This window comes from Tripterygium wilfordii, chromosome 15 (genome assembly GCF_013401445.1).
Source record: "Tripterygium wilfordii isolate XIE 37 chromosome 15, ASM1340144v1, whole genome shotgun sequence".
Lineage (NCBI taxonomy): Eukaryota > Viridiplantae > Streptophyta > Magnoliopsida > Celastrales > Celastraceae > Tripterygium > Tripterygium wilfordii.
The window spans coordinates 10,091,142-10,163,230 of NC_052246.1; the positions used below are offsets into that span (position 1 = coordinate 10,091,142).

At 36.4% G+C, this 72,089-nt stretch overlaps 4 protein-coding genes, 1 long non-coding RNA gene and 1 other non-coding gene across 10 annotated transcripts; 3 read left to right on the forward strand and 3 right to left on the reverse strand.

Moving 5' to 3' along the window:
• Positions 1-8,687: 8,687 nt before the first annotated feature.
• On the reverse strand, positions 8,688-14,995 carry LOC120016225 (calcineurin B-like protein 1). 3 transcript variants are annotated; one of them, XM_038868888.1, is made up of 10 exons: positions 14,845-14,995; positions 14,060-14,217; positions 12,622-12,704; positions 11,629-11,688; positions 11,042-11,077; positions 10,771-10,879; positions 10,507-10,559; positions 9,687-9,767; positions 9,164-9,276; positions 8,688-9,071 (listed from the first exon to the last, which is right to left on the reverse strand). In XM_038868888.1, exons 2-10 carry the CDS (start codon positions 14,136-14,138, stop codon positions 9,008-9,010), a joined length of 678 nt encoding a protein of 225 aa, XP_038724816.1. In that variant the 5' UTR covers positions 14,139-14,217; positions 14,845-14,995; the 3' UTR covers positions 8,688-9,007. The 3 variants fall into 3 exon arrangements, with proteins under 3 accessions (XP_038724816.1, XP_038724815.1, XP_038724817.1); XM_038868887.1 differs by having other exon boundaries at positions 14,060-14,223; positions 14,845-14,986; XM_038868889.1 differs by lacking the exon at positions 11,042-11,077 and having other exon boundaries at positions 14,060-14,223; positions 14,845-14,984.
• A 6,637-nt stretch (positions 14,996-21,632) lies between these two features.
• TRNAW-CCA lies at positions 21,633-21,704 on the forward strand. Its single transcript has one exon. It is a non-coding gene; the product is annotated as a tRNA-Trp (tRNA).
• Positions 21,705-24,304: 2,600 nt separating this feature from the next.
• On the forward strand, positions 24,305-24,861 carry LOC119980031. Its single transcript, XM_038822678.1, has 2 exons — positions 24,305-24,674; positions 24,705-24,861. The coding sequence occupies exons 1-2, from the start codon at positions 24,334-24,336 to the stop codon at positions 24,778-24,780; spliced, it is 417 nt and encodes a 138-aa protein (XP_038678606.1). The 5' UTR covers positions 24,305-24,333; the 3' UTR covers positions 24,781-24,861.
• A 1,576-nt stretch (positions 24,862-26,437) lies between these two features.
• On the reverse strand, positions 26,438-37,011 carry LOC120016871 (putative transcription elongation factor SPT5 homolog 1). 2 transcript variants are annotated; one of them, XM_038869829.1, is made up of 23 exons: positions 36,854-37,011; positions 36,258-36,697; positions 34,707-34,945; positions 34,449-34,595; positions 34,154-34,312; positions 33,992-34,075; positions 32,289-32,359; positions 31,852-32,209; positions 31,509-31,664; positions 31,315-31,412; positions 31,189-31,237; positions 30,962-31,114; positions 30,736-30,879; positions 30,521-30,614; positions 30,210-30,371; positions 30,078-30,126; positions 29,902-29,999; positions 29,678-29,756; positions 29,443-29,497; positions 29,158-29,272; positions 28,912-29,055; positions 28,222-28,319; positions 26,563-26,808 (listed from the first exon to the last, which is right to left on the reverse strand). In XM_038869829.1, exons 2-23 carry the CDS (start codon positions 36,574-36,576, stop codon positions 26,563-26,565), a joined length of 3,117 nt encoding a protein of 1,038 aa, XP_038725757.1. In that variant the 5' UTR covers positions 36,577-36,697; positions 36,854-37,011. The 2 variants fall into 2 exon arrangements, with proteins under 2 accessions (XP_038725756.1, XP_038725757.1); XM_038869828.1 differs by lacking the exon at positions 36,854-37,011 and having other exon boundaries at positions 26,438-26,808; positions 36,258-36,576.
• Positions 37,012-37,216: 205 nt separating this feature from the next.
• Positions 37,217-40,224, forward strand: LOC120016399 (psbP domain-containing protein 4, chloroplastic). The gene is made up of 5 exons (XM_038869147.1): positions 37,217-37,584; positions 38,982-39,085; positions 39,269-39,380; positions 39,592-39,819; positions 39,909-40,224. Exons 1-5 carry the CDS (start codon positions 37,287-37,289, stop codon positions 39,971-39,973), a joined length of 807 nt encoding a protein of 268 aa, XP_038725075.1. The 5' UTR covers positions 37,217-37,286; the 3' UTR covers positions 39,974-40,224.
• Positions 40,225-60,920: 20,696 nt separating this feature from the next.
• On the reverse strand, positions 60,921-64,609 carry LOC120016414. Of its 2 annotated transcripts, none has more exons than XR_005471978.1 (8): positions 64,415-64,609; positions 64,096-64,214; positions 63,545-64,006; positions 63,312-63,426; positions 62,313-62,402; positions 62,048-62,230; positions 61,844-61,921; positions 60,921-61,333 (listed from the first exon to the last, which is right to left on the reverse strand). It is a non-coding gene; the product is annotated as an uncharacterized LOC120016414 (long non-coding RNA). The 2 variants fall into 2 exon arrangements; XR_005471979.1 differs by having other exon boundaries at positions 63,545-63,618; positions 64,415-64,590.
• Between the last annotated feature and the right edge of the window lie 7,480 nt (positions 64,610-72,089).

Sequence of the window (72,089 nt, forward strand, 5' to 3'; positions counted from 1 at the left end):
ATATCAAAAGTTATCAATAAGTTCATAACAAATCTAAGTTCATAACAATAGATTTGGCTTCAGTGTAGTCATGTGCCGTGAGCGATGTGCGTGAGGTTTAAGGGAGAGAAGCAGTGTTGTCAAAACTCATCCACGCATCGATCTGCGATAATAATTTTTGAAGGTTTAATCGGTTCAAAGGATTAAAGTTAATTTATATTAATTGTCACATAGATGAATAAAAATAATTTATAATAGCATATTTGAGTAATAAATTAGAGGCTAAAAGTTATAAAAATAAATATTATAAATAATTAATAATTAAAACAGTGAAAGAAAGTAAGAAAGTCAAAAATTTTGCATAGAAAAAGAAATTAATAGGAGAGGGAGGGATGGAGAGGAAGAGGGATGGAGACTGTAGCTTTTACTTTTTGTCTGAGCCCCATGCGTAGAATAAACGATAAAAGTAGATTTTTTTGTCCCACATCGAAGGATAACATGGAAGAGTTATAGCAAGTGTACTACAAATATGATAACACTGTAAAGAAGGAGAGAACATAGGCTGGGTTGTGCTTGTTTTTGTGTAAAACTAAAAAATTTTTGATTGTTGTGGTGCCCTGGGCCAGCCTGATGCCCAAAGCTAGGGCTTTGGATACTTTGGGCTAGGGCCGGCCCTGGATAAATCTCTCACAAATTGGTTCTCGTTATTCTTCTCATGCTCACTGTCTCTGAGGCTTCCTCTCTCTTTTTCTCTCAAAGGCTCATTTCCTCTCTCTTTTTCTCTCAAAGGCTCATTGCTTTAAGGCTCTCTATTTTCTCTCGACACAATCTGCTACTGCGCTAACTCTTGCAGTTTAACTCTTACATCTGTTATCTCTTACAAGCTGTGCATACTTTATAGGAGAAAAACAGGCTACGCTCTTGCATGCATGTGGACTTGAGCCATGCATTACATTTACTTAAGGCATGCTAATGCATGCTAACAATAAATGTTGCATGCTTGTGATTTGACCACCCATGCTAGCATTAAAAGAATTTTAATGCATGCAATTCTTACATGAGATAAGATATCAAGACTTTGGTAGTAGATGACCCCCCACGTGGGACATCCTAATAAAGGCTTGTTGACAAATTGGAGTAATGGCAACAAAGAGCATATCTAATGAAACAAAAATCTTTACTCAAGCACATAAAGATACTATAAAGTACTCCAAACTATCCTAAAAATCATATGACATAGCATATAAGCAATGGTGATTTTTCACAGAAGTATCCAATTATGGATTCCTTTGTCTAGTGAAACCACAAAATTACTTTTTTTTTATAACATATGCAAAACCACAAACTTGAGTTTGAGACAATTATTTAGTATTATTCCCAAACTATTTTCATTATCTTCAAAAGCTACGTGGAGAGCAAATGCAGCAATTAGATGAAAGTGAGCAAATATAGTCAACCAAGATTGTGAACTCCTGAATCAAAAACAACATCCACGGCTGAGCTCAAATGCTCGTAATTCTTCTTTCTCAAATCCGTCTTAAACCCTAAATTCTTCCACAAATTATTTTTGAACACTAAAATTTCAGGTTTATAAGCAACATAAGTAAAGATCATAAGCAAGCAGAGACAGAAAATTGAATAAATTGTGACCTTGAACACAACAACTACACGCACAATATTAACGCTTCTTTTTTCCCAATCCTAAACCCAAAATTTTCAACATATTAACATATCATAAACCAATTCAATCCCTAACTCACCTTTAGTGCACACACCTATTGAGGAATGAGATTCTTCACAAAGCTGCTTGTAACATAGCCAAGAAATTAATACCCAACTCACCTAGAAAGCACCTGAGGACAGGTGTCGGCAACATGACTAGTGCGCAACTCGCTTACAACATGCTTCAATAGAACAGACGACACCTACACAGATGTGAGGCGGTAGAAAAGTGAATCAAAATCCCTTAGAACAGAACATACGACACCTACACAAACGTGTGGTGGCAGAAAAGTGAATCAGAATCTCTAAGTTTTTTTTTTCTCTCTTTCACATTTAAATTTCAAAAGAATGAAAGTTTTATTTTTTTTTTTGGCTTTAGGAATGTCTCCGGCCAGGATGCCAGCTGTTGCAAGATTTTTCCCTCTTTAAAATTCTGAAAACTACTTTTTGAGAAATATCTCATACCACGTATTAGCAAGATGGTACACCACATGTCGGCAAGCAAGTTTGCCTCACCCACTTTATATATAGTATATAGATAGATTGGGTCTACCTCAAATTGTATATATATAATCCACAAATAAATTTAGGGAAAATTCTTTATAGACTTATGTTACTTAAAAACTTATGTTGCTCTTTATTTGCCTCTTCCTCACTGATATTGCTTTATGGTTTCACTTGACACATTTGGATAGGGAAATGCTGGATTTAACAAATTTCATGTACTGTTTGATAGAATAGTTGTTCATCCTCACCCATAACCAAATTGATGCTTGACAGTTGAAAACTTGTGCAGAGGTAAAGTGTCTAGAGAAAGAAAACCATTTGATTGAAAACTTTCAATCAATGCTAACCCATTTCATAAATGCCCGAACATACCCCGGCCTCTTGCTTTGAGTCTCAGTTTTAGCTTGTCATTATTTTAAACCCCTATAAAGATTCTTATGGAATTTCAGAAATTCACTATTATACATCCAGTGCTCGATAAACATATCATATCATGGACTTTCACCTCATTAATGATCTCCATCACTCTCTCAAAATATTCACCTCAAATTATTAAAATCCAGTAGCAATAATTCAAACCTCGATCGAGTTGTGACATCAATTCAATAAGTTGTCATCCTCTGATAGATGATTCAAACCTTACACAAGCATCAAGGACAATGTTAAAGATCATCATATCAGGTTTTGCCAGCTTTGTGCAAAATAACTTTTGCTTGGACCTAATTGCAGGAATCAAACACAAAGCTGAATCAAGAAATTAGATGGAAGACATGTCCCAGATTCTGTCTTCACCAGTGCAGAAAAACCAACAGCAGGACTTCATTGCAAGCAAGATGTTTTTTTCCAACACCAATCTAAGTTTCATTGAAGCAGGACTAGGCATCTACCCTCTTGCCAAGGAGAGTGAGAGCTTAGTCAATAAGCCAGACTTCACTACACTGGATTTCTCTTCCAAGACAACAATGAATAAATCACAAGCCTTTTGTAATCAGTATCTCTTGTTTGAGTAGGACATTACACTGATAATTTTAACCAATAATGAATCCACAGGAAACCCATAAAGACTTTTAATCATTAAAAACTTCCCATGCTCAGAATTGCTTGAGCAGAACCTCCCCAACAGATCCTTCCCTTTTGAAAACCAGCACAAAACACCGAGAACACACAAACCCACAATGCTTAAACAAAAAATCCGCTACCCAAATGGTAGCAGAATGTATTACACTGAAGAGTTCTCTCTCATGATTAGAAATTACACCCGAAAAGAATCGCAATGAAGAACAGCTCTCAAGATACGATAAAACTACCATGTCATTTATGCTTTGTACACGAATTAATTATGTGTTTAAGGAATAGCAACAAGGGAGACTTCTCACAAGCAAGTGGTGTGCAATTCAAGCCTATGAAAAGAAGAAGATCAAGTCTGTATTGAACAAAAGCTACTTAAGGCTGAATTAGGGTTTTAGCTAAATTTAAGAAGTATATTCAATTAATCAGTCTATGCAAAGGTACTATAATTAACATATACTAATATACCTGCCATACATCGACTCAACTAAGTAAGAAGAAGTATAAGCTTTATTATTGGACGATCAACAACCATTACATTCATTTTGAATAGACCATTTGTCATACTCATACACCAAAGATACCGAAACTAAATTCTTATAAATGTCAAGCACATATAGCTCATCAATGAGAGAAGATTCTTTTTTCTGAATCATCTTTAACATTACCTTTCTAATTCCTTTAAACCTCTTGAAGTCACCATCCTTGGCCTTCACCATTGTACTTCCACTTTCCTTTTGTCGGAATGCTTATATGGTTATTACACCACATTCATTATTATCTTGTCAATGAGGGGGCAAATGTAGTGTAAAGCAGTTATTGCGTTTCCCAGAAAAGAGAGTTTATGATTAGAAAAACTGGCAAACAGTGAATGAATCTACATACAATACACTAACATTCCTAATTGTTAGAATATATTAGTACTGGGCCCAGCCCACTTGATGTAATACCATTAGGGTTTGTCTTTGATACTATAAATAAACAACTCTCACGGTTGTGAGAGTAAGACCTTTTATTCACTATTACAACATGATATCGGAGCCTTAGGGTTTTCTTTATTGTGTGCCATTGTCGTCACTGTTCACGCCACTGAACTTTGGTTTTCCAACATTTTTCTCCTAGCTCTTTTCAGGCAGTTTTTTTGGGCTATTTTTAGAGGATTTTCTGGTTTTTTTTCCCCAGGAAGCAGTATGGCCTTCTTCCGGCCATGATTTGATTAGGCTTTGTAAAACACAATTCTGATTTTTCTTTTGGCTCTGTACAACATTGGTATTTCAGGTATAACTGACAGTAGTCTGGTGGTTGTTTGGTAATACTAGTGAAGAGGTATGGCAGGTTCTGAGTCTAAGACGGTGATTTTTGATATTGTTTCCTCATCCACCAAGTTTACTGAACTACGTTTGGATGACAAGAATTTTCAACATTGGCAAAAACTTGTTTTATTCGCTCTTTGCGGACTGGACAAAGAGGATCATCTCACTAAAGATCCTCCAGAGTCTACTACAGCTCCAATAGATAAGAAGAATTGGGCTCGCGATGATGCTCGTCTCTATACTGAGATAATTAATTCCATGGAGCTACAGGTCCAGACTATAGTGTCTCATTGTAACACAGTTAAAGAACTATGGGATTATTTATCTGTGTTGTATTTTGGTCATGATGATATGCACCGCCTCTATGATGTATCACTTGCATTTTTTCGACCTAACCAGAAGGATCAGCCAGTGGCAGATTACTTTGCTGCGTTTAAGCGGGTGTTTGAGGAGTGGAATATGCTCCTCCCTATTAGTACTAATGTGGAGTAGATGCGCCAACAGCGAGAACAATTAGCTATTCTTTCTTTTATGAGTGGTCTCCGTCCAGAATTTGAGTCCGTTCGTTCTCAGATCCTTGCAAGCAAAGAGACCTCTTTGACTGAGGCATATGCTAGAACTAATCGTTCTGTTTGTCCGAGTCCTCATACGGGAATGGTAGGAGATAATTCCACGCTTACAGCCTCAAGAGGAGGTCATGGCTCAGGTGGTCGAGGGTTTGGTTGTGGTGGTGGTTGAAGTAGTGGCGGTGGTCAAGGATCGAATTATCTGTTTTTATTGCAATGTGTTGGCCATACTAAAGAAAAATATTGGAAATTGCACGGGAGGCCACCAGCTGAGGGGTCGGCTAATATTATGACCAGTGAGAGTGCATCTATCCATTCTGTCGATGGGGGTCGTGTGAGTCTCTTAGCTGAGGAGTATTCTCGTCTACTAGCTAATTAGGGAATGTCTTCTGCCACTGTTACACAATCTGAGTCTTCCACTGCATATTTGACTGCTTCTTCGACAACTTGGATAATTGACTCAGGAGCTTCTAACCATATGATTGGAGCTACTGGTATGCTTTCTGATTATTCATCGACTTCTAGCCACCCAGCTGTAAGGGTTGCTGATGGGTTGTATATCCCTATGTGTGGTATTGGAAAAACGTCTCCAACTTCTACTATCAGTTTATCATCAGTCTTACATTTACCAGCTTTGCCTTATAATTTATGTCGGTTAGTGCACTTACGAGGCACTTATTGGTAGGGGGTGTGCCACTCCAGGAGGGCTCTATGTACTTGATCCAGATTCTTCCTTGTTGTCCTTTACCACTGTTCCCTTACTGCCTTTGCAAGTCCACTACCTTCTAGGTCATCCTAATATGTCTAATCTAAAGCGTTTATGTCATTCACTTCAGTCTGTTTCTGATTTATTTTGCGAGTCTTGTTAGTTTGCTAAACACCATCGTGTGTCTTATGTACCTAGAGTCAATAAATGAGCTACTGCTCCATTTGATGTAGTCCATTAGGACATTTGGGGGCCTTGCCCAATTTTATCGAAATCTGGTTTTCGTTATTTTGTTACTTTTGTTGATGATTTTTCTCGTGTCACATGGTTATTTCTTATGCTTGATCACTCTGAGATTTTCAAAATATTTTGTGACTATTTTGCTGAGATTCGTACTCAATTCTCTTTTCCTATTCGTGTATTACAAACTGACAATGCACGTGAATATTTCTCGTCCAAATTTCAATCATTCTTTGCTACCCACGGTCTTATTCATCAATCTTCATGTCCAGATACCCCACATCAGAATGGTGTTGTTGAGCGAAAAAATAGACAGTTAATGGACATTGCACGTGCACTTATGTTTCATATGAAAGTGCCCCAAGTTTTTTGGGGTGATGCTGTTTTAATTGCAACTTATCTGATTAATTGCATGCCTTCTTCTATTCTTCAGGGGGAGATTCCATTTCAGGTATTGTCACCACATTTGGTTCTTCATTCTCTCCCCTCGCAGGTTTTTGGTTGTACTTGTTACGTTCGAGATACTCGTCCTCAGGTGACAAAATTAGATCCAAAGAGTCTCCGTTGTATTTTCCTGGGATATTCACATACCCGACGTGGTTATCGGTGTTATTCAACTGAGTTGGGAAGGTATCTCGTGTCCGCTGATGTGTCCTTCAATGAGTCATCTCCTTTCTCTTTTGTTTCCCCGTCTTCTAGTGTCTTTGAGTCTTATATTAATGATATCTTCAAGTATTATCTTATTCGTGTGACCACTACTATTGCTCCTTCTGCTCCATTTCAGACTTATCACCGTGGACCTCATCGCGTTTTTGGATCAAGTGCCCCTGCTGGTCCTGTGCTGCCACCTCCTATATCTGATGCGTCGACGTTTGATCCTCCGTCTGACGCTGATTTACCTATTGCCCTGCGCAAGGGACTAAGAAGTTATCGTAAATACCCTCTCTCTGCACATATTTCCTATGCTGGTGTTTCTTCATCTGTGCAGGCATTTATATTTGCTTTAGACTTGGTATGTGTACCTCAAAATCTTTCAGAGCCCCTATCTTCTCCTGGTTGGCGGCAAGCTATGCAAAAGGAGATGTCTGCCTTAGAACTTAATCAGATGTGGGATCTCGTTCCATTACCACCAGGCAAGAAGGCTATTGATTGTAAATGGGTATATGTTGTTAAAATGAAACCTGATGGATCCGTGGATCGGTTGAAAGCTTGGTTAGTTGCAAAAGGTATGCTCAAATTTATGGTATTGATTACACTGATACATTTTCTCCGGTTGTGAAATTAGCTTCCATCCGGGTTTTAATTTCCCTTGCAGCTTCCTTGGATTGGTCGTTACATCAACTAGATGTGAAGAATGTGTTTCTTCATGGTGACTTGCGGGAGGAGGTGTATTTGGAGCAACCTCCTGGGTTTGTTGCTCAGGGGGAGTCTGGGAGTGTATGTAGGTTAAAGAAATCATTACATGGCCTGAAGCATTCTCCTCGAGCGTGGTTTGGGAAGTTTAGTTCAGTGGTCTTGGAGTTTGGTCTTCGCCGATCCGTGAAGGACCGTTCGGTATTTTATCGAAGATTTGGTGCAGGGCATATTCTTCTGGTTGTATATGTTGATGATATTATAATTACTGGCAGTGCTAGTGTAGGGATTGCCTCCTTGAAAGTCTTTCTTCAGAGTAGGTTTCAAACTAAAGATCTTGGTCCTCTTCGGTATTTTCTAGGGGTTGAAGTTGTGTGTGGTAAGCGTGGATTTTTCTTATCTCAACGTAAATATGCACTTAATCTACTACGGGATTGTGTTATGAGTGACACAAAACCAAGTGATACCCCAATGCTCCTGGGGGTGAAACTAATGCGTGATGAAGGTGAAATCTATTCGGACCCTGATCGTTATAGACGGTTGGTGGGTAAGTTGAATTACCTAGCGGTCATTCTAGCAGATATTGCATTTTCTGTGAGTGTTGTAAGTCAATTTCTATCTAGTCCTCGAGTACCTCATTGGAAGGTTGTGTCCCATATCCTGAGCTATATTAAAGCTCATCCGAGTAGGGGTTTGGTTTATAGTAATCATGGATATAAGTAAGGTGCAAAATTATCCATTAATGGTTTTTCTATTGAGGGGTTTGATGGATTTTCTATTGAGGGATTTTCGGATGCAGATTGCGCAGGATCTCTTTATGATTGGAAGTTCACTACGGGGTATTGTGTATCTATCGATGGCAATTTGATGTCTTGAGAGAGTAAAAAACATGTTGTCGCACATTTTAGCACTGAGTCAGAATATCAGGTGTTTGCTCATGTCAGAAGTGATTTGACTTATTTACGACAATTTCTCAAGGAGGTGGGAGTTTCAGTTTTTGAACCTGCTAAATTATGGTGTGATAGTCAATCAGCTATGCATATTACGGCTAATCCAATGTTTCATGAATGTACAAAACACATCGAAATTGACTATCACTTTGTTAGAGAAAGACTCGAATCAGGTGATATATTTCTAAAGCATGTAAACACAAAGGATCAATTAAGTGATATCTTTACTAAGGCTTTAACTAGGAGTCGAGTTGAGTACATTTGTAACAAGCTAGGCATGATAAATATATATGCTCCAGCTTGAGGGGAGTGTTAGAATATATTAGTATTGGGCCCAGCCCACTTGATGTAATATCATTAGGGTTCGTCTCTCTGATGCTATAAATAAACAACCCTCATGGTTGTGAGAGTAAGACCTTCTATTCACTATTACAACACTAATTATATGCCACTACTACCCTAATTGATGTGGACAACTATACCCTAACATCCAAAAAAAAAATCAACGTCATCCTTTGCACATAGTTAACTTGTGTGGACAAATCAAGCCAAAAATTTCCTTCCAACAATCAAATAAATTCACTAAGCATGACATCAATTTTCCTAGGTTGCAACCTCCTCAACCTCGGAATTGAAAACAAAGCTTGGAAATGTTGTCGTTATGTCCCTGCAATATAACATTATAAGTTTAATTTTCTCTGCAGCAGTGCAAATTACAACTTGAGATTAACAAAAAATAAAACAAAATTTACTACATACCTGAGATAAGGAAGGGTCATGATTTTCAGTAATGACGGATTCCGGGAAACAAAGTTCTGCCACTCACATCTATCTATCTTTCCATCCTGATTAACATCAGCATCCAAGAACGTCTGTTCAACAAAAAGGACACAATGAGAACTGGTAAAATACATAAGAATAAGCCAAAATGAAGACCTAACAGTAAATCAACAAATTACTGTTCACGCATGGACTACATGCCCCATTTCAACCTTAAAAAAAGCCCCAGCAACTTATGGTGGAAATGAACTCAATTATATATAAACAGACAATGGAAGGCAGTCGAAGATATATTGTCAATGAGTGTTACCTTGGAGAAGTCATCAAAAACCTTAAATTAGAGAAACCAACTCAACTCAATAGCTTTACTACATTTTAATGTCCAGATAGCCAGATAGGGATAGGGTCAAAAGTCTAAATATTTAGTGATTAATTGATTACTACCCTAGCATACCGAGAAGGCCACAAGGATTCAGTGACTGTGCTACAAGTAACTACATACCTTATCAAGTATTGCCTCGACGGTTTCATCAGCCAACTTCATCTCAGATTCACACAGCAGAGCAATTAACATCTGCTTTACCTGTCAAAAAACACACAAAATGAATTCCCGTCAGAATTTAATACAATATAGTTCAATCAAAATTAAAATATACATAGTAAGACGCAGTTTTCAACATCAATATATTCACACAAAAAAACTAGAAAGAATGGCAGGACACATGCCCTAAAATCGTTAAACAAAATGAAAATATGAAATTAATAATATATATAATATAGAACTGTTTATATTGTACATGCATGTATGTTCTTTGAACATGTGCTATGAGAAGATGAATCGTTATTCTCACAGTAGTACACCACAAACAAACTTTAAGACAACTCGCAAAGAGCTCGCATATGTTTCCTTGAATTCTAGTTCTTCACTGGAACAGCAAGAAAATTATAAATGCCAACATATGAGACAAGTGTAAACTCAACATCATAATCATGACACATTGTAGAGTATAGCAACATGGAATCGCCCAAGCATACCAGAAAGACATGGAGAGTAAACTAGCACTGGTACTGTCTCACATTTCGTATCTTCCCCACAGTTAATCTTTTTATTTATTAAATCACAGAAATTTTTTTAATGCAATAAATGGAGAATTCATGCAATAGATTTCTCATAGTTGCACATAAGGATTCATAATCTCAATAATTTCACATGAGGTTGGCAACCCTAAAATTGTTCAGAGTTAAGGCTTTGATGATGATGATTTCAAGTTTAATACTTTTAAGCATCAACAGTACATATAGTAGAGAGCCCACGAACATACCTCATGTCGTTCAATACATCCTGTCCTGTCCATATCATAGAGTTTAAATGTAACTGCAAAATAATGTCAAAAGGCTTAAATAAATCTTCATTAAATTGTAGAACGGTGTACAAAGTATGCAAAGCACACACTGGTTATTAATATGAGATTACAAGCACTCCAAAATTATTTTATTCTTGTCAAATTACAATCAAATCTTGTTTTTTTTGCAGAAGGATGCACGAAGTATGCAAAGCACAATCAATCTTACTACTCTCAACTTACAATCAATCTTGTCTTCTTGAGGGGCGTTAGGATGGAATACATTGAGTGATCGGACAAAGTCACCAAAATCAATTACTCCCTTTTGCTTAACATCAAAAAGATCAAATATCTGCATTACAAATTCCACACATTCCAAAGTTAAAAGGAAAAAGGAGCGTGGAACTAATAATGACCACTTGAAATACAACAGTTTCATTTTCTTCCTGTAGCCACAGCAAGAAAATCTACAGTCAGGTTGCTTATATGTTAACACACTACAGGTGTTGCTCACCTCAAAGTGTATCAAACAATAAGCCGAAATGGACTCCTGACAAAGTCAAGCATCTCAATAATAAAACAAGATCCTTCTAGAACAGTAAAACAATGCAACATAACAAAAAACATAAAATCAGACCTAGCATACATTCCAGATAGCATGCAAACTAACAATACAGCCTAACACAACACTAGCATGATTTCAAAAATTCATGGTTATGCAAACATATTTTGCACGAGTAACTATTATGGCCAAGGTAAGTAGTATGTTAAACTATGTCAAACAACCCATTGAGACGAGCTTAATAAATAATGTTCAAATCCGACTCAGAAACCCAAATGTTATATAATTTAAACAATGTCATGCACCACATACAACAGCTCCCTCAATCATCATTAAACAAACTTCATCTACCAGCAAATCAGTACAGGCAAACAGCAAGTAGCACAAATTACTGCACGTATAATAAAGCAACCAGCTACCTGTATTGATATGTATATCATAAAGTCAAAACTTAGTCCATATTTAACATTTGAGGTTTTTAATTTATATATAAAACTATAATTAGTTGTAACTTGTAAACAAACAACAAGAAGCTTTACCTGATTTGCAAAAAGATTCTCTTTCTTCCTGTTCTTAAACAGAGCTAACTGAAACTCTTCCTGCATAAAGAAATAACAAAAATCCAGCACCATGATGATAACCCAAAAATCGACAGAAAGGCATCAAACATTACCCTATGCACGCAAAATTGCACTCCAGCATAGAGATAGACATAAAATACAACACATGCATCACACAAACAAAGAAAAACAGAAATCGTTGTCTGATTGTCCCATATGGTAACTCAGGTAATAGATTTAAAATTCAAATAAGCTGAACTTTTAATCTACCCCCTCATTTCATGCAAAGCACTGCCAATAGATTCAATGCTTCAAAAATTCCAAATAACTTTTTTTTTTCATTTAATAGTAAGGCTGCAAGTGGATGAAAACTCCTCCTTAGGTATGCCCATTTGCCAAATTATAGCCAAGCTGTATTTATTTGTTAATGAGGCCAGTCAAATGAGGATTCATGAGCCTATGCCCCTTCCACTTTCAGTGTCACATTTTTGATTTTCAAAGAAAAAAAATGCTTTTGCCATGACCATCTCAAAATCAAGCCTAATAATATGATGCCAAAAAAAGAATATAACGCCAAGTGATCAATCATAAATTAGTTATTTTTATACTATATTTGGAAGCAAGCCACATATCTGCATAGCTTTTAGGATGCTTCCAAACCCTTTGTTATGTAAATACGAGTGGTATGTTCGTGTGTATTTTCCTTTATTTTTTCACTCACATTTGAATGTGTTGATAGGTTGGATCCAAAGAACCACGCAATAGAGAGTGATGTCAAAAAAGAGCAAACAGAATATCATGAAATGTCAAGGCAAGCAATTGTAAGATCACACAAATTAATAATAACAAAGATCAAAAGGAAAAGTGGAGAAATTTTTGTCAAAAAAAGTAAAGACGTGTGAAGCAAAAGAAGAGAACAATGTTAAAAAGGCAAAGATAGCTTTATTGTCATACAATCCATGTAAGTGATACCTTGTTGATCAGCCCATCATCAATCAAGGAACTGCTAATGCTCTTGAATAACTCGAACAAAGCTTCAACTTCACTGACTGTAACTGAGGTAACAAAAAAATACAAAGAACAATCAAAATTCATGTAAATGACAAGTAAAAAACATGTAACCTTGGCAAAATTCATAAATTAAGTGTAGTAACTCCAGGATACAAGTTACTTAGACAACTGCAAAAGAAAATAAACAGCGAGAACTTGTTGATTGTTAATATGCATGAATGAGCTTCAGAATGTCAATATAGCACATTTGATGCACAAGGAACAGAACAAACACTATAACAAAGAACAATCAAAATTCATGTAAATGACAAGTAAAAACATGTAACCTTGGCACAATTCATAAATTAAGTGTAGTAACTCCAGGATACAAGTTACTTAGACAACTGCAAAAGAAAATAAACAGGGAGAGCTTGTTGATTGTTAATATGCATGAATAAGCTTCAGAATGTCAATATAGCACATTTGATGCATAAGGAACAGAACAAATACTATAAGAATTTCTTTACCCTAACCCGTCCAATTTGCAAGCTATGAGGCTTACAACCACATATGAAGAATTTGCATCATGCTTTTCTGTCCTTCCCTCCAAGTGAAAGGGCAGTACCTTCCCCTTTGCTGAGTAGCAATACTAGTTTTCAAGGCAGGAGTTCGCATCCCCCCATCCCTATATAATAATCAACAAATAAATGGGATGTACAATATATTCCACCTCTGCCTCCTAACTGTCTTGTCCTCTTACTTTTACCTCCTCCAAATTATAGTCTTGACGTATACAAAAAACCTAAGCATCACTTGAATTCGACGCAGCATCTTCAAGACTATTATCTAGTCATCCTAGCAGATGATTAAAACATATTGGCTTATCAACTAAAATCTTAAAATATCTAAATTATGACATTATCACGGTTTGATTATTATAACGTCCTAAATTATGACATTATCACGGTTTGATTATTATCACGGTTTGATTACATAAATAAAGTCAAAATTCTTGCATTGTGGAAATGACACGAACGCACACGCGAGCGAGCGCGCACACATGCAAGGGCTCAGACCACTTGTCCATCTGAACCAATTATTTAACATCAGAGGACAAGATTGGTGCTATGTAAACCACTAAACCAGTGATGGTGGATCCCATTCATCGCATATGGCGCATGCTGACTTAGCTGATCTTGTTCACTAAAATTAAGTAAACAGTTAAGACCATAAATTCTACCCCACAAGTAAAAGGAGAATAGATAAACATTAATGAAAATATTTGCTCTCCCCTAAATAGCCAATCCATAACCTAGAAAGGATATCATAATCTACAATGTCCAAAGCATGAAAGTTTGTACCATATAGATTGAGGGGAACAAATAAAGACGAAGATAGAAGCCACATAAGAACTACTTACAAGCTGTTTGTGAAGCAAGAACTACAGGGTCTTCATGTCCAGGGAATTGCTTAGTCACTTTCGAGTGAAAGCAACCCATTTACTAGTAGCAGGAAACTCAAAAATGCCCGCTGCTAGACAAGCGTCTATGCTTTCGTACTGTTTATCATCAAAGCCATCTTAACCTTGCATGTTCAGAACCAATATCCACACCACAAGCTCAAATTAATCAGCACAACAATAGCATTAAACTCCAACAACCAAGACAGGGACAGATTTAAATGAGTCTACAGAACATATAAAATATAATATAACCTTATCTATCCAGAGAGGAGGAGTATGAGTATGTAATCCAGAAACAATAAACAACATAAGAGTGAAGGAGAAACCATATTCATATTCAATCATGAATATTAAAATTCATAAAAATAAAATTTTAAAATGCTTACAAGAATAAGTCAATTCCAGAAACTCAGCTTTCCATAATATTATAAACAAAGGGAAATAAAGATTGAAAAATAACACAAACTAGGAGCCATAACTCTGATTGATTTAGTTTCCTTTCTTTCGATTCTTTACCGATTAAATCTTGCATACAAGGAAAAGTAGATGCCATTGAAACTAAAAATAAAAAAAAAAACACTGAAATCACAATCAAACGATCACAAAAATTCAGGAACCGCACATTCCAATCCCTCAAACAGAAAGAAACACAGAAAAAAAGAAAAAGAAAGAGACGCTCAAAACTCAAAAGCAAACCAAACCAAATTAAATCACAAAAAAAGAAGGACGGCGAAGATACATACCGACCGGAAAACAGGCCGGGAAATGACACTACGGCTAGTAAATTAAGCCCCCCTTTTTCTCCGGTCACTTGTCCTGTCTTTTACTTTTTGGAGGAGAAGAGAGCGTAAAAGGAGGGGAAATATATATAACACTACGGAAGAGGAGGGGACAACGAGGTTTCTCTAGAGGGTTTGATGGGTACCCCCGATCGGACGGCTGAGAAGGACTGAATCAAATAGGAATATCTTGTGTCTAATTAGACTAATTAAACTAGGCAGGCAGGTGGAATACTTGTCGTATCTATTAAGGAAAAGGGCAAAAAGGAGAAGGGTTTTCTTCTTTTTTGGAAAAAGGGCTTAATTTGTGTTTCTGCTTCAAATAGGAATATCTTTAATTTTAAGTTTCCAAAAAATGTATATATTCCCTAGGTTAAACTTAAATCTTCTATAAATATTGCTTTAAGAAAATTGTGCAAAAAAAAAAAGAGACTAATTTGGTTTAGTTTTTCTATTAATTAATTTTAATTATTTTTCTTGTGTTGGGGGGAATTTGTTAATAAGCATTTCTTCAAACTAAAAAAATTTAATTTCAAACACCATTCTTTGTTTTAAAATAAAAAATTTGTCATATCATCTTGATTCTTAATGTTTGTGAATGAATATGGGTTTATGAAAATGGAATTTAAAATAAAATATTATCTAGTGAAATCCAAAAATTTACTCTGAATTAAGAGTTAATTGCAAAATCATTTCAAATATATTACAGATTATGGAGGGTATCCTAAAAATTGAATTATAGTCTTAGGTGATTTATATTGGAACTTTTAATCTCAACAATTGGATTCATGGTAGAGATTAAAAGTAACACATTACTATAATATCCTCATACTCTTTTTTTCTTCATACGCTTTTGCCCAACGGCCTCCTTCACCATGGAGCGTCTTCTCTTCGATTGTCCACTTATTTTGACGGATATGCTATACGACTTTTGTCTTTTATGTTCTTGGATGCTCCTCGAACCCAATATGTTTTTAGGCGGAATTTTATGCCAAATTAGATAATTGTTTCTCATCCCTTTGTGTTCTGATTCATGGAATTCTTTACTACGAGAACCTTTTCTTCACTGGATGCCTGATGGAGTTTTTTTCGTTTAGGTAACATCTTTTAAGTTCAGGTGGCCTTCTTATCATGTTGAGCGGTTTTTATTTTGGGGTTTCCTGCTTTGTTGTTCAGGTGGCTTACTTCTAGTAGAGCTGGATTCCTATTTGTATCCCTTTGTTGTTCTGATTCCACGCGGTGGCAACTATTCAGGGACGACGGGGATGGGGGAGATGTAGCTAGGTCGCCGTCTCTTGTGTGTGGGCATGATTCTAGGAAGCATGGACACTTCCCAAATGAAGCCGTCCCAGTGTAGGACACTTGTCGGACACACCATGTCATGCTTTTTTTGAGTTTTGTAATAAAAGGACACGGCTGGACACGTCGTGTCCTCTTTTTTTACTTTGTCCTGTACTTTCTTGAGTTTCTTCCGTCAGAGTTTAATAAAGCACTTGTGGACCCACACCTTTTCTTCTACCTTTTTTTTTACCTTGTCCTGCAATTTCTTGAGTTTCTTCCGTCAATGTTTAATAAAGCATTTGTGGGCCCACACATTTTCTTCTACCAAAGTTTAAAAAAACACTACTGGACCCATATTCTTTTGTTAGAGTTTAATAAAGTACCACTGACTCACTCCTTGTCAATACTATTTGAAAATAACACGACAAAAATAAGATAAGAAAGCACTACTGGGCCCACTCCTGAATTTTTTTATTTTTTATTTGTTTACCCTTAATAATTTGAAGAAACTAATAAAACTAAAAACTATATATAGTCAAATTGAATTCAAAAGTATATATATTAAAATCAAACATTATTCTATTCAAAAACAACTGTTTATGTTAATTATTTTATATATGATTTATATATTATATATATAATATATATTTTATGTATACGTGTCCTAGACGTGTCCGTGTCCTATAAAATTTGAAATTCCCGTGTCGGAGTGCCCTTGTAGTGTCGTGTCCCGTGTCCATGTCCTGCTTCCTAGTGAAGGAGCAATAGAATGTTGTTATTTGCTAATGAGAGGTGGGAATGAAATTAGAGTATGAGGGCATTTTAGTAATGTATTACTTTTAATCTCAACCATTGAATGATTCCAATGGTTGAGATTAAAAGTTCTCATACAAGATACATGAGGGAGTCCTCATGTGAAAACGAATATATATATATATATATATATATGCACATGCCCATGTTTTATGTGATGGTCATTTTGGAGATCTATCACATAAATGCAAATGATACAGCCTCAACTCTATTTATGCTATAGAGTACTAACGTGTGCAAAAAATTTTCAAAAGAATGTTTAGAAATTGTAATAGCAAAAACCAAATTATATATGTTGTTGGAATGTCTTTTTAAACCAAAATAGAAGAAAAACTTTGTTACATCATAAAGTTATAAAATTAGAAATGTTACAAAAAAAACCCAAAATAGTGATAAATTGATAGATAGACGGATATAAGAAAAAATGTATATTTGAGGAAAACATAGAGAGAAATAAAAAGATTTAAGTGATGCCAGAAAAAAAAAAAAAAGATTTAAGAGATTGAACTAAATATGGCCATAGATTATGAATAAATATAAAATAAGGCAATATTAATTTTGAATTATTTTGACCGGCCAATAATTAACTCTCATTATTTTATGTGTTATTGTAGATTACAAATTTGGATATGTCAACAAGATAGATTGAATTAATGCTATATATCAATAATTGAGTTAACTCTCATTTTATTTTATGTGTTATTATAGGTTATAGATTTGGATATGTCAACAAGATACATTGAGTAATATATTACATGAATTACTTAAAAGTATATTCAAAATAGTTTCAATTTTGACAACTATATGTTCATGAAGTTTTTTTTTTAAAAAAAAATATGTTGATGAAGTTGTGCGACTTTTGGGCATATATACCATCATCATCATCATTATATATAAGTGTTATCTTGTATGGACGCTCAGAATTTTAATAGGCCTCCATCTCAGCGCAGTTGGATCTGATCAACTGTTGAGAGGAAAGATGATAAAAAAATGATAATAAAAGGCCTTGTTTCCAGTGGACAGCGAAGTTACGCGAGAGATACGTCGATGCCAAGATTAGTGACCATTAAATGATTCCAATGGTTGAGATTAACGTTCTTATACAAGATACATGAGGTAATCCTCATGTGAAAACGAATATATATATATATATATATGCACATGCCCATGTTTCATGTGATGGCCATTTTGGAGATCTATCACATAAATGCAAATGATGCAGCCTCTACTCTATTTATGCTATATATTACTAACGTGTGCAAATTTTTTTCAAAAGAATGTTTAGAAATTGTAATAGCAAAAACCAAATTATATGTATTGTTTGAATGTCTTTTTAAACCAAAATAGAAAAAAAAAAAAAAAAAAAAAAAACTTTGTTACATCATAAAGTTATAAAATTAGAAATGTTACAAAAAAACCATAATGGTGATAAATTGATAGATAGACGAATATAAAGAAAAAATGAATATTTGAGGAAAACATAGAGACAAATAAAAGATTTAAGAAGGTAACAAGGTAGCTCATTGTGTGGCTAAGTTTGCCTTAAGTCGTTGTAGCGTAAGGAAGCTGTATTGGTAGATTTTATGCCGGTTGATACTTAATAAAATATAGTTTTTGGCCCTCAAAAAAAATAAAAAGATTTAAGAGACTGAACTAAATATGGCTATAGATTATGAATAGATATAAAAATAAGGTATTATTATTTTTGAATTATTTTGACCGGCGAATAATTAATGCTATATATCAACAATTGAGTTGACTTTCATTTTATTTTATGTGTTATTATAGATTTTAGATTTGGATATGTCAATAAGATAGGTTGAATTAATGCTATATATCAATAATTGAGTTGACTCTCATTTTATTTTATGTGTTATTATAGATTATAGATTTGGCTATGTCAACAAGATACGTTGAGTAATATATTCCATGACTTAGTTAAAATTATATTCATAATAGTTTCAATTTTGACAACTATATGTTGATGAAGTTGTGTGACTTTTGGGCATATATACCATCATCATCATCATTATTGTTATATGTAACTATATAAGCGTTATCTTGTACGGATGCTCGGAATTTTAATTAGCCTCCATCTTAGCGCTATTGGATCTGACCAACTGCTAAGATGAAAGGTGGTAAAAAAATTAAAAGGCCCTGACTCCATTGGACAACGAAGCTACGCAAGAGATACCTCGACTCCAAGATTAGTGGCAAACCAAGAATTCGAGCTCATTGGGGCATAACTAAGCAGTTGGTGTTTGGGGCAGCTGATGTAATAATTCTCGTAAATGTACAAGAGTATGAATAGTATAGTGTATGCAAGTACGAGGTCGATCCTACAGAGATGAGTTTAATCTAATTATGATACCTAGCTTAACGAATGATGTGGATGAGAAAAGAGAATGACAAAATATTTGATGAAACTAATTTAAACTAACAAAAATTAAAATTCAGATTTTGTAGTCAATAAGAGAAGAAGTCTAAGGTAATGATTTCACCTGGCAATCTTATCATAAATATTCAATTAATTAACACACAATTATGGTTCTAATTCAAGGGTTGATTCCTTCTTAAATATGCTGGTCCGCGATACTAACAAATATTATCAATAATATATTGATTATGTTCGATTCGTAGTCGTTAACGCAAGGCTAATAACTCAGTACGATCTAAAGAACTATAACAACTAATCAATCTCCTAAACCTTGTTCACGGCATTCGATAATTGATTTCCTTAATTTTGATTCTACTAAGATATGTGAATTTGGTTCATTTCTTAGTTTTAACTAGATGAGCCTAATTGCATACCCAATTGATTATCAAGTAATCAAATAAATAATAGACTATAAGCAAAAACGAAAAAGAAAAAAATTAGTGAGAACACGATTCTCAAACTCTCCAAAGCTACTGCCTGTGCACCTCTTATAGTGGCTCAAGGTTTCCCTCCATTAAAACCCTCCAAAAGACCTCCTTTTTCTTCACGTCTCTTTTCCTATTTCTTCAGCTGCAAGTCAAATTTCCTTTTGTGCTTGGCCTTCAATTCAGATTCACCTTTTTATTTCCTTTGAATACCAACCGAATCTCCCTTTTTCTTATAAGCTTTAAAAACTTTGACCAGCCGGGCCCACTTTCTTTAAGGCAATTGTCGAACTTGGGCTTTAATCATGGGCCAAGGAAGCTTTTTGCACCACTTTTGTACAAATGAGCCTGCAGAACTACCCACAATTACTTATGCAATATCTATCGTAATTTCAATGAATAAGAGCCAAAAATTAGTGTAAAGTGAGGTATAAAAATATGTAACACTCAGTTTGTATGGGCGGGGTCACAAGCCTCAATAGTGCTAGCTTGGTGGTACTGGGTGAGATATCGAGTGGTGAAGGGCTTAAATCTCTGTCCAACATCGCTTAGGGGAAGAAGTGAAGTACAATATATAGGCGAAATTTTCAAACTAGTAATAACCATTTTTCCTTAAAGGGGATGAACCATATCCCATATGAACTCCGCTGTTAAACGTGCTTCTGTGAGTCCCAATGTGGTTGGTCCAAAGCGGACAGAGTGTTACTAGTGTGGAGGTACAAACTATTACGGAAAACAGATAAAATAACCTATTTAGTCTGTGTCCAGTGATTCCCCCTAAGGGTATGAGTTCACTCAGCTTCACCTACTAAAAAGAAGAAAAGAGAGAAATGACTCTTTCAAGCAATAGCTAAGTAGATATATATCCTTTTTATAATCTAGTTACATTGCTCCAACACAGGTTCCCTAGCAGGGGTAAGTAAATTCTATCTGGGTGTTTATTACTACAAAGTCCAGCCCACCGCATAATATTGTAGGTCCTGGGTCATCACAACCTAGTAACCATTTTAAAGTGTATCATGCTAGTTGATGAAAGACTTGCCCATATAAAACACTTCATAAGCCGCCCCCAAGCGATGTGGGACGAAGGGTTTGTCACATGAATTCACATAAATTAGGGTGATAAGACACTGAATATCGGTATACTCTGGTCAGGTTGCTAGTCCTTCGAAGGTTCCCAACCCCTTTCTCAAAAATGCCATTTCCTTCAATGATATTATATGAGAAATTTTTGAGTAGTACCCGTTGAGTCATTCGTAGAAGCAGCTCTTTCAAAAGTACCAAAAATTGATGAAGGAACTGTGGAATCAGTGGTTTCTTTCATTTGCTGAAAAACAACGCACCGAAAGGGAAAAAAAAATGAAGATTCAGATGGATCATACATTGCACAGGCATCATCCTAAGAAGCCAAGCCTAGGGCTGCTCTTTCCCTCTCAATCTGAACTGGCGTTAGAGAGGGTATATTAAGCAATTTGTATAGGTTGTTACACTGTTTTGGAAAGAAGAAATTGGCAGCTTGTTCTTCAAATTTGTGTTCTTCTACATTGTTCTTCTGTTTTCCTGAAAGAGATAGAATCCATTCCACTGCCATTATCAATAGCCATCATCGAAACTACGTATCAGAGGCTGATGACTTGGATGCTGATTTGGATTACGCGGTTGATGTCAGTGGGGAGTTGGAGGCAGTGTGATAACATACATACATACATGTTGGCGAATTGAGGATGTGGACTCTTGTGTATTTGTTTTAAAACAAATATAATATATTGTATAAATGAGATGCAAAAGTCATCAATGGATCCGTGGCGCAATGGTAGCGCGTCTGACTCCAGATCAGAAGGTTGCGTGTTCGATTCACGTCGGGTTCAATTCCCCTGGTCCATTTCTTTTTTCTTTTGTTACTTACCTGTGAAATCCAAAATACGCCCCTAGTATATCATACTCTTCGCTTCTTCTTCCTTTTTGGCCTTTTCGGTATTTTCCACATCACGTCTAAGAGGGAGAGTCTGGTTCGAAAGTAGTTGCCGTCGTAGTTAAGGCGTTTCCGGTGGCGGAGTTGTTGGGAGTAATTCATTCGTGAGCACGTCATCCGACGCATCCTAGCTAGCAAGAAAGATGGGAATACTGGTTCTCATATGGATTATGGTGTTTTGAATGGCACCAGTTATTATACGAGATCAGATATTGCGAAGAAGAAGAGTAAAAGTGGGAGTTCAAGCCAGAGAGCAAGGGGTGCAGTCAGTGAGGTAGTTTCATCAATTAAGCAATTAGGACAAGGGTTTACTCGAGTCGCAGCAACAAGTTGTCAATGCATTTGCAGAAGCATTTGTGGAAAAGACAGAGAAGAAGAGAGTGTCAACTAAACTAATGGGGGATTTGTGATGGGTATGAACTCCAAAGTAGAGAGAATGTAGAACATGGTAGCAGGTTCACTTTTTTTATTCTTCAAAGGGTTTCATATTTTGATAGATTGTTGATTCAAAATCACTTGGGTCCAAGTCAGCTTGTTAGGGCAAATGCAATGGTTTGTTATTTGATGGGCAACAAAAATATTGGTCTGGTCCCACTTCTATTATATAAAAAGTCAAGTCAAACACGTATTCTAATACAGCCACATCAACAAAACACATCTTCCAATATAATCACATCAACAAAACACAAATTTCTATACAATTTCTCTTCCCACCCAACATGGAGGCCAACAACATTCCATTCCTCCATATTATCCACAACGCAACTACACCAAAAAATCAAATATCAATACATCCACATCAGCAAAACACTTATCCCAATATGACCACATAAGCAAAACACATTTTATAATACAGTCACATCAACAAAAGACAACATCTTTATTGGCCCAATAATACTTTACCATTGCATTTGCCCTTACTAAACCTAATACTAAATATAATTCAGAAAGCCAGGAAGATAGATCGAGTTTAGCCTCTTGATTTACTTCACAACTGAAAGAAGCCAGTAGCAAAGAAAGTGGCATTATATAAAACCTTTTTCACAACTAAATTTAGGAAGTTCAAATTTTGTAAAGATGAATAAACAAGACATTGAGAAAGGGCTTCACATCCCTTGCAGACCTGACTACTGAGGTTTGTAACTTGGTTGCGCTCCTCAGATTGACAAATTCTTGGAAAAAAAAAATAGTAGTTTTGAGGCAGAAGATAAGCAGTGATAGTTGCCCTATGAAGACCCACTTTTGCTACGGTTCTAGTGGGCTCTCTTAACCAAGTTACCATATATGATCGAGTTGTCGGTTCATCCTTCAATAGGTATGCGGTCAGAGAACCTGGCGCCTCCATCAATAAAACCAACATTTAATGTCATGTACCTAGTTTACTCATTTACCTGATTTTCACCTTATTTTTCACTTTTTTATCAAGGTAACGACATGGACACTATTAATAGTTTAGAGCACTCGGGGCAAATACAATGGTAAAGTGTTATTGGGCCAATAAAGATGTTGTCTTTTATTGATGTGGTTGTATTGTAAAATGTGTTTTGCTTATGTGGTTGTATTGGGATAAGTGTTTTGTTGATGTGGATGTATTGATATTTGATGTTTTGGTGTAGTTTTGTTGTGGATAATATGGAGGAATGGAATGTTGTTGGCCTCCATGTTGGGTGGGAAGAGAAATTGTCTAGAAATTTATGTTTTGTTGATGTGGTTGTATTGGAAGATGTGTTTTACTGATGTGACTGTATTAGAATACGTGTTTGACTTGACTTTTTGTATAATAGAGGTGGGACCGGGTCAACAAAAATGTTGGCCCAGCAAATAAGAAATCATTGCATTTGCCCTCACAATGATGTGTATTTGCTTGGGCATGGGAGCCAAAAAAGGTAACATTTTCTTGGCCTATCAAAAAATTTTGTGCTCCAATAATGCATATTTGTTGGCTTATATTTTCAATTGCACAAACATGAAGGCATGGAGCATGCAATGCCCACTTATTGGCCCAAAATAGGACCCACATCTCACACACACACTCACATTTTTGCCTTTAAATCAATATTGAGTCACACCTCTATTACACAAAAAGTAAAACCAATAAATTTACATCATTGTGGTTGACATACATCTATTCCCTTTTAAACCCCACAAATCACAATTTCTCAAAAAATTTGATGCCCAATAGAACATTCACCATTGTGGTTGCTCTTATTAGTTATCACTATTACATTTCTAGTGTCTTTAACATGGTGGTGACCACTAGGCACTAGTCCATCACAACTGGCGATTAATAAATTAAAGAAAACCAGCTTCAAGATCAAACGAAGGAAACTTTGAGAGGTGTTTTCCAATCCAAACAATCCAAATCTAAAATCTTAGCATGAGAGCCAAGTCATACAAAACTTGATACACATTTTAACACAACAAGCAAACCAAACCACAACCCATCACTACAAATACACATTCAAACACACCAATATCTCCACACCACAAAATTGATCAATACTTTCTGTAATCTTAAAGAAACAATGGCCTCTCCAAGCACCACCACCACCACTGTCCCGGCGCCGCCGTCATCGGACAACCAGACAACAGTCATAGTCATTGTCTTTGTCTCATTTGGTGGGATTTTGTTGCTGGCATTCCTTGCAGTTGGTCTATGCTGCTTAATCAAGAAGAAGAAAAAGAAGACAATTGAAGAAACAGAAGTTGTACATGTTGATGAGCATTTGAAGGTGAAGGAAGGTATTGTGGAAGGTCCACATGGTGGAAAAGCTGTGGTGCTCGAGATTAATGATGATGTTCATGTTGATGAAGTGATAAGGAAGAATGAAAAACTTGGTCATGCTAGGTCAGTAGAGGCCAACAACAACAGCAATAATAATAATAATAATAATAATAATAATAATAATAATCCAGTTGCCATTGAAGCAGCTGGAACATCTTCCTCTGGTTCTGACCTTCATCACCTTTAAAAACTCCTAAGATTGTGCTTAATTGCCAAAAAAATGTATGATTGCATGAAATTGATTTAAGATTAAATGAAATTATTGATATTTATTTATTTATTTACTTTGAGGTTGATGTTAATATCTTGGTGAATTAATAATAATGAAAAACTTGCATTTCTATGAATTATTATCAAACATTCTATACAACTAGGGAGAGTGGATTTGAACCCATGAGACCTTTAGGAGGAATGGGATTTACATTGGGAGGCTTGGCCACCATGAAAACACTTGCTTCCAATTTTTCCTTCACATTAATTACTTAACGTTAAAATTGATTCGAAAAATGACATGCAATTCACTAAATGAAGGATGTTTTATTTCTAATGGGTATAATTTTTCTTCATATATTACTTACGGTAACCGCTTCTTAGAATTTCGAATGGGTTGAAGGTTCGAATCAATTCATATAATAGTTAATAATAAAATGAATATATATTTCACAAAAAAGAATGAGATCGATTATTCAAGAACTTGAGAATAATTGTTGTTGTACTGCCTCTTCGTATGAATTTTTTTAATGTGTTTTTGTGGCATCATCGTTAATACGTCATTAATTTCAAGTGATTATAATTTGTGGTTGAAATAAGAAGACATATGACAATTATTACTTATCATATTTTATAAATTTTTTATTTTTAGTGTTATTTTTTATACTTTCGAACGCATAAGATCATTTGTCCAACCACTATGATCAGTGGTGGACCCAGAAATTTGAATCGGTGGGGGCACAAAAGTATTGTGGGGTCGTTGCCCCTTGAATTTTTTTTTATTTTATTTTTATAAAGACGGCTAGTGTTTTATTTTAATAGTGCCGTCATTTATTTTAATAATCCAATAGTTTATTTTAACAATCCAATCATTCACATTCAGTATCTTTTGGAGTTAGTTCGACATTTGTTCTTCGGATTTGTAATTCCTCAACTAAGATTTGTAAATTCCTAAGCTACTACTAATGTGACGCAAGAGATCATGTTTGATGTTATGAGATGTAGTATTAAGTTTAAACCCTTTTCAAGAAAAAAAAAATCTAATAGCCCATATAAAAGATGTTATTTTAAATTTAAATTTTATTGATTTTCAAAAACATGGATTGGTAAAAGGTTACTTAGACAAGAACATGGATTTAGAATAAATTGAATAATACAAAGTCATGAAGAATTAAGTACACCTACTCATACATTGTATAAACATATATATAAGTTGAGAATGGAAGGTAACCTGATTGGTCAGGTTGTCTGTCCAAAACCTTGAGGTAGGTTCAGGGTAGTTTTCATCCGTTGTTGTGACCTTCATGCCCCTGAAGTATAACTTAACGTGTATGTGGTTTATGGACCTTTCAAAACAAAATAAAAAAAAACATACACAATTCTGGCTTAAGTGTGTGGCATATGGACCCTTCCAAAAAAAGAAAAAAAAGAAAAACATATACACTTCTTAAAAAAAATCTATAGCTACCAGTTCAGACTCCAAACCACCACCTGCGTTGTTTGAAATATCCCAATTCAACAAAAGATTCACTCTTTTTCTAAGATCAATTCTAAACCCCAAGATTTCCTTAATTACATAAAACCAACCACCCCCTTGCCATTCATTAATTTTGAGACCAAATGAATATAAACCGTTCCGGGGCAGAAAGGTAATTTTCAGAACAGCAAAATACAAAATTTAGACCAAATCTCCCAAATAAAAGGCATACAATATGTACATGATTTGTTTAAACCATTCATTTATTCCCTGGCATGTCTATCATGGTTGTGCCAGTTTTGCCAGTAAAACCATGTCTAAAATCTTAACATCAAGAGTGTCATCTACTTTTACAATTCCATCAGTGCCATCTACACCAATCAATCTACCAGTGGCTCCACGTTGCCCACCACCCATGATCTTTATCTTATCTGATTTCCTTGGAGCCACAATCTCAATTTCACTGGGACTTACTGTCAGAGTTTCACCATTGCCATTCGAACCAAGGGCTACCCTACAAGTTCCATCCTGAAACACATATTACCAGCGTCAATCCATCGTTCCAAGAAACACAATTCAATATACTCAGCTTCATGAGAACAATAAGATTTTCAAAACCCTGAAGCCTTCACATGGACATAAATTTTATATAGAGCAGAGCAACCAACAAAACCAAAGAGAAGAAAAGTTGCAGCTTAAATTTGAAAAGAGAACAAATAAGCAAGAGAAATAGATAAATCAATATTTCTCTAGCTTGTACTTGTCTCAATTCTCACACAATCAAATCAGCAAGACATAAGTCAAGACATTACAATGTTAGAGCAATCCAACTCCATCAACTGGTAGAAGCAAATAACGAAACACGAGCCCATGGTTTTGAATTCAACCAGGTGACTAGTCATTTTCTAATTTCTCTAGTCATGGTTTAATATGGAAGGGTGACTGCACAAGTACATGCGTATGCAAAGCATGTTCTTGTTATGAGTAATTTTTCATCTTTTGATGTCTATAGAAAAGGAGAACTTGTGGTACAGAAAAAAAATAGTTGCTTCCCAGCAGCCTAGCTGCAGGTCAAAACCCTAGAAATAGCCTCACTGTAATACGGGGTAAGGCTGCAAACACCTCGCTCTTCTCCAACCAAGCCGCCACCACGGGAGACTAGTGCATGGCAGTTGTTTAACTTTGAACCTTTTTGATAGGGTTGGAAGCATGAGAATGGTAAGAAGCAACTAATCATAATCACATGACGCTACAAAAAATAAATCATAACCCCATGACATGTAGCCACACAAGAATGATAAAACTCTCCCTTTCGCAGTAGAACTAAAGATTTCTCTCTCGAGAATAAATAATATTCCTTACAAGTTACAAGCATCAGGGACACACTAAAGACCAGTTTGGAAATTCCAACGTTATAATGTCATATCAAAATTCCACAAATATCACTTCCCATTTGACCAGTATAAAAATAGGGGAAAAAAAATAGCATCTAGGACTTGTACGTAAAGGCAAGAGACTTTCAGGCACTAATGGAGGTGCCACATCAATAACATAGGGCTTGCAATATTTGGCGAAAAAAAATCATGGATACCATTTTGAAAAAAAATTCAGAAACCACGTCCTGATGCAACAATGACCAAATTTTTAGGTACATTGCGAGTAACTGAGCCACACAGTTCACAAAATTGCCCCACCCCCATGTGGAATAAAAAATGGAAGAACAACTCCTGCAAAGAAGGTCCTGTCCCTGCCTAGAACATGTTCCAGTATAGATTCCAATTCTATATCTTGTTGAGGTATGTTCGAATTACATCCATAGCCTACTCTTTCTGAATTCGTAGGCATTCGCGTTTCAAGTGTTCTGAGTACTAGTTAAATTTTTTCAAACCAAAACTAAGTCAAAAGAAAACTATTGGCATTGAAGCTATCCAGAATACATACCGGAAGCACCTCTCGGATGACACCAACAGAATCATCTCCCAACCTGCGTACATTAACCTGGATGTCTGGCATGAACCACGGTCCTTCATTCTCAGAACCTACATAATTCAAAAAGGCAACTGAGGACTTGACGAAAGAAAGCAACTTATTTATGAAAATAAAAACTACATATGAGGAAAATACAGCATGATACATAAGAAGGCTTGGACTACAACTATTTTGAAGTTCAATATAAATCAATCCATCCCATGGAAATCAATATGCAACTTTTATGGCACAAATTAGGATTTAGATGATACAATGAACAGATAATACAATACAAGAGAAGAACAACCAACTTTAGGATCTCAAAAAACTGTAGATATTCCTCAATATGACATGAGTACATCCAATTTAGTTATAATTTGCTTCTATACGCAAATAGACAAGATGGCCTAATTGAATACTTTGGTACTCCAGAAAAAAAAGAAAGCAAATGAAAGAGGCTTTCAGTAGATGACAAAGCCATCTCAAAATGGAATAGGGATATAGTGACTTCAAAAATCTAGAACTAGCAATATAACAACAGCCGGATGCAATCTCAGTGAAAACACTTGAAGGTGTGGAAAATAAATGTTATATAACTGCAGTAAAATTTACAGAGCCATCACATAATATAAGGTAGGAAAGATTTGAGACTGAAACTCGGACCTATAACAGGCGACATAACATCGAGGCCTCCCGTTCCAGGTGTCATTGGCTGTCCTCCAGGTGTGCCAGGAAGATAGGGTGCTGAGCTCGGCGTCATTGGCTGCCCACCAGGAGTTGATGGCAGATATGGGCTTGGAGCATTTGCTATATAACATGCATAAAATTCATTAGAAGGAGGGGAAAAAGAAGAAAATACTTGGAAACAGACACATATACAACTACAGACACAGTCATTGTTGTCTGTACCATAAGAAGAACTGCTGTCTCTTGGTGTTCCAGCTTCACGATAATTGCCACCAGGGGTGTTTGCCCAGCCTGAACCAGGAGTTGGTGCTTCATATGCCCGCGAAGGACTTCCTGGCTGAAAAAAAAAGGAAAAAAAGGAATAGAAACAGAATGAGAGATATTTTCTTCACTTTCAAAGTGTGTGAGTCTGTACATGTGCATGTGTCCAAATAGAGGTGCAAATTAAGAGAGCCTTCACTGCGATGTATTCCGGCCATATATACATATTAAAATTTGCAACAATACCTGATACTGTGGACTTGTTCCCCAAGAGCCGGGATTCCCATCTTCCCAATTATCCCTATTTTGTTGTCAGCAGAATTGCAACATAATAAATCAGAAGAAAATATCGTTAACAGTAAAACTGGGCCAAAATTAATAAAGCATCTCATAGTGAATTTCTAGAATACATTCGATTATCCTATCCAATCAATTTTGAAGCAATAATCACAAGAATTATACGCAAGTATCACGAACAAACCTTGGTGGACTCATGGGCGTATAAGGATTCCATGCTCGGTCACGCATAGGTGTCCTCATGCCATCATGAATAGGTGTTGCTGCAAAATTACATAGAAAAAGAACAGAACATACTAAAATTTTTAACATTAACTATCAAACTTCTTTTTTTCATTGGCCTGTAAATCAATAGACAGCGTGTAAAGCTTTCATATAAACGACACCACCAACAACAAGAGTACAAACCTCCAGAATCTCTCATAGGAGTCATATATGGATGCAACGGAGTCCGCGAAGGATGCATGGGAGTCTCACTTCCCATCCCATACCGATGAGGTGTATCACTGGAAGAGAGTACATATACAATCAGAAAATTATCAATGATTAAAATACAAACATGTAAATAGGAAACACAGATTTACCGGAATGGGGTTGAAACGGCAACACCATCAGCAATAGACTTGCGATCAACTGCAAATAAGACAATTGTTATAATTTTATAGGAAATAGACATCCAAGTATACACAAGTATTTCCCAGAGCCAGCAGACTTGCCTGTGACAACCTTCATTTGGGACTCCAATTCTACTCTAACTGACTGGTCTTTAACATCTACAACTCGACCTCGGTAACCCTTAAAGGGACCCTGACGTATTTTTACTGTTGTACCAACCAAAGCATCATGTCCACCTCTTCCACCTCTATTCTGTCCTCGAGCTTTTATCATTAAAAGAGAAGATATACAAGAGAACTCAGTCTTTTATTAAATGAAATTACACATGTTAAGACGGAGCAAGTGTCACCCTACAAAATTACCAAGAACCTGAATGATGGAACATAAATACTTTAACTCACTAACAACTTACAATTAATTGGAGGGCCTCCTCTATGAAAATTCCTTGGGGAAGGAGGTATACGTGACGGAGTTTTGAAGCTGCTAAGCCGGGAGTAAGCATCACCCTAGCAAAATGGTTTACAATTGAGTGTAAAGAAGCCTGGATCATAAAGTACTAAACAACCAAATCGCATCATCAATTGAGAACAAATTTTATGAATGGTGATTGAGCACAAAAGCATTTACATTTCTACCACCATTGGCACGAGATCCACCCACAACAATACAAGAATCGGATTTAGCACAAATAAACCCAGCATGCTCGAGGTGATGGCGATCATAGATGAACAAGACTCCTCTATATATGTGCTCTACAGGTCCTTGTTTCCCCTGACAAAACAAAAAAGATACCGCCAGTGAACTATGGAGTTACGTGATGTGTTAAAAACTAAACAAGATATAAGAATCATACTTTGCAAGGACCCTCCAGGATCCTAACAATGTCTTTAACTGATACAGTATTCTTGTATCGATCCTGCCCATCGAACTTCTTCTCTAACTTGCATTTGATCTCTCGTAATTTAATAAGACTGACCTCAGGTCTTTCTGGAACTCCCTTAAGAACCTATAGTGTGTAATAGGCTTAGTTCATGAAGATGGGGACTAACGTACGTCAGACATGCAAGTAAATTAACAAACCTGAAATGCTTCACTTTCCACACGTATAATAATGCCGAAGCTCCTATTACTGCCCAAAGTAAAATGCATGATAATAATGCAAGCGGTATAAATACACTTTTAATTCTTTGGCAAACGATATCTTACTCTAGTAATACGAGATCATGGAGCTCATACTCCCCAATTTTAGTAACACCAGTAGTCACCTCAGAGCTCTCTACAACATCATCAGCAAAGACACGGATCTGAAGATACAAATAACAAATCTATTCAATCAAAAAGCAACCCGTAGACTCCAAAACATATTGTTCCTACGGTTCTGGAAGAATTATGCCACTCACGTGTTCCTTCGTTGTATCAGAGAGAATGATCAGAACATGCTGCTCCACCTTAACAACCATACCAGTTGCTCCTTCTTGTGTTCCAGAGACAATCTTGACATGATTCCCAGGTTCAAAATATTTGCAAAGCTCTTTTTGATTGACAGCAAGAGTTTTCTGCATAATATCATCCAAACAAAGGTCATGACTTGAGTCCTATTATCAGTATATCAGTAGCTTGTCATACTAAAGATATTAAGTATGAGAATAAGCTCAAAAGTATAAAATATTTCCTTTTTCCATACAAAAAGAAAAAGAAAAAGAAAAAGAAAAAAAGTATAAAACATTTCAGATAAATTCTTACCGGAAGACCCTTCATTTCGGGTCTAATATGGACATTCTCTTCCTCCACTTTCTCAACCCATCCTTTTAAGTTTTTCAGATCTCCTTTCACAACAATAACAGCATCACCCTTCATAAAATGACCTTTCTTCCTATTTACAAACAACGTTGACAAATTCGCCATATCTCCATCTCCATGCTCTCCAGGCTTTCGAAACTTTTCAAGTTCATCAAAAGTGGGTTTTATATTTTGAGAGCTAATTGATTTCATCGACATAGTTTTATATAAGAAACCATCTTTAAATAGCATCCCACCAATGTTCTCAAAGTAATCACCAGTCATTGGATCCCGTCGACGCTCTACTCGTATATGCAGTTCCCTAAACATATGAAGAAAATCAAGAAGCTGAAAATATTTCAGAATAATTACATACACAAAGAAAAGAAAATCACAATTACCTAGCTTCATCGACATTCATAAAACGTGGAGGAGGAACAAATGCCTTCTTCTTCGGAACCTCTCTACCTTCCTATAGAAAAATGAACAATAAATAAATAAATACAGACTAAAAAAATGTTCTTGCAATCACAAGGTAAACAAGCATACAAATGAAGCTAAAATTTATTGACAACAACTTAATGTGTAGAAATTCAATTGTAGAACCCATGTTAAAAGCCAGTTCACTGATTCAACTCACACGGCTAATTGTGTGTAGAAAGTTGCTAAAAATTTTAGAAGATAAAAAAAAAATGATTAGTAGAGAACCAATAATATCTATACAGGTCTACGTCAGTTTCCTTTTCAGTGATGATTCTTTCGTTTCTTACCAACAAAACTAGCTAACATGTGATCATAGGTAAGCTCTGTTAGGACATCCCTTTTTCCTTTGTATCTATGATAGAGTCCCACATCGGTTAGGAGAGGGGAGGAAGTGCTGTATATAGGTGAGAGGTATTCCCTCTCCTTAGTAACCAAGCTTTTCCCATAGAAGGGCTTGGCCACAACCCCCTTGGGCCTTGGACTGCATGGTATGGGCCAGGCCCAATGGCCTGTGGATGGGTTGGGGCTTGGTTATTGAGTGATGGTCATCTTACTCTATCATTGGTATCAGAGCCCTCGTTCTTGCCCTGTGGGGAGCTCTGGTATCCATGGGCCTTGTGCCCCTGGCCCTTGGGGCCGCGTCTGTGGAGTGGCCGGCCTTGGTGTTCTGTTATATGGGGCCGAAAGGATAGGGATAGGGAAGGATCCCGAGTCCTGAGTCTGAGTACCCTGCCATGGCAAGCCAAGGTGCTCGATCAACGTGGACGTTGGTCTTGAAGGGGTGGGTATTGATAGAGTCCCACATCGGTTAGGAGAGGGGAGGAACTTGGTGTTCTGTTATATGGGGCCGAAAGGATAGGGATAGGGAAGGATCCCGAGTCCTGAGTCTGAGTACCCTGCCATGGCAGGCCAAGGTGCTCGACCAACGTGGACGTTGGTCTTGAAGGGGTGGGTATTGATAGAGTCCCACATCGGTTAGGAGAGGGGAGGAAGTGTTGTATATAGGTGAGAGGTCTGGTATCCATGGGCCTTGTGCCCCTGGCCCTTGGGGCCGCGTCTGCGGAGTGGCTGGCCTTGGTGTTCTGTTATATGGAGCCGAAAGGATAGGGATAGGGAAGGATCCCGAGTCCTGAGTCTGAGTACCCTGCCATGGCAGGCCAAGGTGCTCGACCAACGTGGACGTTGGTCTTGAAGGGGTGGGTATTGATAGAGTCCCACATCGGTTAGGAGAGGGGAGGAAGTGCTGTATATAGGTAAGAGGTATTCCCTCTCCTTAGTAACCAAGCTTTTCCCATAGAAGGGCTTGGCCACAACCCCCTTGGGCCTTGGACTGCATGGTATGGGCCAGGCCCAATGGCCTGTGGATGGGTTGGGGCTTGGTTATTGAGTGATGGTCCTCTTACTCTATCAGTCTACAATTAAAACGGCTCGAGATTGAGATAAATTCTGAAGCTAAATCATCGCTGACAATTGCTAAAAGTACCAAGATAACACGACAACAAATATTAAGCTTGTTCATTTACACAAACAAAATTAAGACAAGTGTCCATGCACGGCAAGGCTGGTATAAATAAAAACAAGTGTCGAACACCTGAAAATGTGTTTATACAATTATACTCACCAACTTATTCGCAAGTGCTTGTAAGTCAATCCTTGGAATTAGTTTAACTGTAACTCTCTGCCTAACATTATCCACATCAACAACCTTTGGAGAAGACAAAAAGTTTGGGATCAGATAATATAACAAGATCAGCAAATATAAGATAAAAGATATAGACCATGCCTGTGCAAGGTCGCCTTTGTAAGTTCCGATTTTCATTCTGACCCAGGTGTCCCTAGAAAGATCAATGCTCTTGCTTTCAACAGAAAGAACATCAGTCATTTCACGGATTGGGACAAGCATTATTTTCTGGGCGTATATATTGCGTAGGCCTTTACATGCCTGCCAAAGAAAAACAACCAAGGGAAAAAAAATGAGAAATTGCAAACGGCGCAGGAATATGGCAAGATCATCATTCGATAATACTAGCATGTGACACCAAATTAATGAACTTACTTATAAAATAAACAAGGATTACCTCCCTCACGTGGGCTTCTTTGTCTGCTTCTATATATATATAGTTCTTCAGATGATCAAGGGCAACTGCAGACCTGATTTGTAATTCAGATCCTTTGTCGATATACTTTTGCATTAGGCAAACAGCCGTCTCTCGCTCACGACCAATCTGATTGTCAAAAATGCAAAGTTCAAATGTCCCATATCCTCGAGCCACAAAAGTACGACCTTATAAACTGTAAACAAAGAAATAAAGATCAAACAGAAATGATAATCATACCGCACATTTGACCATCCACAACTTTGGATCCCGAACAGATGGTAGAAGTGCTTGTTGGTCAACATCTGTAGTCTCCTCATCATATTCTGCTGCATGACTTGACCTTGCGTATCTTGCCTGAATGCTTCTCTCCAGAGCTTCAACATCTTCTTGTTCGTCCTCACGAGGAAGCAATGGCCGTCGATGGATCCTTCTATCATCTTCATCACCTAGCTCAGCTCCAGTTCTATCTATGAAGTCTGCATGCATCATTATATGTATGTATCAGTAACACTGCAGCCATAATACAAACCAGCAAGTAGAATAAAATAAATCAAAAAATACATTAAAATGCAAAGAAAAGTAGCATCACTCTAAAAATGTATGAGCTCAATTATCTCAGCCACATTGATAAGTGAATACATAGATTAAACGAATAGACATATTCACGGGATCTTTAAAAAGATGAAACTTTATATGGGGTATGTTAAAAATTGTCAGTCGGACAATTGGTAACTGGAAATTAGTGAATGGCCCAAGTTGACTAATGGATTTTCAGGCCATGGTCGCTCATCAACCATAAGCAAAACCTCACAAAAGGGAAAGTTAAGATTGTTTTCTCTTTTTTGCGGAGCTGAGGGAAATTTAAAATTCAGGTTACCCTTTTAACTAATTTCCTCATAAAATCCATCAATTATCTCAGCCACATTGGCATTTTTGGTTTTGGTTTTCATAGTTTAGTCCTGGGTTCATGGCTATACCTGGAAGGTCCTGGCAACATTTTTCACAAGAATATCCAGAATCTAATTGGCGTGATAAAAGCTTTTTTTTTTTTTAAAAAAAAAAGGTAACTATCAGAAACTTGAACATCCACTAGCCAATTTGAAGGAGTAAACTGATAATCCAACACTTTAAAATCTATTCTATAAAGTGAGCCCAATTTATCTGATAAGGCAGGCCTCTTCAAGGCATCCAAGCACTCCACGGGCAAACAAAAAATAGAACTTCACAAAAATACGTAACTAAAGATTTATTCGCAGTCTTTTTGTACTGTAAAAAATTTCAACCCAGCTCAATATTAGTATATTGCCACTTTAATTACGATGGAAGAGCCTCTACACATAATATGTGGGGTAAGGGGTAAGGCATGCTGCCGGTCCTCGACCCCCGCACACTGCGGGAGCTAGGAGAGTTGTTTACCAATTACGCTAGAGAGAAGATGCAACTTTTAATAAATCTCCTGAGGCAAAGATGAAACAGAGATATTCAACAAGGATTATAATTTATAAGTAGTCCTCATCGATTTGATAAAGAAATGGCCTCGACGGAGACAAAAGAGTTATATAAGCTTAATTATAGCATTTTAAGCTTAGCCACTTCGTATGTTATTTTGCACCTGGTTGATGCTCTAGTATATATTTTTTCCCATTTAAAACAAAATAGAAAAATTAACAATTGTATGGAAACCCCTCAATTAAACCCTAATTCGAACATTACTTGTCAAACAAATTAAGATTTGTATCAAATTCACCAAGGAAATCAAGATGAGAACATTTGAATATAACTTCATACCGTCCTCCCCGTCCTCCTCTTCTTCCTCCTCATCGGTATCAACTTGCGCCTCTATATCCAAAAAGTCCGACGCGGTCCGCCTCTTAGGTTTTCGCCTCCTAGCACCACCACCGCCGCCGCCGTAATCATCGTCGTCGTCTTCCTCCTCCTCCTCATACTCGTCCTCGTCCTCCTCAGCCAAATCATCAATGAAATCTGATCTCCTGCGCTTCCTATTCGAAGCCCCTCTTTCCTCTTCTAAATCTTCCTCGTCGAACGCGTAATCCTCCTCTTCGGGGTCCAGCTCTTCGTCGTCTTCGAATTCTCGGTGACGGGCCATAGCTGGCTATGCCTCAAGCTCTTCGCGAACTGCTATGAGCCCCAAGTAGAATTAATGCCACCTATTAACCCAGAAAACGTAAAATTTATAGCCCCGAGTAGACTTTTCGCAGAATACGATCCTGAGAGATAAAATCATGGTCTGTTACTTCAAAAGCCAAAATAACTTTGATAGGGTTTAATTAACCGGGAAAAAACCACAAAGAACCAGATCCAGTTCGTCTTTGATCCAATACTATCGTCAACTGACAAAAACATAATTGTAAAATCGATTATACCTGAACTGGATCGCTATAGATTATATCCCACAAGCTTCAACGGCACATCTGCTTCCCATCAAACAAGGGCTTTGAGAGGAGCCAGAGCGAGAGGGGAAGAGAGAGAGATGAGGAGGAGGAGATTAGGTCGTCGTGTCGTGCCCTTGGGCTGTGAACCTGGATCGTCCAGTAACAAAATCAAGCCCAACTGAAGAAAAGCCCAATCCACTACTTTCATCAAATGATCAAATCCGTTAATGACTGGGCCGCTACGATTATCAAATTAAAAATGGGCCTGAAGTGGGCTTTCTGTGAATTTATCGGAGAAATAATCAGAACTCCTTGAAGCTATAGCCCGTATAATACTTCCAAATTTGGAAGTCGGAACCAAGCAGCCTTTCTAACTACACTCCTGCCTTTGTGCAAATTTTATTTGATTAGAGTGATAGTGAACATGAGAACCACCTTATCCATCAGCTGTGGCTCTTGCTGTACAAATTACCAGAAATTGGTGGTTCCTGTTCATAGTTTGCTTGGAATTTCAAGAGCCAAAGCGATTGCAGATTCGAAAGGAAGTGATTCTGTTAATGGAGAAGATGAAGGCTCATCTCGGTTTTTGAAAAGAAGAGCAGTTTTGGTTTCTGGGGTTTCTTTTGTTTCATCTGCAGTTTTGGGATTTCCAGTAGAAGCTGTTGTGAAGCAAGGCCTTCTAGCTGGGAGGATACCCGGGTTATCTGAACCAGACGAACAAGGTTAGTTTTCATATGGTTCTATGTTTGTCTATTCATCGTGTAACAGTGGGTACTAGGAAGTAGGTTTTACAATATGGGTTCTAATTAGTTAATAATGAATGTGAGATATGATGTTTATTTTGAGTTATGTACTTGAAATGCTGAATCTTTTATCTTAGAGCCACTTTTTAGAGTTTATGGTTATGTTTCCTCTGTTATTTGTTCACTTGTTCAGATAGTACTTTTGGCAAGTTGTCCAATTATTGAATAGACAGTGTTTTGCTCAAATTCCCGTGCTGAAGTTGGGGATTTTGTGTCTACCTGCTTGGTTAGCTTCTGGGTTGAGTTTTGTGCTTAAGGTTGTTGCTGCTTAGTTTTTGGATTTGTTTTATATCTTCAATGAATGGTAACTTGGTAAGTGTTGGAGTAAAATGACTACTGTCTTGAAAAATCTGTATGGGTTTTTTGTCGTTATTGGAATATTAAAATTGTACTTATGAATATAGTTTTTTCTTTTTTCTTTTTAGCAAGTTTCGGTAAGTTTCTTGAATATAGGACAGAATTTATGGACCTGTACTCAGAGGGCTTTAGAATCTTAAGGTATGTGTTGCGGATATGATATAGTTCGTAGATATGTGAGGGATGTTCTATCTTGTTGGATAGTGTTTTTTTTTTTTTAATTTACTTTCTTATTTGTTTTGCATCTGGTTTAACTAATGCAGTCTTCATTTGCTTATGAAGCTCAAGATGTAGTTGCTTGCTTGTATAGTGATGATCCATATAGCTTTAGATTGTCATATATAAAAAAAAAATAGACAAAAACTTTAGATTGTCTGATTTTTAGCTATATAATTTCTTGGATTTTGAGGTCAGAAATTCTGTTCTTTTTACCGGTTCGTTTCATAAATGACTGAGATGGAGATGAGTTCTTTATGGGTTTTAAACATTTTAATTGAGCTCTATTTGTTTTCTGTACTAAGAGAGCCCAAGCAAGGTCCTTGATCTTGACACATATTCATGAAGCACCATATTTATATAGACCCTCATGTTCATGTGAGGTATATTTCAATATTATTGCTCTGGATAAGCAAACAAATAGCTCCGAATTGGGAACTGATCCTTGAGTTAAAACTGTACAAAACACTGTGTAATCCAGTGGAAATTATCATCATCAAAAGGCTTAAAAAAGATAAACCACTCTTGTACCCAAGGCTCCCATAGTGGGTGGGGTGGGGGAAGGCAAGATGTATGCAGAGAACTTACCCCTTCATCAAAAGGCGTGAATAGAATAAAATGCATATCCTGATAAAATAAAGTAGTAGTTTTCCTTTGACCTTCATTTTTGTTTCCCTTCCCTTTATCATTTTCTTTTTAATAATTGGTAATTGATTTTTGATTGGACAAATATGCTCAGACAGGTTGGAGGACATACCGCCGACCAGATGAGAAGTCTGGAGGGCATGGTGTTGGGTGGAGCCCAATCATTCCTTATTCATTCTCAGTGCCTCAAGATTGGGAAGAGGTCAATAATTTCTCAACTGAACCAAAGTAGCCATATTTATGTTCACATATCGTTCTATATCCATTGTCATATAAAATTTGAATATCTTTTTGATTTCAATAATTCGATCTCTTGTCTTGGGTTAATATTTTTGTGCTAGGCTTTGACCATTTTCCTTAATTGGTCTGTCCAACTCTGCAACAGGTTCCAGTATCAATTGCAGATCTAGGTGGGACAGAGATTGACTTAAGATTTGGCAGCTCAAAGGAGGGACGTCTATTTGTCATAGTTGCACCTGTTCTTAGATTTGCAGATAGTATGTTTCCTTCATTTCATCCTTCAAATAATTGCTGAGACAGGTTTAATGTGTGGTTTTATAGTCCAACAATTTAACTCGAACTATTCCAGAGGGACTAAGTTCCTTGGAAACAGTGGATCATTCCCATGTTCACTCTCACCCTCACACTTGCGTACAACTTAACCTAGTAAGGTTGCACTGTTTCATTTTATCGTCTTATGATGTACAGATCTTGGTGAAAACGCTACAATTGAACGAATTGGAACACCAGAGAAAGTGATCAATGCATTTGGGCCAGAAGTAATCGGAGATAATGTAGAAGGGAAGGTTAAAAACATGGACGTTGCAGAACACTCTGGAAGAACATATTACCAATTTGAGTTAGAACCACCTCATGTGTTGATCACCGCTACTGCAGCTGGGAATCGCCTCTATTTATTCAATGTCACTGCAAATGGTGTGGCTTCTATCCTAAATTTTACATAATTTCATGTTATTAACCAGGAAATTGGATCTTTAACATTACTTGTTTGATGATTGTTGCAGGTCTTCAATGGAAGAAGCACTACACCAATTTGAAGAGGATAGCCGACTCTTTCCGTGTTGTTTAGTTGGGATATTTTATCAAATGAGATAGACAAATATGGTGTGCCATTCTCCCCATTTGTCTGTATGTATTCACAACGACGCTACCACAACTAGAGATAAGAGAGTATATATATTTTCATGCCTTTTTCTTTCCTCCTGTTGAAAAAGTCACTTTTTTAGTTACATCTCATATGATTTCAGGAAAACCTCTCTGATCACTCCTGAGTTTAAATTGCAATGTTTCATAGATAATGAAGCTGTCTTTTACATTTTACCCTATCGTGAAAATGAATCTGTAACTCGTGAAGTGGCCTTTCTATTGCCAAAGAAAGTCTGCATGGTATATACTGGGTTTAGACAAAGTCTCCAGATTAGGTTCAACTAGTCGGGATCCCGCGCATCGCGCGGGTATGATATATATATATATATATATATATATATATATATATATATATATATTTAAAGTTTTGTTTCTTAGTTTTTAAGATGTTTTTTATTTTATATTGAAAATTTTTAATTGGGATCAACAATTAGTCTGACAACCATATGTTTCTACATTGAAGCTTGGTTTTTTCCCTTTTTGTTAAACGTTATTGCACGTTAGAAAAGTTCAAGTTGGCTATTATTTAGAAGGTTTTGCCAAATAATATTGGATGGAAACATGACAAATTTGAAGTCTCTCAACGTAGAAATCTATATAAAATGCTCAGATGAGAACAATGATGAAAGTGAGGTGAAAATCTTGTTGATGAATCATAATACCTAATGCAATGTAAGAACAAAGATGAAAGTGAGGTGAAAATCAATATGGACAATGGATTTTCTGTACCTATTTAAAACAAGAAAATTACTCTAATCTTAATTAAACATAAGGAACGAACTGAAATAACCTCTTAGATTCTACAAAACAAATACCAACATGCATTACTCTTGATCAATTTCCTTGTTCTTTTTTGACGCAATTCCCTTCAAGTAGAACACATAAGCATTGCCCTGACTGAGACATCAAAATTTAAACATTTTCTAAACAGCGTATATACTATACATAATTCAATTTTTAATAAACTATTATTAACAATGGCTGTCTGAAGTTGCTTTGGTCTGTTATGATTTGTTCAACTGATCTGGTATTCTTTCTCAGGTTAGTTTTCATGGCTTGGGTGCTTGCAATGATTAGCAGGGGACTACATGATGCTGCTTATGATGTAGGTTAGTTAATTTTTATTTTGATATTTAATTTCTTTCTAATTTGGTGAAACCTACTAAGGTACATGTAGGTTAGTTATGTAGGTTAGTTATGAACTTTAAGTTTTATAAAATTTAAGTTATGTTTCTGATTAGGTGGTTTCTATGGGTGAAAACTTCGTTGCTTCTGTCGTTATTTTGCATCTTTTCGGTAAGTTATTTTGGGGTGTTTCACATCTTCTAAGTTCTAAATAAGTTTTGTTTCGTCTATTTTGTTATAGCAGTTTATGCCACTTTACATTTGTTCTCTTATGCCTCCTTACAGCTTTCAAGTGATTTCTTTTTGCTTTGTTCATCACTTCTTTCCACTCTTTTCTCTTTACGTTGATTATTGAAAGATCATTAGGAAGATGAAGGCCCATGATACCATACTTTGCTTAATTGGAAAAGAAAAATAGGGTAACAAATTTAACAGATGTTATCAAAACTTCACTCTATGGCATGAACTCATTTTTCACTCTGTATAAAGATCCAATCTTGATCCACTTGCTCTTCATACTTTCTCAGGAACCAAACAGGAAGTGAAATTTTTTTAGATGGTTTTGGATTTCACGACATGGTGATTGATGTTCTGGTGCATTCGGTACAACTATGCGATCTGGACCCAAGAGTGATATGATTTAAATGACTTCAGTTTCTACTACATATTCGAGGTAGGTCAATGATTGGTATATGAGTTCCAATAGACACCTATTTAAATGCCATTGAATAACAACACTTTTAGTAGAGTCATTCATGTAATAATAACAAAAATCATAATTCAACAAAACCCAATTCAAAAGCATTTTTAATTTTTATTTTCCTTTAAAATTTCATTGATAGAATATTTTAAAGGAATGTTTAATGGATTCTGCATAGGAACCTATTGGAACCATCACATGTATGCAACTTTTGTAATATATTTTGTATACAATGCATTTGAGCAGTAATTACTTCGAACATTAGCAAAACAGTCCTCACAAAGCAAGTCAAGACACTGCTCTTTTACTTAATTGAAATCATTGTGAGGTCCTTTTTGCATAATCACATATATTGATACCACTACCCTTCATTGTAAGCTATAAAAAATGTCACTATAGGTGTTTTATGTGGGAAAAATGACCAAAAACCACTCCATATTCTATGATTCAAAGAAGTACTAAGGAATGTCAATTGCTCAATATAGTTGGTTGGAGAGAGATAAAACGGAATATAAAACGGCTTTACCTTGTTGTTGAGCAAAAAAGTTCAATTAGAAACATCTTTAGCAGCACCAATGTCTGGTTTTCCTAGGTCGGGTTCAGATTCCAAGAAGCAGCTCAGATGTTTATCATCTAAATGAATTAAAACAATGAATTCTAGACTGTGCTTAAAAAACAATAAAATCTATATCAAAACAATAAATTTTAGACAATAAATTTTGGGATAAACGAGTAAAAATAAAACTATTCCATTAATTAAATCAATGAAATAAATTTGTTAGGCTACCAAATTGATGGGATACATGTCATTTTCGATCTAGAAAATAGTTTGAGGGGAGGCTTGGTCAGTGATGGAGCCAGTAATTTATAAGTGGGGGCCAATGATTGACGGGAGTTCGAGGAATGAAGTAGTCAAAAGAAATCTATGTCTTACAATTTAATTTCCAACTCTAAAGTCTCTAAGACTTCAATTATACATAAAAAAATAAAAAATAAAAAAATTTTACACTATACTTCCTAAAAATAAATGGGTTTATTTTGTATTAAAAATTAATAGGCTTAGTTTACATTCAAAAATGGACTTATTTTGATACTTGGGTCTTTAATAGTATGCTTAGTATTTTTTTTGTCAAAATTTGAGGGTGTTCTCAAGGCCTATAATGTATCTACCCCTGTTCACGTGTATTATTAATTTCATCACTATAATAAAATATCTTTTTGTTTGTACCATAAATAACCTCCACTCATTTGCTGACACATGGCTAGGGCTCACCATTTGGCCCGTGGGCCTAGGCCCGGCCCGAGCCCGGCCCGGGCCAGCGGGCCAAAGCCCGGCCCGGGCCGACCCCATGGGTGGGCCTGGACTCCATTTTTTGGGTCGGGTCTGGCCCGAAGCCAGACACCTCGGGCCAATTTTGGCCCGGCCCGAGCCCTAGTCCGACCCAAGCCCGACATTATTTATTTTTATATGTATATATTTACATATATAGATATATACATACACATACATATATATATACATACACATACATATATATATACATACACAGACAGTGCACACTGTCTGTGTATTTGTATTTGTATATATATATACATATGCAAGTGCATGCACTGTCTCCATATATATATATACATACATATATATATGTAATATATATATACATACATATATATATATATAGATATAGATATGTATATATAATATATAATATATATGTGTATATATATATATTATTGCAATGTATGTGTGTATATATATGTGTGTGTATATGTAATATATAATATATATAATATATAATATATATGTGTATATATATATATTATTGTAATGTATGTGTATATATATATACACATAATACGTATATATTTCACCCTCTATAAAATATTGTTCAATTGTATAAAAATTAAAGTACAATTATGACATTAATCAATTGTAAGCAGGGATGACAATTTGTCCCCGATCCGATCCGACCCGACCCGTGTGGATTTAATCTCCAAAACCCTAAAGGCCCTAAACTCTAAACCCCAAAACCCTAAACCCCTAAACCCTAAAGACCCTAAACCCTAAACCCTTAACCCTAAAGACCCTAAACCCTAAATGCCCTAAACCTAAAGATCTTAAATCCTAAAGGACCTAAACCCTAAACCTAAACACTAACCCTAAAGCCATAATATGACCATTTACTCATAAATGTTGATAAAATCTTAAGACCCTAAGATTTAATAAAATAAGTATAAAACTATTGATGTGTATATTATAAAATTTAAAATCAATACTCATTAAGTAAAACTAAAATTATTTAATTGTGTTAAAAATATAACAGGTGGTATGTAAAGATAATAATTTAATTAGTTGACAAGTATAACATGAAAGTAGCTTTGGCTTGGTGGTCAGTTCATTACTCTCCTATTTAAAAGTCTTCAAATCCTATGATGAACAACTTAATTTTATAATTTTCAAAGAGGATGAATAGTGACGGGCTGTGGGAGCCCGGCCCGAGCTCTATGGGCCCAGGCCGGGGCTGGGCCTCATGTTCTCAGTTTGGCCCGGCCCGAGCCCGGCTCGAGGTTCGAAGAACTAAACCGGGCATGGGCCCGGGCTGGCCCGATGCCGAGCCCTACACATGGCACCATGGGATCTACACTCGACAAGGATCAACCAATCTCCAGTTGACACGTAGTGAGGGCAAGGGAATTTTGATTAATGTTTGTAAATTGCAGGTGAATCTGGTACTGACCTGAAATCTAGTATGCAATTACCGAAAATCAGGCTTAATTTTATAATTTTCAAAGAGGATGAATAGTGACGGGCCGTGGGAGCCCGGCCCGAGGCCTGAGCCCGAAGCCCGGGCCTGGGCCTCATGTTCTCAGTTTGGCCCGGCCCGAGGTTCGAAGAACTAAACCGGGCATGGGCCCGGGCTGGCCCGATGCCGAGCCCTACACATGGCACCATGGGATCTACACTCGACAAGGATCAACCAATCTCCAGTTGACACGTAGTGAGGGCAAGGGAATTTTGATTAATGTTTGTAAATTGCAGGTGAATCTGGTACTGACCTGAAATCTAGTATGCAATTACCGAAAATCAGGCTTGTCCGAAGATTGATGTCCAAAAAGTTATAAACAAGAGATATTGTGTCTTAATTGTTTTAATCTTGATTTAAAACAATTCATTAAACATGATCTCAGTTTCTAGCAGGATAAGTGCAAAGCAGCTCAGAAAAAATTGGAAGTTGCAGCCTGCACGTTCTAGAATTTTCTCAAACATAATTCCAACGACTTCATATCAACCAAAGTGCAAAGTCATGATTGTCTTACACCTCGAAGAAGAAAACACTTTTCCACGATCTATCATCCAGGAGCACTATCGAAAATGGCAAGGTTTGCCATTTTCTCTCAATCATGAGCATGAGGCATACATTTCAAGAAGTTAGAGTAACATCCATGCAGGGGCGGCTTAACCCCTACGCGGCAAAGGCTGGATTTTTTAGTGCCCCAAAATTTTTTTTATTTTATTTTATATACTTGATAAATATGAGTTTGTAACCTTATGTGGGCCCAAAAAATGACAAAAAAAGCGAGCTATTTAACCTAAGCTGTCTTTTAGTTAAACTACACTCCTAGTTCCTTCACAAGTCACCACCAATTACACAGTAGTAAACTACATACACATAATTGTCAACCTTTGGTTCTTTGCAAGTCATAATTCTTGCATATATAATGGCAGCTTTAACTGTAAAGCTGTTGGAACTTTGACAACACAATTTACAAGACAAAGTTTACAAACTTCACATCTTGAGTCCTTGACCGTTTCTCTTCCCATCTTCTCACTTCTTGCTCTTCTTCACTTCTTCTTCTCCACAGAGATTTGGTAATTGGCATCTTCAGATAATCTCAACTCCTCCTCTAATCATTTATTCTTCTCTTGGGCTTAAATTTCAAGGCCCAAGCCAAGCTTCAAGGCTTTAATAAGTAACAACAACCAGGTTTTATTGTTCCATTTTATTATTATTATTTATATTATTTCCTATTATTTGTTATTTTGTATTAGTTAATTTTCTATTTCAATTATGTCAACAAGAAAATATGAATCTGCATATGAAAAACATAAAAGGAAAAAAAAATAGAAGAATAAATTTCTCAAAGGGGGCTCTTGATAAATTTCTTACTACTAAAGAAAAAGTAAATGAGCATGTTGAAAATATTTCTATTGATAAACATTTAACTCAAGATAGAATTAGAATCTAATAAAACAACTGGAGAAGGAGAAAGTAACAATAGCAATTTAGAAAATCAAATAAATAAAGATGATAATATTGATAATACAACAATTTATAATAATATTTATGATCCAGCATATTGGCAAAATGTAGATACTAAACTACGAGATTTGTTAGTTGAAAAGGGTCTAATTAGAGATAATAATTTAATTTTTCTAAAATATGAAAATTTAAAACATTTTTCATCTATGCATTGCATTCGAAAATTATCAAATGGGGGAAAACATGATAGAAAGTGGCTTATATATTCTAAAGCTTTAGACAAAGTATTTTGTTTTTGTTGGAAGTTAGTTATCTGGTAAAAAGCTTAATAACCAACAATTAGCTAATGACGGATGTAAAGATTGGAAAAACCTTAGTGCAAAGCTTAAAAGTGATGAAACTAGTGAAGAACATATTCTTAATATGAGCAAATGGATTGATTTAGAAGTAAGATTGTCAAAAAATACCACAATTGACAAAAATATGTAAGAACAAATTAACAAAGGAAAATAACATTGGAAAAAAGTGTTATTGATAATTGTTTCTGTTCTAAAAACTCTTGCTAAAAATAATTTGACATTTTGTGAGAAAAATGAAACAATCTATCAAGAGAACAATGGAATATTTTTAAGTGTAATTGAAATGATAGCAGAATTTGATCTGGTAATGTATGACGTATTCAACATGGTGAAATTCACACCACTATCTTGGTCATAATATGCAAAAATGAATTGATAAACTTGTTAGCTCTTAATATTAAAAAGACAATTATGGAGCAAATAAATGAAGCAAAATATTTTTCAATTATACTTGATTGCACTCCGAATGTAAGTCATCAAGAACAAATGTCATTGATATTACGTTATTTAAATATTTCTATAACTCCCATTAAAATATAAGAACATTTTATAGAATTTATAAAAGTAGATGATACATCGGGACAATGACTTTTTAATGAATTGATAAATGTCATGAACTTAGTATTGATAATATTAGAGGACAAGGATACGATAATGGATCTGATATGAAAGGAAAACAACAAGGTATATAAAAGAGAATATTAGATATATATCCTAGATCATTTTACACACCATGTGATTGTTATAGTCTTAATTTAGCGATTTGTGATATAGCTAGTTGTTGTTCTAAAGCTTCATCTTTTTTTAGTGATGATCCAAAAATAAAGAGCGAATCTTATTGTATAGCAACATATGAAATGAAATTTTTTTAATTCTTATTCGGAATGATAATCTGGTATGATATATTATTTGCAATTAATTGTGTTAGTAAAAATTTACATGTTGCCATTAATCAGTTAAAGGAACTTATTGTTTTTTAAAAAAATTATAGGGATAATGGCTTTACAACTGCCATGATTTCAGCTAGAGAAATTACACTTGAAATGGACATTGAAACTCTATTTCGGGGAAAATATGTAATTCATAGGAAAAAACAATTTCATGAAAATCCTTATGATGAGGTACAACAACTAACTGAAGAATCTTTTAGGATTAATTTTTTCTTATACATTCTAGATCAAGCTATTACTTCACTAGAGAGTAGGTTTGAACAATTTCAAACACATGAAAATATTTTTGGTTTCTTATATGATTTAAAATATTAAAATCATTAGATGAGATTGATCTAAAACAAAATTGTCTCAAACTTGAGAATGTTTTAAAATTTGAAATGCATTCTGATATTTATGGTTTTGATTCATTTTCAGAATTAAAAATTTTAAAAGAAATTTTGGAAGAAAAAAAATACTCCAATTGAAATAGTAAACTTCGTAAAAAAAATTAGATTCATTTCCGAATGCATGGATCGCTTATAGATTTTTATTAACGATACCTGTAACAGTAGCTTCTGTAGAATGAAGTTTTCCAAAACTTAAACTTGTAAAAAAAACTACTTGCGATCAACTATGTCACAAGAAAGATTAAATAGATTGCCTTTATTATCGATTGAAAAAGAAATGTTAGAGAATCTTGAATATAAAACTTTAATTAATGATTTTGCAGGGCAAAACCCATTTCTATGATAAGTCATGCCAGATGCCAAAGTTATTAATGGATTAATCATGAAGTCTAAAAACACCATACAATCTTGGAAAACAAATCGTTAAGAGAACTTCTTCCCGCCCAAATATCTTCCCAAAACCTAATGGACGATCCATTCCCAACATTAAAAGCAAGGCCTTCCTTAATAGCCTTTTCTACACCTCCATCAGAGGGATTTAGCAAACTTTGAATATTCCTCCAAAGAGCTAATAGGTTCGAAGAGGAATGATGTTGTAGAATGACCTTTGAAAGGTTGTATTTCTCTTGTAGCATGTATTTTCACACCATCTTTGAGTTTTCAAGAATTGAATTATACCTCCAAATCCATTTGAATTTTCTTTCAGCTATCTAAGTCAACCCACAAAAAACTTCTTTGAATTTTCTCAATTTTGCTGGCAACTCCTTTAGGAATGTTGAAAAGAGACATGAACTTCACAGGCATACTTTACATTACTTATTTTATCAAAGCTAATATGCCCTCTATGGAAGAAGTAAAAATAAACCTTAAATAGAGGGAGAAAATAACCCATGATTGACTCCAACTCCATCTAACAAAGTTTGATAAAAACCCATGATAATGATTATAATAAATATATTATCTCATTACAATTAAAATGATAGTCACCATGAGTTTCAATTAATCAATCTTAATTTATAATTTGTGTAATGATTATGTTAATTGATATCTTCATTTATAATTTTTTTATAGAGATATAATCAGAGTTTTATAAATACTACTTGACCTCCCATGACGTCTCAACAATTCCAATATGTAACACACACATATATATATAATATTTTAACATATATTATATTATGTTATATAGTATATAATATGTAACATATATAATATAGTATATAATATATATTAATATTTTCCCCTTTTTCAGTTATAACCGTAATCGTAATCGAAAAATATCTGAAATTTCACTAAAATCATAACCATATTCGAAACCATAACTGAAAAATCGAACGAAAATCGAATAACCACGGTTACGGATCAATTCTCGGATTGCGGATCGGTTGTGGACACCTCTAAGGCTGTGTTTGACGTGGGGTGTTTGTAGATTTCACATCAATAATATATATCTCCAATTGATTATCAAGAGCATCCAGTTGTATTTATGAGAACTCATTTGGACAAAACTAAGCAAAATGAAGTATTTTCTCCTCATCAAAATCCGACAATGAATCATTCAGACTCAAGCTAGTAAGACAGAAAAGTAACTCAATATTCACTTCATTGAATCGATTATTAAGCTCTTGAAGTTGCAAATCAATGATAACGATGCATGTTTGTCACCTTTTCAACATTACGTCGTGACCATCCTCGAGCGACAAAAAATTCATCCGTGTTGCTACTTTGACCAAACCCATGACATTCACAATATCTTGATCTTTTCTTTGCAATGCTTGTGACAATGCATTAGCAATCCCTAAAGTTCTTTTCATCAAATGAAGTCCAAATATAATATTAAAAGATTGCAACGAATATAATGAAGTGCATGCTTCAACTCTTTGATCAAATTTCGATGTCTCTTTTATGAACTCAAGCACATCAATAATAGAATTGAACAACTCAATTAAGCTGATCAAAGTGTCAAAGACACATACAATTCCCAAAAGTCTCTCAATCGCATGTCTATGTTTGTCAACATAATGAATAACGAAACTCATTTGCTCTTTAGTTGATACATCATGAGATTCATCAACTAATACAGAGAAACAAGAAGTTTCAAGGTCTCGAATGATAATATTTGTGATTTCGACTACAAAAGCACTCACGATATCCTTTTGAACCTCTGATGATATTAATTTGAGAACTCAGGACATTTTTTCAAAGTAACCCTCTTGACTTCTTCATTGTGGTCACCAAAAAAGTTTAACATTTCCAAAAAATTTCCTCATTTTGAGCTTCATTTGTTTGCTTATCCACAATGGTTTGGAGATGTTGATGTTAATTCATTAAAGCTTCACAATTCTTTCAAACTTGATTGTGAACACTATTAGGCCCTCCAACATGCTCTTGTAACTTTTTTTCTCTCCTATTGCTAAATCCTTCAATAACAAAAGTCTCACAACTACCCACATGCTCTTTACTCTCGGATTTGAAAAGGTAGCGACACAAGCAATATGTAGCCTCTTTTTCTTTGCTAAACTCTAACCATGTAGGAAAGTTATCAAACCAAGAAGGGATAAGCCTTGGCACACCTGCAACTCACAACCACCTTGAACCACTTTTTGGTGACAACAACATCTCAACAATTTAATTTTTCAATTCGCTAATTGTAAAGTACATTATGTAGATTTGAAAAAATGTGTTTAAAACAACAGAGAAATCTAGACAAGAATAATCCGTTAGAATAGGCAAGGAAGACGTCTGAGCGGTTGATGGAAAGATGCAATTCTGGATGAGTTTTAATGCTATGAAGAGTTATAGTTTTGACGAATCTCATTTTTCATGTTGATCTCTAGTTAGGAACAAGATTGTTATCATATTTACAAGCGAAAACATCTTGGGGAGGGATCTTAGGTAGAATTAAACTCTAAGATTTTCTTCTACTATAAGTACTAGTGGTTCATGCTTCTTCTTTTTTTTGTAGAGAGAAACAAAGGGGTTGTGTGCAGTGGGCATTGAGAGAGAGCAAAGGGAGAACTTTTTGGTGTATCTCTTGAGTTTTGCTTGGATTTCTTGGTAAGAGATTCCAAGATGTAAAGTGTTAGAGATATAAGCTGGAGTAGGGCTTATGATAATCTCTTGGGCACTTGGGTAGAGAGGTCACCAAGAATATGGTTGTACAAATTTTCATTTAGTGAAGTTTCTCTGGTTGTTTTTTGACAACACCCGTGATTTTTTCTCTGGTTTTGGAGTTTTCACTTAAATTGCTTGTGTTGTGATTGTGTTGTTGTTCTCAATCTCAATTTCTCTTTTGTTCTTAATATTGTCGAAGGAGGATCTTGTGGTAATTTCCCAACAACATATATCAGAGCATGGTATTCATGAGGACATGGATGCTGAGAGCGAGCCGTGAAGGAATAGTGCCAAGAGAGATGCAACAAGAATATTGTAGTGCAACTGGAAAAGCACAATAGGTTTGATGTTGTATAGGTGTGTCGGGTGTGGCACTGGAACATGCTGTACCGATAGAGGTGTTGGACTGGGTGTGTCGTATATGGCTCGGAGTGGAGCTCATGCATGGGTGGTAAAGCTCATGGTGGAGACGCTGGCCGGAAGTGAGATGTTACTGGGTAGAGGTTTTTTTGATGGTGGAGTTATCACATAGAGGAGCTTTTGTGGAGTAGCTGAAGTTGTCATTACAGCATAAGGAGCAGACAATTTTGGCACTCGAAGAAAATTATCAAGAAGAGCAGGTTCGGCTAAAAGCTCCAAATCTATAGAAGGAGATGCTAGTATTGTCGTTGACGGTAAGTCTCTTTTCTTCATAAGAGGCTGTGATGCGGTATGTCCGGAGCTTTCCCTTGTCCCACATCAAAAGAGTGGAAGCAAGCCGAGTGCCATATATGCGCGAGGCTTGCCTTAAACTAATACCCAAGGTTTTCGGGCTAGTCTTGTGAAGAGACTTGGTTCTGGGCCTTGGGTACAGCCGGCCCAAGTGTGTATTGGGTGTCGGTTGGGCCTGGGTAGAAGTTTGCATCATGCTGGTTATCCTTTTGGCATGTTGATTGATCTCTAGATTTCCATGGAAGAGGATGTGATACTGAAAGCGGGTCTACAAGTTTGCACACGAGCATTGGTTTGACATTGATGTCGGGTGTGTGGTGAAAAAAAAGTATATCGATGGCTAAGGAACTCCCAAAAAAGCCAAACATAACAGTTGCACCATAATTTTCAGTAAGTTTTTTTCGACATGAAGCCAAGAAAACATATGCCATTGCCATTCAAACACCAAAGCTCAAATAATGGTTAAAGAACAATTTATTCAAAGAATATAATTATAATATTGTTGGTGCCGATAAACTTGTGTGGCAACTGACCTTTGACTGGCTTTTCGATATAAAGTTTAGTCAATTGCCACGTACGTATATCGGCACCAATAATATTTATTGCTGCCGATAAACAAGTGTTAATGTTAAGTAGCCTACTTTCATGCGTATGAAACTAGTTTTTTTGGTGAGTTTCCATAGTTAGAAACAAGTGATTTTTTGTGAAACAGAATCCGTACGGAAACCCACTAAATTACACTAGTTTCATACGCACGAAACTAGTGTTATTGTTAGGTAGCCTAGTTTGTGGAAGTATCTTACACATTGAGGGAATAAAGAATTCATAAAAATTAAAAAATTAATATAGCCTAACATAAATGAAAATGATAAAGTTTTCAGCAGTTGGTTGGTATCCAAACTATCCCAACAACTGCGTTGGATGCACAAAATTCAAATGAATTCGTGAGCTCCAAATGTCCCACATTATGCACATAAAATTATGTACGTAAAACTCAGTAATTGAGATACCAAGTGCTAGGATCCATATTATTTACTGTTATTGGAAGCTTGACTTTCATAATTTTTTTGGTATGTTTTTGTGTTGGGTTTTGAGGTGCTCTAGAAAAGCCCATGCTTGAGAGTTTTTCAAATATGTTCTCGAACTTGACATACACCTTAGAACATATATATGGAAATGTGTTCTTATGTATTTTAAAGAACACCTAGTCTTCATGGTTTATGAAGACTAAACTTAGTATAGACTCATATAACTTAATATCTTTCATTTAAGAAACCTCACAATGTAATTTTATGTTGGCTGTTGACTTACTGTATTTTTCCTCTCTTTTTTTTTATCGTTTAGAACCAAGTGCAAATACAAGTGGATTTCAAAGTCACGATATTACGTCTAGAGAGAAGAAAAAAGAACATAAAAGAAGCTTTTTTACGCAACTTTGTCCTAGAAAAGCAAATTAGTGAGCAACTCACTTGTGATGGCTTATATCAATTTTATAAAGCATAAACTATCGGTACTTCTCTTGGCCACCTTATTAGTACTTGTTTAATTTATCTTTCGGTATGGGAAGACACCATTACACCAACTTAAAATTTGACTTTATAGCCAGCCACCTCTTTGTTGATGGGTTTTTATATTGGATGGCCACCAATAACGAGGGGGAAGACAGGGTTGTAGGATTCAATATTGGGAGATTAAACTTTCGAGTTTATGAAATGCCACAAGATTGGGATTTATGGTGTACATCCTATGATTTGTTTGAGTGTGAGGGTTCTCTTATTTTTATTGTGACAAAAGGTGATCCACAAAAGTGTTGTGAAGGTTATAGGATTCATAATATGCACGTCATCCAACTTCTATGTAGGAGCGATGTATACAACTTTGGTGTCTTTCTTCTTGAACTTCTTGCACTTGCAGGAATCATTTAGACAAGTCAAGACCAGCAAGGGAGCAAAACATTACGGCCTGGGCTCTCCCTTTGGTCAAAGAGAAAAAGAAGTTGCTTAACATTGTGGATCCAAGACTAGAAGAAGATAACCCTATTAAAAGAGTACAAAAAGCTGCAATGCTAGCTTATCATTCATTGCTTGAATTGAAATCCGAAAGCAAGTGTGGCCTCTGATAAGAGATATAGTCAATTCCTCGGAGCCTTCGTAAGTCCCTGATGAGGTTTAAACTAACATTGATTGTGATTTCTTTCTGTAAAGTGCCTCAAATGATGAATCAAATGTTTTTCCCCTCTTGTAGTGTTTTATTCTTTCTTCATAGTATGTCCTCCAATACCAAAAAAAAAATCAATTCAAGATGATTCCAATTAAATGATAATATTGAATATTCAGTACGCGGAAAGCGAAATCGTGTAAAGGGTATGATGTGGGACCCACGCACACAGGCATTCAGGATTGAGAGGGAGGGGCGGAGGGCCTCCAATTCCTTATTTTCAAAACAAAATATTTTAATCGAATACGTCGGACCCACACAGACATTCAATAAAATTCCTTATTTTTAACATCCAAAATATTTTTAATTTTTTTTTCAAAAATAACAAAATATGTAGGATTTTGACTTTTGACTGTTAAATCATATGTTCGAAAATGAATTATGAAAAAAAGAAAAAGAACAGAAGAAGATAATATGTAAACTCCTCATCTAAATACAATTCAGATTCATTATTTTTTATTTTTTTATTGTGAATTTGGTTTTTTTTCCCTAGGCAATAAAATATGTCGGAATTTCACATAATTATCAGTTCATTATTAAAATAAAATAAAAAAACTTATTTATTTAAAAAATATATAAATATCAAAATGAGAGATTGGTTGCCCTCCTCGGGAAGACGTTTCATTCGTCATTTCACCCCTCACCAAGTTTTGCTCTTAGAAACTATAGGGTTTATTGTGTTGATTTGTGCTGACATTGGAGCAAGGATGAACAATCAGAAGGAAACACCAAGAACACCACATCTGCCGTTAGAACTACAGCTTCAGATAGTCAAACATCTCCCGATTAAGATGGTTATTCAGTGTCTCTATGTTTGTAAAGATTGGGAGGGAGGGATTAAATCTGATGAGTTCGTTAAGGACTATAATGCCATGAGCGAAGTCGAAACCGTAGGCAACTGATTATCTCACCACTGACTGACAACGCCAGAACAATGCTGTGCAAAGATGTGGATACCTTGTTTCTTGAAGCACAAGAATAAGTTCGGGTAAGAATGAATATTCTTCATTAACTCCTTTACTTTAGATGATGCACTCACATATGTGGTTGGGAGCTGTGCTGGGTTACTTTGCTTGCAAAACAGAGATAGGATTGCAATTTGGAATCCATTTTTGGGGTCTTACAGATTTATTCCGCATTTAGCAGTTGGTTTTCCTAATTTTTTGAATCTTCTCATTGCTGCTGCATATTGTCATACATCCCACATCGGTTAAGTGGGGGGAGGTTGTGCACTATATTAGATTGGACAAACCTATCACTAGTAAGCGGATTTTCTAGTGCATAGTTAGGCCCATGACAATTTGTATCAGAGCCAAACCCTATTTGCCGGCCCTTTGGGGCAGGCCCAGTGACCCTGGAAAGGCCATGGAAAGGGCTACCTATCGGGTTGGTGCCTTGTAGAGCGGTCAACAGTGGTAGAGTGCAGGCCGCCATGGTGCTTGAGATACGTGGGCCTTGGTTTTGAAGGGGTGGGCTCTATCATACATCCCACATCGGTTAAGTGCGAGAGATTGTGCACTATAAAAGATTGGGAAAACCTATCACTAGTGACCCGGTTTTCTACTGCATAGTTAGGCCCATGACAATTATATAAGATTGGGCAAACCTATCACTAGTGAGTCGATTTTCTAGTGTATAGTTAGGCTCATGACAATTGGTATCGGAGCCAAACCCCATTTGTCGGTTTTCATTCAAAATTTCACCTCTCACCAAGTTTTGCTCTTAGAAACTATAGGGCTTATTGCGTTGATCTGTGCTGACATTGGAGCAAGGATGAACAATCAAAAGAAAACACCGAGAACACCACATCTGTCGTTAGAACTACAGCTTCAGATAGTCAAACATCTCCCGATTAAGATGGTTATTCAGTGTCTCTGTGCTTGCAAAGATTGGGAGGGAGGGATTAAATCTGATGAGTTCATTAAGGACTATAATGTCATGAGTCGAAGTCGAAACCGTAGGCAACTGATTATCTCACCACTGACTGACAACGCCAGAACAATGCTGTGCAAAGATGTGGATACCTTGTTTCTTGAAGCACAAGAACAAGTTCGGGTAAGAATGGATATTCTTCATTAACTCCTTTACTTTAGATGATGAACCCACATATGTGGTTGGAAGCTGTGCTGGGTTACTTTGCTTGCAAAACAGAGGTAGGATTGCAATTTGGAATCCATTTTTGGGGTCTTACAGATTTATTCCGCATTTAGCAGTTGGTTTTCCTAATTTTGTGAATCTTCCCATTGCTGCTGCTTATTGTCATACATCCCACATCGGTTAAGTGGGGGGAGGTTGTGCACTATATAAGATTGGACAAACCTATCACTAGTAAGCCGATTTTCTAGTGCATAGTTAGGCCCATGGTAATTGGTATCGGAGCCAAACCCCATTTGCCGGCGCTTTGGGCCAGGCCCATGGACACTGGAAAGGCCATGGAAAGGGCTACCTATCGGGTTGGCGCCTTGTAGAGGGGTCAACAGTGGTAGAGTGCAGACCGCCATGGTGCTTGACATACGTGGGCCTTGGTCTTAAAGGGGTGGGCTCTGTCATACATCCCACATCGGATAAGTGGGGGAGATTATGCACTATAAAAGATTGGGAAAACCTATCACTAGTGAGTCGGTTTTCTACTGCATAGTTAGGCCTATGACAATTATAGAAGATTGGGCAAACCTATCACTAGTGAGCCGATTTTCTAGTGCTTAGTTAGGCCCATGACAATTGGTATCGGAGTCAAACCCCATTTGTCGGGTTTCATTCACCATTTCACCCCTCACCAAGTTTTGCTCTTAGAAACTATAAGGTTTATTCTGTTGATTTGTGCTGACATTGGAGCAAGGATGAACAATCAAAAGAAAACACCAAGAACACCACATCTGTCGTTAGAACTACAGCTTCAGATAGTCAAACATCTCCCGATTAAGATGGTTATTCATTGTCTCTGTGTTTGCAAAGATTGGGAGGGAGGGATTAAATCTAATGAGTTTATTAAGGACTATAATGCCATGAGTCGAAGTCGAAACCGTAGGCAACTGATTATCTCACCACTGACTGACAACGCCAGAACAATGCTGTGCAAAGATGTGGATACCTTGTTTCTTGAAGCACAAGAACAAGTTCGGGTAAGAATGGATATTCTTCATTAACTCCTTTACTTTAGATGATGCACACAAATATGTGGTTGGGAGCTGTGCTGGGTTACTTTCCTTGCAAAACAGATGTAGGATTGCAATTTGGAATCCATTTTTGGGGTCTTACAGATTTATTCCGCATTTAGCAGTTGGTTTTCCTAATTTTGTGAATCTTCCCATTGCTGCTGCTTATTGTCATACATACCACATCAGTTAAGTGGGGGGAGGTTGTGCACTATATAAGATTGGACAAACCTATCACTAGTAAGCCTATTTTCTAGTGCATAGTTAGGCCCATGGTAATTGGTATCGGAGCCAAACCCCATTTGCCGGCGCTTTGGGCCAGGCCCATGGACACTGGAAAGGCCATGGAAAGGGCTACCTATCGGGTTGGCGCCTTGTAGAGGGGTCAACAGTGGTAGAGTGCAGACCGCCATGGTGCTTGACATACGTGGGCCTTGGTCTTAAAGGGGTGGGCTCTGTCATACATCCCACATCGGTTAAGTGGGGGAGATTATGCACTATAAAAGATTGGGAAAACCTATCACTAGTGAGTCGGTTTCTACTGCATGGTTAGGCCTATGACAATTATAGAAGATTGGGCAAACCTATCACTAGTGAGCCGATTTTCTAGTGCTTAGTTAGGCCCATGACAATTGGTATCGGAGTCAAACCCCATTTGTCGGGTTTCATTCACCATTTCACCCCTCACCAAGTTTTGCTCTTAGAAACTATAGGGCTTATTGCGTTGATCTGTGCTGACATTGGAGCAAGGATGAACAATCAAAAGAAAACACCGAGAACACCACATCTGTCGTTAGAACTACAGCTTCAGATAGTCAAACATCTCCCGATTAAGATGGTTATTCAGTGTCTCTGTGCTTGCAAAGATTGGGAGGGAGGGATTAAATCTGATGAGTTCATTAAGGACTATAATGTCATGAGTCGAAGTCGAAACCGTAGGCAACTGATTATCTCACCACTGACTGACAATGCCAGAACAATGCTGTGCAAAGATGTGGATACCTTGTTTCTTGAACCACAAGAACAAGTTCGGGTAAGAATGGATATTCTTCATTAACTCCTTTACTTTAGATGATGAACCCACATATGTGGTTGGAAGCTGTGCTGGGTTACTTTGCTTGCAAAACAGAGGTAGGATTGCAATTTGGAATCCATTTTTGGGGTCTTACAGATTTATTCCGCATTTAGCAGTTGGTTTTCCTAATTTTGTGAATCTTCCCATTGCTGCTGCTTATTGTCATACATCCCACATCGGTTAAGTGGGGGGAGGTTGTGCACTATATAAGATTGGACAAACCTATCACTAGTAAGCCAATTTTCTAGTGCATAGTTAGGCCCATGGTAATTGGTATCGGAGCCAAACCCCATTTGCCGGCACTTTGGGCCAGGCCCATGGACACTGGAAAGGCCATGGAAAGGGCTACCTATCGGGTTGGCGCCTTGTAGAGGGGTCAATAGTGGTAGAGTGCAGACCGCCATGGTGCTTGACATACGTGGGCCTTGGTCTTAAAGGGGTGGGCTCTGTCATACATCCCACATCGGATAAGTGGGGGAGATTATGCACTATAAAAGATTGGGAAAACCTATCACTAGTGAGTCGGTTTTCTACTGCATAGTTAGGCCTATGACAATTATAGAAGATTGGGCAAACCTATCACTAGTGAGCCGATTTTCTAGTGCTTAGTTAGGCCCATGACAATTGGTATCGGAGTCAAACCCCATTTATCGGGTTTCATTCACCATTTCACCCCTCACCAAGTTTTGCTCTTAGAAACTATAAAGTTTATTGCGTTGATTTGTGCTGACATTGGAGCAAGGATGAACAATCAAAAGAAAACACCAAGAACACCACATCTGCCGTTAGAACTACAGCTTCAGATAGTCAAACATCTCCCGATTAAGATGGTTATTCATTGTCTCTGTGTTTGCAAAGATTGGGAGGGAGGGATTAAATCTAATGAGTTTATTAAGGACTATAATGCCATGAGTCGAAGTCGAAACCGTAGGCAACTGATTATCTCACCACTGACTGACAACGCCAGAACAATGCTGTGCAAAGATGTGGATACCTTGTTTCTTGAAGCACAAGAACAAGTTCGGGTAAGAATGAATATTATTCATTAACTCCTTTACTTTAGATGATGCACACAAATATGTGGTTGGGAGCTGTGCTGGGTTACTTTCCTTGCAAAACATAGGTAGGATTGCAATTTGGAATCCATTTTTGGGGTCTTACAGATTTATTCCGCATTTAGCAGTTGGTTTTCCTAATTTTGTGAATCTTCCCATTGCTGCTGCTTATTGTCATACATCCCACATTAGTTAAGTGGGGGGAGGTTGTGCACTATATAAGATTGGACAAACCTATCACTAGTAAGCCGATTTTCTAGTGCATAGTTAGGCCCATGGTAATTGGTATCGGAGCCAAACCCCATTTGCCGGCGCTTTGGGCCAGGCCCATGGACACTGGAAAGGCCATGGAAAGGGCTACCTATCGGGTTGGCGCCTTGTAGAGGGGTCAACAGTGGTAGAGTGCAGACCGCCATGGTGCTTGACATACGTGGGCCTTGGTCTTAAAGGGGTGGGCTCTGTCATACATCCACATCGATTAAGTGGGGGAGATTATGCGCTATAAAAGATTGGGAAAACCTATCACTAGTGAGTCGGTTTTCTACTGCATAGTTAGGCCTATGACAATTATAGAAGATTGGGCAAACCTATCACTAGTGAGCCGATTTTCTAGTGCTTAGTTAGGCCCATGACAATTGGTATCGGAGTCAAACCCCATTTGTCGGGTTTCATTCACCATTTCACCCCTCACCAAGTTTTGCTCTTAGAAACTATAAGGTTTATTGCGTTGATTTGTGCTGACATTGGAGCAAGGATGAACAATCAAAAGAAAACACCAAGAACACCACATCTGTCGTTAGAACTACAGCTTCAGATAGTCAAACATCTGAAGCTGAAGGTGGAGGACATACTTGTTTGAGTGTGCACATCCTATAATTTGTTTGAGTGTGCGATTATTTTAATTGTTACAAAAGGTTATCCACAAAAGTGATGTCAAGGTTATAGGCTTCATATTTTGGAAGGTGGAGGACATACTTGGGTGAGAGCTTTTAATTTCATGTTAGGCGGCTTTGGTGAACATAACATGATAGTGAAACCGCTTGCGCTTTCACCAGTTCATGAGTTGGTACTAGGACATAAGGGTTTTAACTTGGCTTTGTATGACTGTCACACCGATAATACCAACCATATCTCAAACGTTCATATTCGAGACCGCCCTTTATACTTCAAGGGTGTTATTTGCGCGGAAACACTGACTCGAGCGGCCTAAGGTGATTATTGTCATATTCACAGTGAGTACAATGCTTTTGATGCAACAGAGGTAAAAATGCTCTCTCATTCTCTGTATGCTTTCGTAATTTTTATGATCTTTTTACTTACATAAATTTTTTGTCCATTTGTCTATTGCATATCAGCATACGGTTTATTCCAAACTCAGGCCAGCTGGGAAAGGAAATGTTTGTGGGGGATTACCCGTGCAGTCTACTACAACATGAATGATCTGGCAGGAAAGAAAGGGGGTTCAAACATAAGACACAAGTTTCATACGAGAACCTTGAAAAGAAAGTGTCTTTGGTTTAATAGCATGGAAGTTTCTTTTGCACATTGGTAATTTCTTTTGCATATTGGGAACCACAAAATTATGGTTCAATTTCAACATACAATCAAATCAAGCACGAGAAAATGAACAATCCATCAAACAAGTTCGAAATAATTAAGTATAAGAATCTCATCTTTGCTACTCAACAAGAAATGATAGGGCTGCCTACAAGCACTAACACAAAATTATGCGTCAATTTCAACATTCAAACAAGCACGAGAAAATTTAAGAATCCATTGATAAAATACGAAATAATTAAGTATAAGAATCCATTTTTCCTACTCAACAAGAAATGATAGGGTGCCTACAAGCGCTATGCGTCAATTTCAACATTCAATCAAGCACGAGAAAATTAAGAATCCATCAATAAACTACGAAATAATTAAGTATAAGAATCCGTCTTTCCTACTCAACAAGAAATGATAGGGTGCCTACAAGCACTAACCCATAAAAAGCAACACAGTGACTGTAATTTACGGGGAAGAGGATAGAAGAGCCTCTCCAATAATTACAACCCCACAAGTCATTGTCTACTCTGTGTCATTATCACAATTCACAACAGGCAAGAGGTTGACTGCCAGAAGCAGCAGCAGGAGCAGGAGCAGGAGCAGCAAACGTAGCCTCGTCATGCCTATGAGAGTTATCAAATACGAAACAACATGTTAAGAAATAAATTAACAGCAGCCAGATTGCAGTTGTCGGGTATATAAATTATGCAGTGAGATCAAGGCTTTAACGAAAGCTAATGCAAGCAATTCCAATTCGAAGCGCATTTGATTAAGAACCGTTCGCACGTAAACAGCAAGAGAAAGAACTTCCTTTACAAAAAGTTAGGACACAAGTAACAAAAAAACCAAGAGGAACAATTGCTATAGTAATGAACCAGGGATAGGAGGTGAATCACTCTCCATTTGAAAACACATAACATTACAGATCAAACATTACATACTATACTTCAATTCATGAAAGAACCCCAATGGAAACAAAGCAAATGCAACAAATAGCGAACATGATTGTGCACCACACATCGTTTGTTACCTCAATGTACAGAAGCTACCAAATTCACACAACCAAACAATAAGAATGCAACAAAACTGCACAAAGAGCTAACGGGAAGGAAAATCTACAACAAACCACTTACAGTTCCTGGGCAGCAAGACCAAAGTGGAGTTGCGAAGGAACCAGCGCGGGAGACTCCATAAAGACCAAATTAGGCTTCCTGAAAGCAGTGAGTGCCCTTTTCAGGATGGACGGTATACTTTGAATACTTGATCATAAACATTATATATATATATATATAATTTAAAACGTGAAAAACTTGTTGGACGAAGAATACGGCAATTACGCTGTAAATATTCTGGCAAAATACAAAAAAGGCTCCTTCAAGTTGGAACCACTTCTCACTGATATATCCTAGCGTTGAATTTTGAGTTCAGAGGAAGCACGCATGATATTAGATTGTTGCATGTACCCATCATCAAGATCAACTTTGTTTCTACATGAAACAATTGGGATATTCATGTTGCACCTAAAAAAAAAAACAAGCAACACATTAGTATAAAAGAAACTCAACAATATCGGAACCTGAAGATATAGGACGCCCTACGCACCTGCGAAGGTTACAGCACCATATATCAAGATTATCAAACAAGTTTGGTGAGGTAACATCAAACATAACAATCGCACAATGAGCATCGGCGCTGCAAAAGAAAATTAAGCATAAACAACAAGAGTGAATGATTACTCATGAAGAAAAGAAAAGGGGAAAACAAGCAGATAATAGTGAATGCACCAGCAAATGGTAGGCTTGTAAAAAATAAGGGGCATATGAAATCAATTTTACTCTTTCTTTTCATTTCTTCACTACATTAAATTTACCAGAAGATGGTGATAGATCGGACATTTAATGTGAAAAATAGTACATGATCATGATTGCTTTAACAGGAAGCTTTTTTTCTTTCTTTCTTTTTTGGTTTGTTTTTATGTGCAAAAATAGTTGGGGTAACATATAACAAACCAATTCAGTCCCTCAAATGCAACCAGCATCCAAAAGAACCATCATCCAGAAGTTTTATTTTGGCAAAAAAAGCAAAAATTGAGGGAAGGGGAGTTGAATACTGCTCTTAGTCAAGTGATAAGGAGGAGGCCATCTATAGGCCACAATAAGTTCTTATATTATGTGAAAGTAAACTATTTGACTCCATTATGGTAAACTGATTTGGATGAAGGGGCTAAATCCATCAAGTATCAAATTCAAATTCAAATTCTAGATTACCCAACAAGTTACATCACGAGCGAATATGAAATGCTCTCTTCCAACAAGGTTCATTTACCAGACCACATTGTATGTGACAACTGATATTTCAGTTGGATTCACATTTAGCTTATTCCACTTTGAGTATGTAAAAAAAAAAAAAGGAGGAAAAAAAAGGAGGAAACAACAAACTCTAAATCCTCAGTAATATACAGATCATGCTGAATAGAGTAACTATATTGAAACAATATGGGGTGACATTAAGTAAGTAGTTAAGCAAAGAAATCGCAATTATGAAAGCTCTGATTACAACAAGAACTCTTCGGAAGAAAAAAAAATAAAAATAATGACTTACTACATTTCTCGTCTATTATGAGCATCCTCTTGCGCAGGTGTGTCCGTGCAGTGAAAACGGATTTTCCCAAAGTTTGTAATGAAGCTCAGTGTATGGAGTTCATAATCATGGGTCCCTGGGTGTGGCACAAAGAAAGTGCAAATTAGTACTTGAGAGTAATTGACCAAATAAGCAATGGCAATAGACCTATATAGCAAATGATGGAATAGTCTAGTGAGGGAAGAATCACTTACCCACATATTCCGACTCAAATTCGCCCGAGTGAAACCTCCTAAGAAATTATGTTTTCCCTGCATTTTGCAAATAACTTGAAGATCAAAACCAAAAAATTAGAAGATATTAACTGGAAAGCTTGACCCAAAGGCTCTTACCAATCATACCCGTCCAATGTATAGCAATGGCTTAATCAAGTGCAACGGGTAATAGAGGAAGTTTTAATTGAATCTTATTAAGAAAAAAAAGAACTAACCAAACCAGCATTCAAAAGAATCTATCACCCCGGAAGTTTTTTTTTTAATAGTCGCTAGTCGCTCCATAGCAGTCTAGATACAATCTAAATTCTCTCTAATCATATATATATATATATATATAAGTGAAAAAAAAAGATACAGACACTTCGTTCTAATATGTCGAATCTTAATAGAAACAAATATCGTACTTGTTCTAGCATCCCCAATAATTACCAGCTTAAATTCCTGCGAAATCGAAGGAATGATAGTAGATCAACATCATCAAAAAGAGAAGCCGAAACCAAAAAGTCTAAGAATAAGATGCACAAGATTACCATTGTTGGTTTATGAGTTCGGTTGATGATGATTCTGAACCAAAAAATCCTTCAATATGGAACCCTAGTCAAAATAGCCGACGACTCTTTTTGTCTCTTTCTGCTGGAATAAGCCGTATCTATAATAATAATAATAAGGGTTATCCTGAATTTGCAGGAAATTCAAAAGTTATCATGAATTGAACCCTTGTAAACATTGTTTCTACTTGTCCTTAAATAATTTTATAAGACCACATACTAAACAGAGTTCTCAATTTACTTTAATCCTACCCAACATATCCATACACGTTAATCTCATAAACTAAAATTCTTAGATTACCTTCTTTGATTTTTACTCCAACTTGAAGCTTCAGGTATTACTCTATGATCCTTCTCCATCCCGTTGAGCTCCAAAGGACTTGGAGTGCGCAGCGATTTCCCCTCTTCAACACATATGCTTTCATAAGAGAAGTAGTGGTAATAAGAGGAGTTGATTTAGTAACTTTAGCTAGAGTCCTTGACTTTCTATCACCGCTGTCTCTTCTATATTCCTTTTCCCACTTCCTTTCTCCATATGCTTCTCGATGTGGCTTCCACGAGAAGCCATTTTGTTTATTTATATCTTTTGTTTATAACTTTATATATTAGCAAGTGAATATAATGTCCTAAGATTCCAACAAAATCTCAGATATGTCTTCTTTTCGTTTTAGAGATATTTATTTAATTTTAAAACTCAGGTGTTAGGCTCAAATCCACATTTGCACAATTTAATTTTCCAATTTATTTGTAATATAATTTCTTCTAATTCAATTCGATATTATTGACTCTGTATTAAGGCCCTAGTTGGGTATACCTCAAAACTATTTGGCAATAGAATTAATCATATTTTCTAATCTAATATATATTTATTTTTAGTCGGGGTATTACAGAAATATTACTTATATGAATTTATAATTATTGCTTTTAATAGAAATTTGAACTCGGTGATATGCTTCTATCTACATTATGTGATTTTTTTTATTGGAAAGATTGTTCAAATGATTATTGATAAATGTTTGAAATTGCCTTTGATTGGTTACGTCTAGCTCGGCTGACCCTCCTACATGTTTTCCATACATGTAGATTAACGGGAGCTAAGTTGGTGAAGAACCAGGTTAAATAAAGATCGAGGTAGTAAAATAGATCTAGAGCTATGTAAATATATACAAGGAATCTTGTATCAAGTACTTAAGTGTGTATTTGACTATGATGCAATTATGGAATGTGTTTGTAATATAAGATACTTTGATATATTGAAGTTAGATAATGGTATTCTGATAATGAAGGCTTATGATACACTATCTGCATGGAACCGGGTTACTAGGAATGTGAGAATAGTTATCGTGCCGTGTAATTACCCCTGGTGAAGATGTTGGGGTGTTATAGCCAGGCTTCGACTCGAAAACCTTGGTCTCATTCAAGCCGACTCAAGCTCAAGGCCTGGCTGTTGCCCAGCCCGAGCTTGAGTCCAGGTTGTAGCCTAACCTGAGCTCGAGGTTTGGCTGTAGCCTGGCCCGAGCTCAAGGCCCGGCCCGAAAAATCGTTGTCTCTTTCGTAGAGCTTTGGTATGGACCTATGCTTCTTTCTGCAACTCTACAGACTACAGTCTACCCTCTCTGATTCCCTCTGCAGCTATGCGCCTATGCTTGCTTTTGCCCATTGCAACTTGCAAATTGACTACAGACTACAAATTACAAATCGTACAGATTCAAAATGAAAATTTAAATTTATAGTCCGAGTCACTATCACTTTCTCTGTCTTGATTCTCCTACTTTACTCTGCATGTCTGGAATTTTGCCCATTTCTTGCGGGTTACCACTGAAGACTTTAAGAAATCCTTGCCCTTTCCCGTTGGTCTCAAAGAGAGGAGAGTAATGCAAATTATTGATAGTATATTGTGGGCGTTTGGCAGTGCGTTTGCACTGCGTTCAGTTGCAACACACCTCACAGCACCACAGTTTTTTGTGACACGCCAAACAGCTTTTGCGTTTCAACTCACCTCACAGCACCACAGCTTTTTACCTCACAGCACCTCACAGCACTCCCAAACGCTTACAATGTATGTTGAATTGTCATACGTAATCAAATTAGGTCAATTATTTTATTTTTGATTAATGTACAATATAAACATTAAGTTATTTTATATTAATATTATTAGTCATCTAATATAACCGTAATTTAGATACGCCAAACGCACCTCACAGCACCACACCGCAGTTTTAAAAGTGATGCGCCAAACAGCTTTTTGCGTTCCAACTCACCTCACAGCACCACAGTTTTATAACTCACAGCACCACACCACACCTCACAACACCTCACAGCATTCCCAAACAGGCCCATTGTATATAGGTGCCAACCTAGTTGGGATGTATATATAATATATATGATGCAATTTTCATCTTTTATAAAATATTGTTTAATATTTTTCAATTGTATTAAAATTTTAGTGCAATTACTCAATTAATCAATTGTAATATGTACTTTAAAAAAAAAAGTCAAAAAAAAAAAAATCAAAGCCAGAGACTTGATGCTCGCCCCTAAGGCCCGAGCTTTATGGGCCCTAGCTCAAGCTGGGCCTGAGCTGCATTTTCCCAATCAGGCCTGACCCAGCCCGGAACCCGATAATCAATACCGGGCTTGGGCTCTGGCCGGGCCTGAGCCTTAAAACGTCGAGCCGGCCTGATCCGATGCCAAGCCCTAGTGGCATGCATTAGTTTTTGTTATCAAGTTTATTACATTAGAGATATATATATATATTCTTTTTACGTATTAAGTAATAAAAGAAAAAACTTAATTTTCTCTCACATCTTAATTCATAATCCATTATAATTGTATACTTTCAACCTCTTCCACATTATATGGGACAAATAGGCAGCCAAGATTTATGCATGCGTTTGAAGATGATCATATATCGTGATTCATTCAATTAATTAGTTATTAATCACTTAATTAAGATAGCTATCCATAAAGAGGAATGTGACACGATATACCACTTTGAGAAAGAAGAAGAGAAGATATTACAAATAAATTAAATTCATGATCTCTAACCAAAGTTGTTGTTGTGAATTGATGCAAAGGACAAGCGAATAAACATACTTATCCAGAGAGAAATGGAATACAATATTTTGTTGGGGAGACCGAGCCTGGAGCTGCGATTACCTGTACATACATTGGACCAAATTTTAATGCATAAAGTTATGAGACAATCTGTGTATATTGGTTTTGTTTTTTGTTTTTTTTTTCTTTTTTTAGTCTCTTCTTGTATTTCATTTTTATAGTGACTCGAATGCCTATGGGCCTCATATTTTCTTTCCCGTTCTGAGTTAATGAATATATTTCATTCTCTATAACCTTTCAAAAAAAGAAAAAACACGACTTCAACTACGTTTTATTACTGATATGAGACTTTAGTTACATGGTCAGTATACCCCACAGACTTTACGTATCAAAATTTTTTGATAATGTTGTACCCACTCGGTTTTTTATTGAACTTATTGATAAAATCCAAGCGACATCAAACTATATGAATCAAACTTCAAACTATATGAACACTAAGAGTGCATGTTTGGATTAAAGGATTTGGGGGGAAGGGAAGAGAATGGGAGAGAAGGGAAAGAATAATACTTTTTCATCTCCCATGTTTGGATAGATAAAAAAAAATGAAGGAAAGAAAATTAGTTCAATTTATTAATTTATTCTTAAATTTTATGTTACTTAAAGTGTTATGTATAAAGGTAAAATAGGTTTTTTAACTTATAAATGACTTAATTAGTAATCCATTCTCTCCAAATGATTTCATTTTGAGAGGAAGAATTTTGACAAAAATTTAATGAAATATTCCCTCTAATTCCCTTCAAATCTCTTCTCTTAATTTTTTTATAAACTATCCAAATAACGGAATTGGAATAAAACTCTTTTTCCCCTTCTCTTTCATTCTCTCAAATCCCTCAATCCAAACACACTTTAATTTTAAAAATCGCACTTGTATCACCTTCGTCTCACTAACTCCTTAATTAACGAGTGAGGTGTGCAGGCAGAGTGGACCAGTAACACAACATTTGTTCGGTCGGGGCTGCCTGAATTTTTATTTCAAAGGAAGATTATGTGAGAGATATGTTTGGTCGTGATAAATATGTCCTATCGTGTAGGTTTATAATACATTAATTTATAGATACAAATTGGTTCATGAATATATATATAAAAGGTAACATAAAAGCATGTTTTATTTATGCATGCTACGTGTTTGGACTTTAGCCTGAGTCACAGGACATTCAAAATATGGTATCAAACTTGGATGAATTCTTTCTTCATTTGAGTAGATTAATTGAGACTTTTTTTTGGTCATAAATAAAAAAATGTATAATTAATACTTTGTAGGATATATATGTGTGTTATGTACCAACATGACACATGTTGTGGTGCGTTCTTGACCATAAACAACGTATAAATGTAAAGAGCGCTTTCTTTGAGGCCAATATGTGCATGTCTTTCGGTTTCAAATTGATGATTCTACATATATATATATATATATATATGGTGGGTCCTTTTATTTATTGAATTACATAGGGTTATCTTCAATTTGATGATTTAGTGTCTGTACGTACTAGTTACTTCCAGGGCCAACTACTTGCATGGTTCCTTGAGCTTCCAAAAATCATCTTGACCTCAAGTTTAGCTAAAACAATTAGCTGCATACTTACGCTACTCGCGTCATGTATAAATATTGAATAGAAAAATGCACGCTATGGAATCATTTGTATGAGTTAATCGCACAGACAAAATAGTGAATTTGGAGACTCAATTCAAAATATACAGCCAATGAATCATTTAAAGAACGCGGATTATCAATCATCCTAACCATCTCGTCCAAGACCTTCTCATTTGCCACCTCTAACTGCGGATTAAATTCCTACAATGCAAAATTCATACCTGCAAGTCTGCAACATCCAAAGGAAAGACACGTTACCTATTCCAGTAGCTTAAATCTGATCAAAGTATACATTCAAGTGAGAAGTGATATATCGGACTCTTAGCTGATCGATTGGGCAGCCATCAAGTAATCCCTATTGTAAAACCAAAGGCCTGACCGATCGATCACTCCCGAGGGCCAATCAATTGCCCATATATGATTTTTAACCCTAACGCTGTTTCACGAATTTGAGGAGCCCAAATTAAGTGGATCCAGCTCTTAATTGAAAGATTTTAAACAAGGACATAGATGAGATTAAAGGGGGCATAAAGAGCGCCTCAAGAAGTTTGTTAGGGTTTATGCTTGATTTTGGGAGATTTGAGGCAGCAGCTTGGAGCATTCAAGGAGGAGAAAAAAGGGTTCTTGTTGGGTTTTAAGCCGGGTTAACTCAACTTTTGGCCACCGAAAGATACTCAAAGTTTCACTTTGGTCACCCAAAGATCAAACATTCCAAGTTGGTTACTCAAAGATTTTTTTTGATACAATTTGAACATTAGGGCAGATTTTCACCCTTTCCGGGCAGTCAAATTGTATCAAAAAAAATTTGCCCGAGTGTTCAAATTGTATCAAAAAAAATCTTTGAGTAACCAACTTGGAACGTTTGATCTTTGGGTGACCAAAATGAAACTTTGAGTATCTTTCGGTGACCAAAAGTTGACTTAACCCGTTTTAATCCTTTCCAGGCAGTTAAAGAGCCAAATGGCATCTAAAATTCAAACAATTAATTTCTTATAAAAAATGTGATTATGTGTAATTCTTTAAGAAAAATTAAATTTAATAAATAATTCAAAAGTCCACCTCATCTTCTCCTTCGTCTAAAAAACCCCTAAATTCACAACATCACCCACCACCTTCCTCTGCAGCCACCACCTCTGCAATTAGAGTTTATCAGAGCTCAATTAGAGTTCACCTACATTCTTTTGTCCATTCTCCTCCTGCTCCTTTCTCCCTCCTCAATCTCTTTCCAAAGTGAAGCAACCGGCTTGAAAAACAATGAAGTCGCCACCAATTGATTTTTAGGATGCAATTGGACATCCGTTCTGGTCTACGAGAAAAATGGGCAAGGGGGTCTATTGAGCATGGGGAAGGTGTTAGGCACCCCACAACTCCCGAAAACGGTTACCTTTGAATGTTTTCCTATTTGGCTCTGATTTGTTTTTGAAAATCCCATTTTGATGGGTCTTATTGGAAGGTAATGGAAAAAAACCCACTTGGAGTGGTTTGGACAACTAGGTGCACGGGATCATTGGGGCCATTCCCGGCTTGGCCAAGGATTGGAGAAAACACCACTTGGAGTGGGTTTGGATATTTGAAAAAAGGGGTTGCACGGGATCATTGGGGCCATTCCCGGCTTAGCCAAAGATTGGATAAGGTACCACTTGGAGTGGGTTTGAAAAAAAGGATTTTTTGGGGACTTGGTTGATGTACCAAAAGGGCCCACAATCAAGGAATAATGTTCAATTCAAGCCTTACTCACAATTATGTTCTTCATGAGAAAAGAAAGAATTCATTTATGGCTCATTGAATGAGTCAAATATCTTTAAACTCACCGTTGAATCCGTAAATAAATTCTCCTAATCCCTAAAAACATATTTGCTTTCCGAGTCCACGAAATCCAAATGTTTTGGATGAATGCCAATGGAACCCCAATATCTTGAAGGCTCTTTGGTATTTAAACAAAACATAAGGATTCCATAATTTAATCTTGATGTGTTTTATTAATGTGAGACGGCTTGGATTAATCCAATGACTAACGCGTTGCATTTATTTTCATGACATTCAAATAATCCTAGCATACGTCTAAACATCATGGCATGGTGTGAAAAATCAAAATCCTAAGCATGCATTCTAATGCAATCATCATTCACAAAATCATCCCCTAATGTCTATATGCTTCTAGCACCCTAAACATTTATGTATGCATTTCCACTATTTTCCACTATACTATTACAAAGATTTACATTTTACAAGGATACGTGACAAAAACGAAATTTATACAAATGTACAAAAACCCAATATTGCCCTTGGGACCCATTGCTCAACTCCGGCCCAAATCTTCTAAGTATGTCCTCCAGTCCAAGTAGGGTCAAGCCCGATCCAAGCCCAACATCAAACACAAAAATAATGGGGGGGTCAAAATTGTGCTCAAATGCCATAAAAACTTAAATCAAATTCAGTCCATATATTATAAACATACCCACGCAACACATATATACAAATATACAAATTGGAATATATATACATACACAAGCACATATACAATATATATACATATATCCACACCTTATAATACACACACAAATCTATGCGTACACGCATAACATATATACTGACAAATGCATATATATACATATAACATATACATTCACACACAGACACCATATATGAATATAATGTGCACTCAAACACGATATATATATATATATGCACCACACATACACGCAAAAGAGATCAAAACAAACTTAAACAACATCTCAGTGGTTCATCATCAGTATAAACGGAATATAAGCATATAAACACCTCTAAAAACATGAACAATATACACATATATAAACAGGAACGATCCATATAAAGAGCTTGATATAAACAAGAGTCCATATAAACAGATCCAAAAGAGAGACAAAATCTCAATCACTCATTAACATATAACCGGCACATCGAACTCGAAATAGGAATCGAAGCATGGATCTAAGGACATGGATCAAAAAAATGGATCTAAGAACATGGAGCATCAAGTACAAATGTGAATCCAAAGAACCAAAGTGTATATGAGATATTACCTTCTTAGAGCAATAGAAAATCTCCCTTTTCAAAGTTTTCCTTGAGTGACGAAAGACTTTCTCCTTCTTCTTCTATTTTCCTTTTTCTTCTCTCTTGGTTTCTCCTCCTCCCGTTTGCTCCCTTCTCCCCCCTTTTTATTCTTTTTCTTCTCCTTTTCTCTACTAGTGTGCGACACCCCTCCCTCCACCAAAACATAGTCTTCTCTTATTTGTCTTTTTTCAAACAT

Excerpts from the sequence above, each read along its gene's own strand:
- LOC120016399 (XM_038869147.1), top strand. The coding sequence starts at position 37,287 with ATGAGAACCACCTTATCCATCAGCTGTGGCTCTTGCTGTACAAATTAC. Across the intron at positions 39,086-39,268 it reads TGCCTCAAGATTGGGAAGAG|GTTCCAGTATCAATTGCAGA; the intron begins GTCAATAATTTC and ends ACTCTGCAACAG. Across the intron at positions 39,381-39,591 it reads TGTTCTTAGATTTGCAGATA|ATCTTGGTGAAAACGCTACA; the intron begins GTATGTTTCCTT and ends TATGATGTACAG.
- LOC120016871 (XM_038869828.1), bottom strand. The coding sequence starts at position 36,576 with ATGGCCCGTCACCGAGAATTCGAAGACGACGAAGAGCTGGACCCCGAA. Across the intron at positions 34,596-34,706 it reads TGTGGATGGTCAAATGTGCG|ATTGGTCGTGAGCGAGAGAC; the intron begins GTATGATTATCA and ends TTTGACAATCAG. Across the intron at positions 29,498-29,677 it reads ACGCCCATGAGTCCACCAAG|GGATAATTGGGAAGATGGGA; the intron begins GTTTGTTCGTGA and ends ACAACAAAATAG.
- LOC120016225 (XM_038868888.1), bottom strand. The coding sequence starts at position 14,138 with ATGGGTTGCTTTCACTCGAAAGTGACTAAGCAATTCCCTGGACATGAA. Across the intron at positions 10,560-10,770 it reads TCAAGAAGACAAGATTGATT|TTACATTTAAACTCTATGAT; the intron begins GTAAGTTGAGAG and ends ATTATTTTGCAG. Across the intron at positions 9,072-9,163 it reads ATGACCCTTCCTTATCTCAG|GGACATAACGACAACATTTC; the intron begins GTATGTAGTAAA and ends GTTATATTGCAG.
- LOC119980031 (XM_038822678.1), top strand. The coding sequence starts at position 24,334 with ATGGCCTCTCCAAGCACCACCACCACCACTGTCCCGGCGCCGCCGTCA. Across the intron at positions 24,675-24,704 it reads AGGTCAGTAGAGGCCAACAA|TAATAATAATAATAATCCAG; the intron begins CAACAGCAATAA and ends TAATAATAATAA.